The sequence below is a fragment of the Erithacus rubecula genome (genome assembly GCF_903797595.1).
Source record: "Erithacus rubecula genome assembly, contig: SUPER_Z_unloc_8, whole genome shotgun sequence".
NCBI classification, from domain to species: Eukaryota; Metazoa; Chordata; class Aves; order Passeriformes; family Muscicapidae; genus Erithacus; species Erithacus rubecula.
Window position 1 is genome coordinate 474,193 of NW_027635619.1, and position 72,089 is coordinate 546,281.

Consider the following 72,089-nt stretch of genomic DNA (forward strand, 5'->3'; position numbering starts at 1 on the left):
TGTTCTGAACATGGTGCAACTGACCAGCACAAAGTGATCCTGCAAATCCAAATGCATTTCTTTTTTTTTATCCACACCAACTCTTCTGTGCCTGGATGTAGAGCATTTCTTTTTCACACACTCATTTTGAAGGTGGAGTCCACCATGCTTAAAAAAACTGAGAAGACATGAATTCCTGATTCTAGTTCAATATTATATTGCCAGGAAGAGTATTACTGCAACCGTTTTCCAGTCTGTGTGTTTTATTCTGTTAAAACGATTGCAGAGCTAAAGTCTGTTAGTCTGTCTGTTAAAAGGATTGCAGAGCTCTTACAAGTGATATATTAGATACTTTTCCTATCTGACTACGACAGTCCTTTATTATTTTAATCACCCCATATGTTAAATGGGATTTTTTTTTTCTATATTGGTAAATAGAAGGATAAAATGTGACTACAGTCAGCAAGGCAGGATCCTGAGGCCACTAATCTGTTTCCTAATGATACAGAGCAGAATGAAACCTTGTGAGATATCTGAAGCTCCTGTTCTACCCAGTAATGTTAAATTTCAGTTTCACACAATTTTAACTGGTGATGATGAACCAGCTGATGGAAATATAGAACACAGATTGCTCTGCAAAATGAAGCTTCTGATGGAGGGATGAAGAACCAGTAGTAGTTTTGTGCAGAGAGAGAATACAAGTCTTCCAATCCACATGAGGTAGTTTTTCATGAGAAAGTAATAAACTTCTTCAAAGAATATTAGCTAAGAAATCAGGAACTAAAACTGGACTAAGGAAGGTCTAGGAGAGAAATTAAGGAGAAATGTAGGATGTAGTTACTTAGAGAGTCTGTGGGATTGCTGTTTCTGGAGGAAAGTGAGGAGCCTCACTGAATGACGTCTTAAAATACCCTCCAGCCTTCTTTGTCACAACTGCAGTTTTTGAAGGTGCTATTATTTCTCTAGAATCAGGAAAATAACTAGTTACATAGCCTTCCAAAAGGCTCAACAAGCAGTTGTCTTGGGTTATTTTCTGCAGAAACATGATTGTTTTGCTTTACAGCAAAAAAAAAAAAAAGGTAAGACTTCAGTCCCACCTCACCACTTCACTGAAGGCCAAAGAAGAGCCAGCAAATAAACAGACAAACCTGTAGGCATTCCAGTGTATGGCCTTGGGCCCAGTGTTTCTTCATCTGTTCCACACAACTAAACACCCAAAAGTCCAGAGAAGCAGAGCAATGACTGGAAGTATTAAAAGCGATCTCTGGAGATTATCTACTCTGCTCCTCAGCAAAGTTCATTAGCTGGAGTGTGCTTCTCACCTTTGGATCCTGGTCCTCCTCTCTTTCCACACAGATGGAAATAATCTGGGATGGGATACAGATAAAGTGAGTGACCAAGCCAGAGACATTTCAAATGCCTGCATTGTATTCTGGCCAAGGGGGCAGAACATCACCTCCTGGGAGAGCCTGACAAAGTAACACCACTGCTTCCTCATCCTGTAAACTCCAGAGCATCTTAGAGATCTACATGAAATAGATCTCTCCTGTGAGAAGCCAGTATCCTGTCAACCTGGCACTCCTCTACTGAGAAAAAATAATATGTAAATTTAGAGCTTTATCTAAAAATTAGTCCAACAGAAAAGAAAATACAGAGTCCAAAGAAAACACAAGTCTGGTAAGCCTCTAAGTTTAAACTTACAGTCTGTTCATAATCTATCTAAGACTATATGTCCACCAACATGCCAGTCTGGGATTTGTGCCTGGATTTCTTTTGCATGGAGACAGACATCTGGAAGAATCACACATTCATATGCTGAATTAGAACTGAACCACAGGGATCATCCAGTCCAAGTCCTGGCCCTGCACAACAATCCCAGTCTGTACCTGGGAGTGGTGTCCAAACACTCCTGGAACTCTGTCAGCCTTGGGGCCGTGATCATTCCCTGTGGAGCCTGTTCAGTGCCCACAACTCTCTGGGGGAACTGTGGAGGGCCCCCGCCCCAGGAGGGGGGATTCTACTTAGATAGACAGCATTGAGTGAGGGGCGTGACTTCAAAGAGGATTTCACCCCTCCATCATGTGGGGTGTGCCCTCACAAGCCCAAGAAAAGACACTCTACCCTATTTTGCCAGGTAAGGAATGGCCCCAGAATGTTCCTCTATTCCTGTACATTCATGGCTTTAAATTCTACTGTAGTGTTCCTGCCTTGGTTTTTCCATTGATTGTCCTCCTCGTCCCACCCCTTTGCAGTCCCCTGCTCTCTCGCTCTTGAACCCCAACCCTAAACTCCACCGCTACCCTGGCATAAAAACATCATGACTCCACTCTCATTCTCATCTCGGTCCCTGTCTCAATAAGGGATCTCAGGAGTTTGCCAAACCAAGACCTGTTCTGTTTTTGTCTTTTCCTGTTGGTCATTAGTAGCTGCCTGAGGTCCAGGACACCAGGCAGAGTTGCTGCGCCCCTCACTGCAGCGGAACACAACCAAGAACCTTTTCCTTATATCCACCCTAACCCTCTCCTAATACAGCTCCAGCCATTCCCATTCCTGTCTGTGGTCACCACAAGGATGAATTCAGTGCTGCCCCTCATGATGAAGTTGTGGACTGGGACGAGGTCTCCCCTTAAATCTCACAGAAGCTGATAAAAGCTCAGATCTTCCCTGGTTCAGATGCTCTCATATCTACAGAACGCATCTTTGATGAAGGAAAAACCCCAGCATCCTGTCCTACAGCCATGACTGTGTTCAGTCCAGATCTAGATCACAGATACATTTGAAAACAAATTAATATAAATATCCTGTGACCTAAGCTGTGTAGCTGGTTTTGATAGATGCATTCTCAGTTTATTTTAAAACCTTTTTCTTCCTGGTACAAATTCTGGGTGAGACAGCAGCATTGACTGCATATAAATGAAAAATTTGTCTAGGGTGGGTCACTTTAGGGAAAGTTTTTCAGAAATCACAGCACTGTTCTCATTGTGCATCCTTTATCATGCATCCCAAAAAAATTATACAGAAATCATGGAAGGAGAGCATGTGTTATCAACATATTGATAGGAGGGAACAACAAAGAGCCATTTAGCTGCACGGTTAATTTTCTGGCCAAACCAAAAAAATATGAATTTCTATTACCTTCTTCTGCTCCCAATTCTAGTGCATTCTACTGCTGTTCGTTTATTGATTGAAGGCCCTCTTAAGAGACAGAGATGGCAGAATTGCAATGAATCTGTGACAGTCTTGAGCAGAATCATCCATCATTGTCACTGACCTCGACTAGGTTATTCACTTTGTTCAGCTCACAAATCACAAATAACATGTTCATTTGTGCCTGTCATCATATGCCCAAGACACTTGCCATGCTATAAAAACAGTCCTTTTAAGCAGAAATCTCCTGTGCAATCTCATCAGATCTGTTCCTTGGTGTATATATGCCTTTCTCCATTTTTCCTCTCCAAATGTTTTGAAATGAGCACAAACGGTACATACAGTAAAACTGGCAGTTAAAAAAAAGGTTACTATTCTCAAAACATAAAGCAGATGATGACATTTCAGTAAACACTGTATTTTATAGCTTAGAGCATCAGTTAGAAGTAATTCCTTCATAACATCTCATGTCAGGAAATCAGTTCAGCAAAAGCTATTTTCAGCTGGTAACTCTGAAATAAGACATCAGAAATTACACTCTAAGTTCAAAAGCCCAATAATAGTAAAAAGACAGGATTCATGTGGAGCTGATTCAAACATTTTGGCTGTATGTGTGGTTTTTATTGTTGAAAAATGCCACTGAGAAGCAAAAGTTTTATTTTTATTTGACCAAATTATCACAAAAATCAATCAATCAATCAATCAACAGATTGTATTTTTCTTTTTCTGCCAGACTGGAGCAGGCTGACTGGGCATACAACCTTGCTTTTGTCCTAGCCATCAGAATTGAATCTGTAGAAATATAATCGTTTATTGAAAACTTTTTACCTCTTGAAACTGTCTTAGCTTTGCAACCCTGTGACCTCCTTCACAAAGCAGCAAAAGGAAAATCTCAATGGATTAAATGCTCTATTTTCTCTCAACATCAATATGTCATAAATTAATTATACTGACCATGCTCCACTCCTCCTGATCATTGTGCACAAACAGACAAGCAGGAGGTCAGTACTCATCCCCCATGAGAATGTGCACCAAGTAACACTGAAATTACCTGGATCTTGCAAGCCCAAAATGCTGTTATTCCTCATTTTCTTCCTCTTAGCCTTGGCCTTCCCACTCTCCCCACTTACACAGCATTAAAAATTTAACACTTAAGAAATGAAGCTTTTTGTAACCATGGGGTTTCCAGCAGAATATTTTGAGCAGTTGGCATTTAACGTCACAAGCACTGAAATAACCATCTCTTTCACTGCACTTTTCTCTGGAAATGGCAAAGTCCTCAAGGACACTTTACTCTCCACAGTTTTCAGATGGGGAGAGTGAGGCACCAATGCAAGTGAGATTCAGTAGCTCTGGGGAGTGATGAAATTGAAGGGAAAGTGCAGCACCCCCAGCTCCTGCCCCAGCACTCTCTGCTGTGTCTTGGCTCCTCATGGGCACAGTAAAGGTGACTTTTCCTTCCTGAGGTGGAGCCTCACTGGAGTATTTGGAGTACAAATGATGAAGAGCCCAGAGCACTAGCCTTATTTGGAAGAAGTAGAAATGGTCTTTTCTCCAAACTACCAGTTTTTGGAGAAAATTAGATGAGACTGAGCCACTTTTCCCGAAGACATTCTGTGCCTACCATAGGTAAAAAACCCATCAGGATTCTCCTGTGTTTTCCCCCTTTGCTCTGTCTCAGTGTGTCAAGCCAGCGGACCCTCCTCAGGGATCTCAGGGTCTGGTGCAAAGAGATGTGGTTCCTTTTCATCTGACACAGCCATACAGCATGCAAACTGCCCTCCCTCTGTTCTTTTCCACTCTGGCACTGCCCAAATGTTCAGGCAGATGGGAATGAAGCACTGTCAGATGCTACTCATTAACAGAAACACCAGCAGTGATGACGGCCTCTGATAGAACATCTCCAATGGAAAAAAATGCAGAAAGTTTTACCAATACTCACCCTATACATCCTCTGCTTGGGACAGTTTCACATGCACAACTCAAAGTCTACTGACCTAAAAAAGGACCCCTTTAAACTAAGAAAGCTCTTAGTCACCACCACATTGCAATCATCAACTGAAACTGTCTCCACATGCAGATTACGATTAGATTAAGCATGTTTGTTTCATCAAAGTCGGAAAAAATGTCAGTTGTTGCAATGAAGAACTGCTTCTTGCTGGGAAAAGAAGGCAGTCTTCTTGTCAAGGTGTGCTGTTCCTTATGCAGTTTTCTAATGCACTCTACCCTGGTGCTTCCAGCTTCCACAGCAGCAGCTACCCCCATTTTGAATGCTGAGCAGCCTGGATAGTGCAGCTGCCCAATTCTTCCCAAAAACCAAGTGGTTTGGATCACACTGAAGTACCCAAACATGTCCACTGAAGTATCTGCTGTAAATTGGAGGTGTGATGAAACAGACAGTTTTTATTTTGGCTTAAGTTTTGTTAAAAGTCTCAATTGTTTGTAGACATAGATGTGGCAAGTTGGACAGAGCTGAAGAAATCAAAAGAAGAAAAAAATAAAAAGAAAAATAATCAGCTCTGAGAAAGCAAAATCACTCGTCAAAGTCTGGCCTACCATTGCACCTCAATGAACTCCAGGTGTTTCACTGAAGGTGACTGAAGGTTTTGCAAAGCTACCTTTTGGGTGTACAATGACTGCTGCCTAAGAAAAATCGAAGAAAATTGTTATCTCCGGGAAACAACTTTTAAAAAAAGAAATAAACCATCAAACGCGATGTAATTGAACATGTGTGAATCAATTACATGATCCGTGCATGGTTAAGAACAAGCAGGGATGCTGCTGAGCATCTGAGGGCAATTGTGGGAAGATACACACACCTTCCTGGAGATATTTACATTGCATCTGAGTAAGATTTGTCAGTGCAAAAGATGTCACATGGAAATGGTACTATTTTATGCAGCAAACACAGAAATCTCTGAAGAACTACATATAACCGAATGCTTAAAGGTGTCTGGATCTTTGAAAGATACCTCTGGCACCATGAACTAAACCAAAACTGCAGATCAGAGAACAGAAGTGCTTGATTTCAGGGATAAGGAAAAAGCAAAGTCAAGCCCTAACACACAGCTGGTAAAAAACCACTCACACACACTCAGAGTAAAATATTATGAAATGTTCTGTATGTAACTCAACCAAATTTTAAACTGCAGATCTTATTTCAAGACATTCATGCTTTCCAGAATGACATCTTTATTGCAGCTGTCACTGAAGCACAAGATCTGGTCTTAAAGGTAACAGTTGGTGTCAGATCGAAGCAGAGCACAAATGTTCCCCTCTTTTGTAACTTCTCCGCAGTCTGTCTTCAAAGCAGAAATCACATTTTCCAGCACTCCCAGGAATATGCAAAAAACTGATTACCCAAATCAGATTATCTTTCTCCACCTTCTGCAGGCGGGGGAATAGCTCTCAAGACAAGCTATTTTACTCCAGGATTGTTTCATTTCCTCATCATCATTCCTCTTGTGGGACTTTGATCCCTGAACCTTTGGCTGCATTTGATACTGATATAACCATCACTGCAATTACCAAGATGTTAATTAATACCATGAGTCCACTTACTCACGTCAAGGGCTGGATTTGCCATTTAATCCACCAAAATGCATCTGAGTTTTATTTTTTTTCCCAGTGCTATGCAAAGGTGCCTAATTAGTTTTCAATACTGTGAAGTGAAAAATAGAGCAAGATATTTTGTTCTGCATTTTCTGTTAATGGTTTAACCTCAGCAACATATCTGTTCTGCAAAAGCTTTGAAAAGCATACAAATTAATGACAGGATATATACTACAGGATATATACTACAAAAACTATCTCATCTTCAGCATCTAATTAGCACAATGTGACAGCATTCACACTGATATCCTGTTCACCACAATCATCTTCACAAGACTTTCAGCTTCCAAAGTAACATTAAAGAAGACAGCTGCTCTCACGTTCTACACATCAAAATATAAACATTTATCAAGGTGCCAACAGAGAGCAACACTTCTGCATTGTCAATATTTAATCTGCAGTAAAATTCAATCACAAGTCATTAGACTGAGTTCATCAAGTCAGGAGTTCAGTGCAGATTCTGAGCTGGATGTCAGGAAGCTTCTAAGCAAAGCATATAGAATCTTCTGCTGCATCTGACCATGGAAACCTCCCATCTGTATATGCACCCCACAGATCCACAGCCCACAGCACCTCTCTGTGTTTCCAGGAACAGGCTGCATAAGCACCATCATTCCTGAGCAATCACCACACTGAAACTGTGGACAGGCAGCCTTGACCTCTTCACTGACGTGGCAGAGTCGAGCACGGAACACAGGGCTGTCATTAGCTTTCCATAATGGAATTATTTCCACGAGTTTTGTCCCAGGGAACTTCAGGTAACGTGCTAGTAAAAACCACACCTGCTAACCAAGAAGCTCTGCCCTTGCTCCCCTTTCTCATTTGAAGGCCACTGGAAAGTGAAAATGAAAGGATTTATGATCCTCTGTTTGAAACCTGATGTGGTAGCCCTCCTCTTCCTTAAATGACAGAAAATGCCATATCACTTCTGCAGCCCTGTTTTTCCTGCACCCTTTTTAAAGGAGGACCACAACCATTTCTGGCTGATTATAAAGTCTCAGCATTGCAGAATAACAATACTCATTTGTCAAGCTGCAAGAACTTCTTCCATTTCAAAGACTTCTCCACGCTCTCTAAAGTTTAAAAAAACGTGAATTGACAGAAGCTCCTTTCTCAGGCCACCCTATGAGAAGCACATAAAGAGAAAACCTGTCCTAGTCTGACTATCACCAGCCATGCCTTCACACCCCTAGTGCAGCTCATAAATGAGGCAAAGGAAATGGTGAATGCTGAAACAACTTATCTGACCAGATCTAAAGAGAGAACAAGAGCTCCTCTGCCTTGCCACATGACTTCCCTTCACTCATTTACCCAGTAATAGGTAAAATACTAACTACCTTCACTAAAGGAAAATTTTCCAACCTGCAGCCAAGCAAATCCTTTTGCTTTCTCCACACATTCTTTGCAAGTAAGTAAAAACTGCAGTTTTTATACTAGCACAGACCTGAGGGCAGAATGTAACTGTACACGGCCTGTTCCTCATATTTCCCATTGGTTTATGTTCATTCCAGTTCTCTCTTTAATGGGCAATTTTCTAGCAGAATTTTCTCCTTCACAGCACATTACTGTTCTTAATTAGAACATTCTTAAACAATTCCCATTCAAACTTCTGTTCACCACAGATAACTCACAGGTAGGTATCCTCCACCACTGCCATCACTGGAAAGGAGCTTGGGAAGCTGCTATGGTCTTTGGAAAGCCCCCTTGTCAGACTATCAGAATCAACTCTGCCCTTTAACTCTACAACATTTCTTCTTGATCTTTCAAGGTCTAAATTCTTCAAAGTAGTTAGGTGATTTGCTTATTTGTGGGTATACTTCTCTCTTGCATTGTATGTGTGGTTGTATTATAATTTTCAACTGGTATCACCTGCAGTATATGCCTTCTAATTTGATTTTTTAAAATTATGTCAAAAAAGGAAAGCCAGACCTGCTTTCTCTGCCTGCTCTGTTAATCTGCCCCTGCCTACTTACTGCTCATGTGTCTAATTAGGTGTAATGTGACACATATCTCTGGCACAGGCATTTACATTTTTGCATTACTGTGGCTTGGAAGGTTATTTTTTACTTAGATGTGTCTTTCCTAAATAGGCTAATAGAAGAAATTTACTGATTTCATCACTCATTTTATCTCTGGACCTCAATATGTTATAATTTGCTGTATTCATTTTCATCATCTCACTCCTTGTCTCAGGCATGTCCTCTCTGGAAGTGTTCTGCTTGTGAAATTTACTTTATTCTGATTAATCTCTTTGAAACAGTCTCACATTTGTTATCAAGACTTCCACACAACTCCCAACACTCAGAGGAAACAGAAGTGTAATTACTTGTGAATTATGTAACCAGCTGATGTGAGTAAGGCAGGGAGACAGCAGAAAGAGCATGGTGAGGGGAATTTATATCTAACAGTTTTAAGTATGACCCTGTATTGTTTTGGAATATCAGAAAAAATATTTATGTAATAAATATGCCATTTAAAGAACCTTAAAATTACTTAAAATTAAGAACACTAATAGTACAAAGTGAACCCCACTCATGTAAGTATCCTCACATAAGCGCCCCAAGTATCATCATCATTAAGCAGAATAGCTGGATTATTCTCCATAGTAGTTCTCAAAGGCTGGCAAATTCCACTGAAAAGCAGTAAGGGAGAACCAGACAGTGGCTTCCATCTTATTCAGTTAGTGAGATCCACAGAGTCTTTCATTTTTCAGAGACAAATCTGCTAAATGCTATATACCTTAACAGGAGGACAGAGAATGGAAACCAAAGCAATAAAACCCCAAACAGATGTTCAAAGTATCTGGAAGGGAAAATGGGAATTTATACAGAAGTGCAGTTTTATTACAAGCGCTCTGTTATTGCTACCATTTAAGTTTGCTAATGCAAAATGTATTTATTAAAGAAAGACCCAATTAAGAAAATTGTTTAAGTAACTCTCAGTGGTGCAAGCAACACAACTGTGAATGATGCTGCAGCTTTAACATACAAAAAAAAACAAGATAGTATGAAATCCTACATATGAACTTGTAGAAAAAGATGAAGAAATAAAACAAAAAAGTTACTACTGAAATTCTGTATGAGTATTTTTTAATTTAATACTGGGGACATGTGAACACTTTCGTGACTTCTTCATTTTGTCCAAAAGAATGGACAAAGGAAATGATTTCACAAACTGTGGGTGCAGTCCTTCAGTTCTGAGGAATTGGGAATTTTGTCTCTGATTTGAGCAGACTGAGTTTGGCATATAGAAGCTGCAGCTGCTGAAAGCTGGGAGCAGGATAGAGGTGTACTGCTTCAGGAAAATAAAAGGCAGAGAGGGACAGCTTTGTCTTAACCATTTCAGTCAAATCAGGGCTCACAACTTCTTTTTTTTTTTTCCAGAATTATTGCTGTTTTATTGAACAACATGGCAATTTCAAACATTTGACACAGAGACTTTAAGTAAGAAAAACATCAAAAGACCTCTTGCTGGAGTATTAGCAATATGCTGATCTCCTGATAGAATTAAGTCTTCACACTTACAGGATGTCTACAGAAAGAAATCACGTAAAATATTTAAAAGGAGACAAGTATAGAATTGAATATACATTTAAATGCCTTGATCACTGTCATGAAAAAGGATTATCAAACATAGCTGAAGTTAAACTCAAACAGGAGTAAAATGGAGAATACTGAGAATCCTGTTTGTCTGGAATTCATCTGTTTGCTAATAAATTGAGACATACACTGGAAGAAAGACTTGAGATGGGACTAGTACAATCTCTTGAAGAAACTGTGAGAAATACATTCTGGCAGATGAATTGAGACTTCAAGCTATGGTAGACAACACAGAAATTGCAGGACACTCGGGAGGGGGAAGATGTACACAGCACCAGGAGAAGGAGAAGGCATCGGGTGGCAGCGCAGGCAATGCCACATGCAAGACTTGTGGCGAGAGCAGGCTTTTCACGCAGTTTTTTAAGTGGTTCTAGTTTGGCTTTCGTTTGTTTGTTTTTTTTTTTTTAATTTTTTTTTCTTTTTGCTTGTGTTTGTTCGTTCTTTTGGAGTGTGTGTGGGTTTTTTTATTTTTGTTTGCTTGTTTGTTTGTTTGTTTGTTGCTCGTTCTTTTGGTTTGTTTTTTTTTTTTTTTTTAGTTTTTTTTGGGGGTGTTTTTTGTTTGTTTTGGTTTCTTTTTTTTTTTTTTCCCCTTTTTGTTCTACTTTGTTTTGCTTTGGTTTGGCTTTTTTACAGAATTTATTCACTACGAAGTCGATCCCCGCCGCTGCCACGGCCCCGTTTCTCCTGCTGCTGCCACAGCCCTCTAATTCTGCCGGTGCCACCGCTTCTTGTGGGCCGCTCCGCGGTTCCTGGAGCCGCCCCTGCACCTCCGGGGCTGCCAGGCAGCCCGGAGGCCGGAGCCGCCGGTCCGCGCGGACCCCGAGGAGCCGGCCGGCTCCGAGTCCGAGTCCTGGGACCGCGGCTCCGAGTCCGAGTCCTCGGGGCGCGGCTCCGAGTCCTGGGACCGCGGCTCCGAGTCCTCGGGGCGCGGCTCCGAGTCCTGGGGACGCGGCTCCGAGTCCTCGGGGCGCGGCTCCGAGGCCTGGGGGCGCGGCTCCGAGTCCTCGGGGCGCGGCTCCGAGTCCTCGGGGCGCGGCTCCGAGTCCTCGGGGCGCGGCTCCGGCGCCCGGCTAGTGCTGGCCCGGGCGGCGGTGTCGGGCTCGGCCTGCGGGCGGGCCGTGCGGAGGTAGCGCCACGCCGGCTCGCTGCATTGGTCGTACACGACCTCAGTGAGCAGCCTCACGAAGCGGAGCGTCTGCTCCCCCAGGAGGTGCTGCAGCTCCCGCGTCAAGGCCTCCTCGTCCAGCCCGTAGCGGCACAGGCTGGCCACGATCCTGCCCTGCGCGAAGGCCACTTCCCACCAGCAGGACCCGCACAGCACCTGCTCCAGCCACAGCTCCACCGGCCGCAGGATCTCGGCGTGGGTGCGGAAGCAAAGTGCCCAGGTCTCGGGAGAGAAGCCCTCCAGGCGGGCCCGGGGCTGCGGCTCCGCGGCGCTCGGCTCGTCCTGCGGGCCGGTGCTCTGATCCTCCAAGGCGTGCGCCGTAGTCGTCTCCACGAAATAGTGGTTGAGCCCTGCTGGGTAGATGATGGTGTTCACCGCCCGCCGGCACAGCGGGCACGACGGGTTCTTTCTGGCCCATCGCGTGATGCAGCTGCGGCAGAACTGGTGCAGGCAGTTGCCCACGTAGGCAATGTTGCTGGAGGCTTCGCGGCAGATCGGGCAGTTCCAGTCTGCGCCTGTGGCCATGCTGGCAGTGGTGGCAGGCTGGGGAACGGGAGCTGCTCGCCCTTGTTGGTGTCGCACGCTGTGGGGAGGGAGAGGCCGTGGTCACTGGCTGTCCCAGGGAGAGGAGGAAGGGACGGCCAGGCCCCTGGAGAAGCCACCCTTCCAGCTCCCTGTCACCCACCCAGAGCGCACCGGGGGCACAGCTCACCTTCAATTGCCTGCCCCAAACGGGCAGGGTACGGAAACGGGAGTGGCGGCCCCGGGGCTGGCACCGGGACCGCAATGGCAACCAGCCGGCACTACCGGAGGACCCTCAGCTTCTCTCCTTTTTCACTCATTCCAAATAACCAGCGTGAGGATCGGGGAGGACTGTAACACCTTACCAGGGGAAGGGATCTATGTCTAGCATGATGGGAGGTTGAGACAAGTGAGACAATGTACTGAAACATACCGAAAAATCTTTTGCTGCTAGCTGGCACTGATGGCAGATCCACCCTTCAAAACAGCGATAATTTTAAAGTTTCGGGCTAAACCAGAGGCCTGCAAAATGAAACAACAGTATTTTACTGGTTTTGCTGTGGAAGTGTGCTTTTGAAGCAAGAGCCTCAGGGACAGGTAGAGCTTTGTGCATAGTGGTTTACAAAGATGGCTAGTCCTAAAATCAGAATTACATAGCATATATCTAGATATTGAAGGAGAGTTGTGCTTGAGCAAATAACTGCCAAAATTAGCTAATTCTACACTAACTTTGCTTCCTGAGCAGAAGTACTCATCAGAAGAACTTCTGTTTTGCTTACTTTTGTGACCAAGCTGATAGTTTTATTCTTTCCAGTACATTAATTAGGACTAGTAACATGTAATACGAGTTAGAATTTAAGGATATGCTTGAAGTACAGTGAAAATTCTGCTGGGATTAGGGAATTAATTTCACCAACATTAAATCAGCTCTCAAACTTCCAAATCAGAGCCCACCCAAAATTATGTTTGGACAACAGTTTTCTCTTGGGAAATGGCCTAAGTATTTTGTGCCCAGAAGTCTTAAATCAAATGTACATTGCTTTGCCCTGAAAGCTCCTGTTTTAACTTCCTGAAGTAATCAGATTGTCTAGGATAGACCCAAACCCTCTGTGTGCAAGCCCTGAGAAAATACCAATCTAACTTCAGTCCTGGTGCTGTATCTGTAAATCTCAGAGACATATTAGCACATTACTTCTGTAAGCCTCTGTGACACACAGGATACAATTACATTTCTCTTCAGGCAAGTAAACAAGCCATAGCAATGGCACTCTTGAACTCATATTCAGCTCTGCTCAACTAGATCAAGAGTTCAGTGTTGAATTTAATGTACAATGCTTCTGTGCCTGGTCTTCAGTAGTGGGACACATTTCCCAGAGAGAGACGAGGACCTACTCCAGCTGTCGTTGGCCTAGTGGAACCTAGTGGAAATATTGCCACACCCCTGACAGATCTTGGACAACCCGTCATTATTGTAATAAATAATAAATGTCAAAGGTGTATCTTCCATGAAGGGCTGTTTCCTATTGCAAGAGTAACTCTCTATGTTGTCTAAAAACAAACCAAATATATGCATTTACCTTATCCAAAGTACAGTACCCCTGTAGGAACGGTAGGTTTGCACTGGGTGGGCACGTTGGTGTGGTGACCGGTCCTTAAGGGGAAGGAAACACCTAAGAAAGGAGAAAAATTGCACAGTACAGTTCAAACAACATACAGTGAACCATAACTCCCTTTTCCCATCCCCCTGTGATTGCTGAGGGTGATGAAGGTAAAGAAATTGGGAATAAAATTAAGCCTGGGAAGAAGGCAGGAAGTGGTGGGAGGACATTGTAAGATTTGGTTCTAATTCTCGTCATCCTACTCTGATTTGATTGGTAATAAATAAGCAAATTCCCCAAGCTGAGTCTGTTTTGCCTGTGAGGAAATTGGTGAGTGATCTCTCCCTTGACTCACAAACCTCTTCTGATATTTTCTTTCCCCAGACCAGCTGAGAACTTGCTAGAGTGGCTCTGGTGGGCACCTCTGATCCAGCTGTTGTCAACCCACCACAGATTTTCACCAGGGAGCAGCATTTTGTCATTCCACACGGTATCTATCGCACATGGCTGTAAGCACACCCACAACAACTGAAATGTTGTTTCTGCAGCAGTCCATAGCCTTTCTCTTCCCATGTGTCATGGTGATTTCTGCCAGACGCTGAAATATAAGCTGTTCCTTAGTGCCCTAAGGCAGCAAAGGCATTTAAGGAAAGTGAAACTACTTCCACATAAGCTTTGTTATTCATTGAGCTGTTCTGCAGTTCGGAAGCAGGTCAGCCTCCCCTGCTTCTGACCTGGAAGGATGTCCCTCGAATGGGCTGTGATTAGCTTATCTCAGTCCTTCTAGAGATGTCCCTTAGGTGGGCACATCCTCCATTGTCATGGTGAGCAATCCCAGAAGCTTCTGTTATCCCACCATGCCTTAGTACCCATGTTAATCCTGTGAAACCCATAGGTCTTTCCCCCTTTGGTGTCACCCTTGCATTCCCTGATAAAAACCCCAGCCTCTGCCCAGCTCTCCAAGCAGCTGTCAGGTGTGGCCACTTTCACAGAGATGCTGGATAATAAAGGAATCTCTGTGGAATTGCCATACAGTGGTTCTATCTCTCTGTCCCTGGGTCAGCCTGTGATGGTCTCACAAGCAGAGCTGAAATCACTGAGAGCTGATTGCTTGCAGCCCCTGGCTGCCCACTTGCTGATGTTTATCTGGTGGCGAAGAGACCTGCCAGAAGACCCCCTTAAAAGGCTGTCCCTTGCCAGAGACCCACAGCCTAGCCACTACACTGGAAAGCCAGCAAAAGCCCACAGAAATACGACAAACTTGCTCCCTGGCATTAAAGATTGTGTCAAGGACCAGCTTCCTCAATCCCTGTGATCCTGACAAAAATTCACTGAGGTGCACCACAGTTCTCATAGCACCAGTGCCAAGACCTGCTGTTCTGCAGAAAATAAGGTAATTAAGAAATCCCTGTTGGAGACAGACTGTGACTAAAATACTTCTTATTTAACATTTTCAACATGTTTTCCTTTGAGGGCTTTTTGATACACTCTGAGGTGAGATTGTCAGTAAAAACTTACTGATGTCTTTGTAAGGTGATTCAAGAGAATAAATTTTACCCTGCAGATGAATCCTGTGTACTTTACCTATGAAAGCCAGTAGAGAAATGCTTAACACTAGATTGATTTGTCACTAGATAGTCTTTTCAAGGGATGTGTTAATTTACAGACCAAGATATCTCTGAAAATTCCCTGCATTGTGAGAGAGGTGATAAACGTAAAATGAACAGACAAAGCACAGTCAGTGTGAAAAAGATTTTGAAAGTGAGAGTATGTTGAAATCGCCTGCAGTACAAATGTGAACAGGAAACACAGATGTTAGCAAGGACTGAAGGAAAAAAGAGTCTAAACACTGCAAAATTTGTGCTGTACTCAGACTCTGATTAGGGGAAATTCTATGTTTTCTCAGCGTTTTTTGAACTGAGAAGTAACAGAATAATGAGAATAAACATGTTATCGTTAAAGTTTTTCATTTGAAAAGCAATAGCAACTAATTCTAGAATAAAAGTGCCATTAAGCCTGCAAAAACAAAATTACTACACCTTTTCTTCTAATATCACATATACAAAAGAAAGCCAAAGCTCATTTAAACTGACCAGATCTGAGGTTTTTTTCTTTTATCAAACACAATGTCCCAGCAGGACAGAAAAGATTCAGTTTCCAGTCCTTCCCCTCCCCAAATCAGTCAACTCAGCATAGTGTAGAGATTGGGACTGGCATCATGCTGGTTTGTGTCAGGGAGGGGGCAGGGTAGTGTTGCCAGTAATCTCCAGCTGGGACAAGCCTGAGACTGAGAAGAATAAAATCCAACTAAAATATCATCAAAACTGCTTGTAAAATGAGCTGTTTTATGTGAAGAAAAAGTCTTCTTTTCTCCAGGCTAAACACCCCCTGCTCCCTCAGCCCTTCCTCACAGGGTTTGTGCTCCAAGCCCCTCACCAGCCTCGTTGCCTCCTCTGGATGCGCTCAAGTGTCTCAACATCCTCCCTGAACTGAGGGGCCAGAACTGGGCACAGCACTCCTGATGCAGCCTCACCAGTGCCAAGTACAGGGGAAGAATGAGCTCCCTGCTCCTGCTGGCCACACCATTCCTGATACAGGCCAGGATTACATTGGCCTTCTTGGCCACCAGGGCACACTGCTGGCTCATGTTCAGTTGGCTGTGGACCAGCACCCCCAGGTCCCTTTGTGCCTGGGCACTGTCCAGCCACACCGTCCTCAGCCTCTAACCTTGTAGGGGATCATTGTGGCCAAAACGCAGGACTCACCACTTGGACTTGTTAAACCTCATCCCACTGGACTCTGCCCACCCATCCAAACATTTCGGGTTTCTCTGCAGAGCCCTCCTCCCTTCCAACCAATCAACACATGCTCCCAGCTTAGTGTCATCTGCAAATTTACTGATGGAAGACTCAATGCCCTCATCCATGTCATCAATAAAACTACTGAACAGACCAGGCCCCAGCACAGACTCCTGGGGGACACCACTGGTGGCTGGTCACCAGCTGGGTGCAGCAGCTTTCACCACTCCCTGGGCCTGGCCATCCAGCCAGTTCATAATCCAGCACAGAGTGCTCCTGTCCAAGCCATGGACTGCCAGCTTTTTCAGGGAATGCTGCGAGAAACAGTGTCCAAGGCCTTGTTGAAATCCAGGTACACGGCATCCACAGCCTTTTCTGCATCCACCATGGGTCACCTGGTTCTAAAAAGAGACCAGGTTGCTCAAACATGACCTTCCCCTCCTAAACCTGTGCTGACTGGATCTGATGTCCTGGCCATCCCATAAGTGCTGTGTGATGGCACTGAGTATAAACTGCTCCATAACCTCACCTGGTACTGAGGCCAGGCTAACTGGCCTAAAATTACCAGGATCCTCCTTCCTACCCTTTTTATGAATGGGGATGACATTGGCCAGCTCCCAATCACCTGGAGCCTCACCAGTGAGCAGGACTGTTGGTAGATGATGGAGAGAAGCTTCACAAGCTCATCTGCCAGCTCCCTCATCAGCCTGGGATGGATCCCATCTGGTCCCATAGATTTATGAACATCCAAGGCACTCAGCAGTTCTCTGACTGCCTCCTCCTGGATAACAGGGGGACCATTGTGCTCCCTGGCACCATCTACCATCCCAGGAGGACAGCTGTCCTGAGGACAAACCATCTTCCCACTAAACACTGAGGCAAAGAAGGTAATGAGCACTTCTGCCTTCTCCTCATCTGCAGTGACTAAGTTCCCTCCCTCATCCAGTAGAGAACAAAGGTTTGCCCTTATATATCTGTAAAACATTTTTTATTATCTTTTGCAAAAGTTGCCAAATTAAGTTCAAACTGAGCTTTGAGCTCCCTAATTTTTTTTCCTGCATGCTCTAGCAACCCCCTTACGTACTTCCTGGGAGACCTGACCCTCTTTCCAAAGATGATACATCCTCTTTTTATTCCTAAGTTCCTCCAAAACCTCATTGCATATTCAGGCTGGACATTTGTGTTGTCAACTCATCTTTCATCACATAGGGAAGAAGTGTTTCTAAGGACTCCCAGTCACTTTTAGCCTGAAGTCAGCTTTAATAGCAGACTGGTGCATTGCAGTGCCCTGCAGGACTTCAGGCTGCAGTAGTGCAGCAGAAAGGAAAGCAAGACTGCTAAAGATCTATTTCAAAGAGAACCCTCAAACTGTCTCAGCCTTTTTCTGTAAGTGTTTCATCTCTAGAGCAGAACTCAACTACCAGCTTTCATTATTTTTGCAATATGTTTGTCACTCAGCTCACTGGACACTTCCACAGTGGACACTTGTCCTACTGTGTGTGTTCTGCTTGAAACAAAAGTATGTGATATTATGGGGACTGAAAGCTGAGCTTAATTTCACTTATGTGGGCCGTTCACTTAAGAGTTGGACTTGATGACCCTTGTGGGCTCCTTCCACCTCAGAACATTCTGTGATATTTTATATGTTAGCATATGACTGCAGGTTCTGTAGTGTGCACTAACAACTTTCAAAACCAAGTTTTCCATAGTAAAATGCCTAAACTCTTGTTCAACTGCTGGCAAAAGCCAAAAGAGAAACATTTGCTGAAAATGTAATCTTAAATTGCATAAATGAGAGGCCCGAGGCTTCTCTGCCTAAAGCTGTCCTGTTGCTGGTGTTAAACCTGAGTCCTCAGCATGACCACTCATTGAAGCCCAGGGCTAAATCCTACTCACTAATTCAAAAACAGAGCCCAGAAATATCTTCTCAGGCTTGAACATGATGTGCAATAGACTATATTAGATTGAGGGCACTGAATTCAAGGCATCATAGGTTCAAACTGTTTATGAAAATAGTTTTTCAACATCTCTTCTTCTTTTCCCTCCACCAACATTTGCACAACTGATCATCTAGAACAGGGTTAATAATTTCTTTTTAGTGTTTTTTTTTTCTTTTGTAAATAAAGTTCATTTTTATGCCTGAGGATTTCTCTGACATAGCTCAGCATGGGGTCATGAAAGGTGTATGGCAGGAAGATGGAATCTCTAGGAATGTTTTCCCAAGTCAAACAGGGAACAGAACTCCTACCTATGATGTAGTGCCAGCACCAAGTAGGTGTCCTTTCTGTATACTCTCCCTCCACTGTTTGGTGCCTCTCTGCCTGGAAGATGAGCAGGGCAACACTAACTCCTCTACCTCACTACTCTTTAAAATTACCACTTGGAGTTTTGATTTTTGTGTTGGTACTTAACTGAAAATGAGCAATAAAGGGCCATATAAGTGAAAGTGGGAATTATATGTACTAATGAATTTTGGGTTAAAGTTACCCCTTTTGCCTTTCTTGAATGCATCAAAGGCTAACCAGGTAACTTGCTGACCCTATAAACTCCATGTCCAGCCTGCTCAGGTAGAAATTAAAAAAAGAACAGGTGATGGAAGAGTAATAAAATAACAGTGTCTAGAATCAGCCTTCTCCACTCTCTTTTTTGATTATTTCTTTCTTGTGCTTCTGTGGTAGTTACAGAGCAGATCAGTGACCTTAGGATTGCTGGAACTGCTTATAGGTTCCTACAAAAATCACTGCAGGAGGGGTGGCCTCACCTTCATGTCAGGCAATTGTTTTTGAGAAATAAATAAAACTACCAAACAAAGGTGTTTTTCCTCCAGAAGCCAGACACATGTCCTGCTCTCTGTCCCACCTCTTCTGGACATCATGTTGCCTCTTTCCCCTTTTCTGCTGCAACTGCATTGCAGATACCTCCACAAAGATCAGTTGTGGTATAACTAATTACATCGTGAAATTAGTTGTGCTCATTTTCAGATTCTGCCAACTTAATATTCTTGCTGTAGACACAAGACTGAAAAATACATTAGAAAGCCTAAGTTAGATAAGTTCACTTAAGGTGTTCACTTGATGGTGCACATGAAAGAAAATCTTCCAACTGAAGACTCAGAACAAGAAATTAAACACAGTCTTTCAGTTTTTGCAGCTGAAAGATATCAGTGGCTAATTGCAAGTTTCTGTCAGCATTCCAAAACGAAAATACCAGGACTGAGAGGGAGGAAGGATAGAGTTTTGATTCTACAGGCCCAGTGAGGGTCCATGGAAGTCCCATGGAATCTGTCCTCCACACCAGAGCCTTTCTCTTTGCCCAGCAGTCACCCTGAGCCACACAATTGAATCACATCACTTGTCCTCCATTTTTACTGATAGAGTAGATTGAGATACTCTTTTGCTTTCTTCCATCAAACAAATAAACAAAGACAAACAAACAAACAAAAAATAAAACCAGTCACTGCCTTAAGGCTGAGAGGACCAGATGCTTAAAGACTGCCAATCCTTTCTTTGGTGAAAGAGCATTGCTTGATGAAACCTAATATTATGTTTGTACTGTATTCAGGGGATTATTTAATAGCAGTATAAACCTGCAACATAGCATTTGAATACATTTGAAATGTATACGTCCCTTTTAAAATGAAAACATAACTATTGAGAACAATAAGTAGGTTTATAGCAACAGCTCTAACATTTATTCTGTGTACAAAATCAGGACAGCTTCAGGCTAAATTTTTCTGTCATTAGTATGTTGGCTGTTTGAATGTAAAATAAGTCAGTCTTTATGCAAAAATTAAGTCCTTTCCACAGTATTAAAGGATTACAAGGTTGTGTTTCTCAGGTGTTCAAAAACTTGAAAATAGTAAACTCAGAAAATCAAAGTCTATATTTTAAATCATTAATTGCAAACATCTACATTTAAAACATTCTTGAATCTATGATGCAAATAAATCTGATCTAGGAGGAGTAATGATCATAAATGAGGGTGAAACCATTCTCTTTCATCAAGAAGTCTACATCTTTGGTTGACTGTAAACGTACCAAGAAGGGAAAATATTTTGCTGAGTTTTGGGGGGAGGTTTGTTCAGGTTGTTCCTAAAAGGGTGAAATATTTTTCCTCTCTGTTTCCACTGCATACTAGCACTGAAACAGTATTAATGCACTGAAGGCTCCTTTGAAGTGTTCCCCTTTAGGTATCATTCGATGGTACCATGTCACAGATTCCTTTCACTGAGTAAAGCAGTGATTTAAAGAGATTCTTTTACTGTAATAGAATTTTGTTCTGTTACGTTAGTCTGTGATGCTTATATTCATACCTGTGTTTTAAAACTCAGTGATGCAGGAGGAATAGGAGGCTGAAATAAAAGACAAATTGGATCTCTGAGACAGGGGATCTAAATCAAAGCCTTCATTTTGACTCAAGGAAACAACATTCTGCTTAAGGTAAATTTTGGACTCTAAGCAGACACCAGTAGTGTCAGAGTTGAGAACTCTTTTGATGGAAGTCTGAAGGAAATCAAACGAGCTGTAGTGAACCTAAAAAATACCTGCAGGGGAAGCACACATAATCCAACTGTAATATTTTCATGATAGTCATGTCCAACATTACATGGACAATTTCTTTCTGGAAGAAGCAAACCCAAAATCTTAAACAACCTGAACAAAAAATGAGAATGTTTTAAGCTGTTTAGATTATTTGTGCTGCAGGTTACTGACCTGCAACACACTGTGTGTCTGTGATAAAGAACAGCAAGGATTCCATTTCAAATCTCCTTTTGCAGAGGAACTGAAAGCTGGTTATTCTGAGGCTAATATGCATACTCAAATTAATGATTTAGTGACAATCCAGAGGTGAGATGCTCCCAGTTTCCATAGGTAGGGGGGAGAAGTGGGCATGGAACATGTGTCAGTACTACTTCATAATACTTCGTTCATTTGTGTTTCAATGTAATTTATACTCATCTCTCACAAACATTTATATGTCCTTTTGACTGGAGTTCTATAATAAAAAAAAAGGACTGCCCTTGCTCTGCAGTTAATACCTTCCAAGTTATAAATGGAATAGGCTTTGAATTAAGGTCTGTTGATTAAATCTAAAGACTTTTATGCTACCGTAACCAGTATGAATAATATTAATATTTGCTGAATCATAATTAGGTTTCAAAGATGTATTTACACTTGCATTTTCCATCAGACTAGCATGGCATATGCCCTTAAATTTGTCCTCACAACTGCTTGAGAGCACATACGTTAATGCTTGAGGCTCTCCCCTCCACTGAGAATGTTTGCAAGGCAGACACCTAGTGAACAACTGTGGATGGAATTTTTATATCCTGCTGTAACAGCAGTCATCAATTGACTGTAGATCACAGACTATAAACTCTGTTTATTACTAGAAAAGTTATATGTGTAAGCACCATTTATCCAATCTCTTTAAGTATTTCAACACAGAAAAAAAATAAAGCTCCAAAGGAAACCCAGGCCCTGGAAACACATCAACCACCTGATCTTATCAGAGACCTGTCATTTCTACCAGTCTCTGTCCCCTCAAGGAGGGACTGCACTCTGCAGCATCTGAGTTCCTTTGAGAAAAAAGAGCCAAAGACAGAATAGGCAATATAAAATCCTCCTTCTGTGAGTGTTGTTATATAAAATTTTGATGTCACTGTGGAAAAATCTTTGCAGAAGTTAATGCTACCAGGTGATTTTCTAAGTACCAGTAAGCTTTCCTGGACACCCTCACTCATTAGAAGATGAGATTTACATAGCATTCAGGCCACTGCTGTAGTGTTAAATCACTCCTGTTGGGACATATCTTGGTAACCTGGAACTCTGTGCATTGTGGAGGGAGGCAGGTAGAGTCCCACCATTCTGGTTAAATTCACAGTGCTGCTGTGCGAAGAATCTTGTGCTAGCCAGTTTACAATGAAACTATTCTTAACTCAAGCCACATCGAAGTAAAATGCAAGTAAAATCATTCATTGCATAGAAGCAGCTACAGAGACCTAAATGAAGAATGAAGGAAAAAGCACTTCTAAATTACTTATGGCTAAATTCAATCAGAAGTGGTTTTGCTCCCCCACTGGCCGACTGACTCATGACTTTTCCTAACACTTTGATAGAGAATTTCTGCTTTCTCATTTTAATGAGTAAAAGTTTCTTACAGCACATTCTGGTGTGTACCAACAACTTGGCCTTCTGTACAGCCAAGACAGACTACAAACCTCTTTACAAACCTTGGCATTTTTTTCCTGTTCATTAAATGATCTGCCTTTTCCTCTCTGCTAAAATAGTTTCACTTCCTTCAGGAAGTAAAGTTTTTTAACTCAGTCAATTTCTGTGCTTAATTAACTCTCGCCTAACAAATTAATCTCTCTCCTTTTAGTATGTAACTCATTCTAGATCTTCACTTATGAAATGTCTTTGCTGCTAAATCTTTTATGAATCACACTGTGAGGACAGCAGATTTGGGGTAATCCCCAACAACACGTCATGTCTGAGCACATTGAATGCAGCATCCACTCCATGTGCAGTATTTCATGGCCATTTGGTCATCCACATCTGATTCTCCTTTACAGAAGGGTCATTCCTTCAGAAAGAAATATCAATAAAAATATTCCTTCAGTGACAAAATATCACTGGTGAGGTACTCTAATGATTGCCTTCCAAAAGGTTAAAATTCTGCCAGCCACTCTTAGAGATAATATCCCCTTGTTATCTTCCATTTCTACCTCTCCTCATTTCTTACTAAATGGTACCTGCGCACCATTGCATTTATTTTGGATTTCTTGGGTTTGTGTTACCTTTTTTCTTATGAGAGCTCATAAGGTGTGTTAAAGTACATTATGCTTCTATGGAAATACAACAATTACAGTTGTAGTAGGAGCAGCACCTCTGTCTTGAAGAATGTCATCTGTTATGCCCTGTGGCTCACATCTAATTAGGGTTCTTTTTCTATATCACTTTCCTTACTTTGAAAATTAATAGACTTCATAGTGCACTGGGAAGCTAGAAGGAAGCAGAGGGTCACTAAAGAGATGATCTGAAATAGTCCAGCACACCCTTAGGACAAACTTCAGAGATACTACTGAGCACCAGCAGCTTAGGAGGAAGAAAAATCAACTCCCTAAAACAAAAGTTGAGTAAAGAGCACAAAGACCTTAAAAATCAATGTGCTATAACTTCTGCTACAAATCAGCCTGGTCAACTCTGTACCAATGGGCTGGCTGCTACTGGATAGCTCATAAGAGTTCACAATCATAAAAAGGGAAATTCTGTGCTAAAAGTGAGTTTAAAAATTTGGAATAATGCAGAGTTTCTGACAAGGAGGATCAGAGAAGTGGGCAGTGAGCAGACATACTCCCTGCCTGTTCAGCCATTAGAGAAAGTTGATTCCTTTGACAGGGTACTTTGCCAGCTCTGACTCACCTGGCCAGGCCATTTTGGAGTAATTAGGACAATTTCACAGTAGTCCCACTCTTGCTGCTGCACCTTGGAAGTGGCAGCAGCTGAGAGTGTTGCAGAATAGATAACAAAAGAAAAAATGCAGGTGTGGTGGTTTCTGCTGGTGCACATGCATGTTAGAACACAGAGAACTACTCTAAGGCAAAAGTGGCATTTTTAGACATCAAGCACAGAGATAACTAGTGTCAGGGGAAAGGATGGTGTTGCTTGGTGGGAGAATTTAGGTGGAAATTATTAGATGAAAGTTGTAAGTGAGGAAAGAACAATGCCTAGGAATTCTAAATTTCCCAATCAAAGCCAATGGGTATTTTCAGCACATTTTGGTAGGAAAAAACATTTGGATTATATTTCATTAAGAATTTTATATTCTTTGTTACAAGATTTGCAATAATTATTTGTTATAGCTTGGCTCTAGCTTAACATACCTGGGCATCTGCCACCACATGATTGTCCCACTCAGAAGAATAATTGTGGGAGAGTGGAGAACCTCAGCAATCATCTTTTATAAAATTACTGTCTTTTTCCTTAGTGCTTCCTCTCCCACTCTATCTGTCCCTGATAAAAGCAAATATCTTTATATTTTCACAGCTGCTGCTCAGCACATCTTGACCTCCAATGTGCTGCTGAGAGTATTGGTGTAGGCCATTAAAAAACTTGGAGATTTGGATGAAGCACAAAAATTCCCAGCTGATGAATTCTAGACAAATTTGTTGTGTGATTTTTTTTTTCATTATGCCTTTAATCAACCTATTTGTACACAATTCTTTTCAGGCATAGCAATGAAACTGTGTTTAATATAGATTAACAGGAATTCTGCCAAACCTCAACAGAATGTGAAGCAGAAGTGTCATCAGGTACAGGATGACCAGTTTCAACTTCACTTCTAAACTAACTTGTATAACAGTGCAGCAAAAGACACATTTCTGCACCCAAAAATGCTTTACAAGCATGGCTGTGCTTTTTCTCACAATTTTCTCGTGGTTGCCACGAAAAACTTGCACTGTCTGGAAGAGGAAACATTCAAGGGCATATAATCAGGCATTAATTTCAAAAGCTTCTAAAATTCCACAGTTCCTCCATGTCTAGAACAAGTGTTTTAGTTCAGTAATTCAGAGCTTTCCTTTGAGGGGAAAAATCAGAGAAAAGAAAAAAAAGAAAGAACAGAACAGCAACACCAAAACCAAAACTACCTAATTCAGGATTGGTAAGTTTCACGTAGTTCATATCAGTTTTACCAAAACATTCTAAAAAAATAATAGAATAGCAGAATTAAATAGGAGACCGAAGAGGCAAAGGTAACAAAAGAGGATTTTCACTTTAAAAAATTACCAAAAAGAGCAACAATTCACAGGAGTTCTAGACAGTTCCCATGGAAGTCCCAACACTACAGCAAAATCATGTTGCTCAAAGGAGGGTTCAGAATATGGCAACACAGCAGAAGTTAGACTGATGGAGGGATGAAGAGAAAAAGGGTGAAGATTTTTACAGACACGTTTGAATCAAGTACCAGGCGAGTCTTTAGGCAGAAGCAGGGGCTGAGGGGAATTTTGCTAAATACCTGTTCTCCAGTGTGTTGAACTCCAGCACCTGACTATTTGGATCCCAAGATCTTCATCATCATATCTTGTTGCCTAAAATTAGAAAATAGAGGGATGGCTTATCCACCATGCAACTGGTTTGCAAAGGAAGGAACAAACTGCAGACCTGGTGTTGAAATGGTTGTCGTGCCCTCACAACCCACGTAAGTTACCATCCCCAGGCCATGCTTTGCTTACTCAACATACAGAAAAAGGAATAAATACTGTGTTTGGCATGACTGTACGTGCTTCTGATGACATTCTTCTAAAGACAACCTGGTACACTGAGTTCCAGTGAGGGCATTGATACATAATACAAAAAGATCCCAGTGGTTTCTAAAGGCAACAGGCAAGGGAATCTTATGAACTCAGAAATGAACAGGGAAATCTAGAAAATCAATCCTTCAGCAAGTAATGCAAGGGGTTTGTGCCAAACCTAAGGACTCTGGAGATCATGCTGAAATTCACAGCAGGAACACTGCTGAGAGAATACTGAAAGAAACACTGAAATACAAAGCACTGCAAGGAGAAGTGTCTGTGTGGGCAGTAATTCACCAGAAACAAGAAGTCTGCAGCCCCAGGAGCAGGGACACTGAGGGAGCTTGGTGTGCTGCCCTGGGAGGGGCAGGAAATGAAGGATGGAGTGGCACAAAGGGGTTGTGGTCATGCTCTGCTTAAAACAATGCAGCCAATGGGAGCTAAGCCAAGGAAGGGTCCAAGCAGTGACCAGAAGTAGAACTTGGCTTCATTTACTCCAAAATGCATCTTGTTTTTCACGCTCCCTCATATGCCAACAAAATAAAACCTGCATATGCATTGCCTGTATGAATAAAGCCCCTCAAACTCCACCTGGTCAAGAAATGACACCAGTTAGAACTTTACCTTTTTCCCGTTCTCAAAGTAAACCATAGACATGTGACTTAAGAGGGAAAAGAAGTCAGAGGAGACTCCACCTTTCTGTTCTGGGGCCATGTAAGGGCTGTGCTCTCCCATAAGGGGGCCTATAGAATAAGCTTCATTCTGTGGTGATACTACTGACTTACCCTTTCTGATACCAGTGCCATGGCAATTTCTGACCCATCTTCTGTCACACCAATCAATAAATCACACTGTTCATGAAATATCACATTGAACATGACCCGACTTACAGAACTAAGTTGGTTCTAATCAGAAATGGAGCCAGCCACACTCTGCTCTCTGAGGTCCAGCTGGAGCAGAGCACAGGCGGGGTATATTCTGCCAAATTTCACACTCTAAAAATATTTTCCTTGAAAGTGTATGATTTAATTCATTTGGGTATTTGGACAGACACATAATACACAAGAAAAGGAAGATCTTGCTGCCTCTGGGCCCACTGTCTACATCAGCTCTGCTCTGAAGTTTTCCCAGGGAGTAGCTTTTTGGCCTCCTGAGCTCTTCAGTTTCCCTTTCCACATGAGACAGAAGGCATATGTACAATCTGTATGTTTTCAGTATGGGCTTTGCCCCTTCCTGGAGGCAGGGCGAAGCAGAACTCTCTACAAAGGGAATACAGTCTTTTTTACAGCCCCACCAGGACAAAAGCACCAAGCTGCAAAACATGGCAGTCACACCAGAGAAAAAGTTGTCACTACTCTGGGAACCTGCTGGTCACATAAATGCAGAACATTGTGTGAGGAAACCACAGACATACAGTTAGGCTTCATAAAGGAAGGTAAATCCAGCTCCCTCCAACTACTGTGAGCTGATCAAGGTTCAGTTCAGCTCCCACTCCCAAATTTGAGACCCTTCCAAAGACAGAATGGGAAACTGAGATGGAAATTGCTTTCAGATTTGTGCTAATTTTATCACTAAATGGTTTTCCTTTTTTCACAAAGCAAAATGGAACTCACACACCTCATCCAGATTTTTGTGGTGTTTTGGGTCAGTTCTAGATAGATCTATCTCACAACTGTCTCCAGCCTGAAGTCCTATCACTGCTGTTTTTTGACATTTGAATCCAATTCCTCCAAGTACCTAGACCTGAGAAGATCTTGGTATCTGCTGGCTTTATTAGGGCAGTGATGATGCTTATGTTGCTACACTTCTTTCAGACTGGACTTTCCAAAGTTCAGTTTCCTTGTCCAGATGAAAACAATGACACTCACTGACAACATAGAACTCAAAGCATCTAGAATGGAGGAATAGTGTGATTTTCTGCTTTTTTCTTAGTGCTATAATACTGCTGTCCATGTTTAGCTCAGTGGATTATAAAGTACTCCTTTTCAGATGCAAACTTTGGTTATTACCCTGCTGGCTGAATTCATGCCCCAGGTATTCAGGTGTTCTTTCTTTGCTCAAGTCTTAAACCTCACACCCACAATTCAGAGCTACAGTGAATTTAACAATACAAAACAATGATTGCACAGACTTAACTGACACTGTGTAATTGCATTAGGAAAAAGAAGTATAGCACAAAAATGTTTTGTTGCACCCATCAATGAGCTGCCTTTATAGAATTCCTTAATCTACTAAGCATTTCTAAATGGGTTTACTCTAACTCTCCTTCAAATCTTGAATTTATGACTGCAGTTTTAATGGACTTATTCACTGAATTCTGGGTGTTCTGAACAGGTTCAACTAAAACATTTATTTTAAATAAGTGTAAATTATACACGTATATTTGTTTTCTTCATAGGATACTGTTTCAGTTTATTACAAAATAGACTTTTTCCCATTGCTCTGCTATGTCAGTTTGTCTGTTATGGATATAGCTGATTAAACTTCAATAATTTAAGTAGAGTTTGCGTTCTCCCTGTTGAGCTTTTATGTTTGATACATTTCACACTTTGATTTACTGCAGACAAATGTAATGTGTGCTTCAAAATTGTCTTCTAGTGTTTTCCATGCTCTTTACTTTTGTATTATCACTACTGGTTGCTAACAGCTTTTAAAAAGAGGAATTGGATGTTCTACAGTTTTTAGTTTTTTGATTATAGGACTCATAAGAATTTGGTTCATTGCTCTTTGCAAGAACATCTATGGCTCTTTGAGCTCTGTGTTACTCCATTCCTTTTGTCCAGAAAAAGCAGATAATTATATTTTTATATTATTAGTATATTTTTCATATATCTTCATATTTATTTATTAATTTAATATTTAATATGTTAATTATTAATACTGAGGTGACAACCTGCAGATCTTCTCAGTTTTTTTCCAAACAATTCACCAAACAATCAGTACCTGAAGGCCACTGACATGACAATGAGTCAAGTCAGCACTTTTTAAAAATCAAAATTTTCCATGTAGCCCAAATCAAAACTGAGACTTTCAGTACTGCATTACAGGGGTTTTGTTTTCGAACAGAGGCTCAGATGAACTAGTAAGGACTGACTTCTGACAAAATGACCTGTCTCTCCATCCCTCCTGCTGCCTGGACCATCCAAGAAGCTGTGGAGCTCCTCGGGGAAGAGACTTTTTGGCTTGTGAATCAAAGAGGTGTCCAGGCACCATGGCTGCATTCACAATTGCTCCGTGCTCAGTAGCTTCTAGTCCAGTCTGGCAAGATCCCAGACACAGCTTATGATTGATGAAGCCCGAATTTCAGGAAAGCATCCAGGATTTTTCACCTCAGCTAACATTTTGGAAACAGAGACATATCAGCAGAGTACAGCTACCTGAAAATTTGGCTCTTTCTATGACATTCCATGTCTTGGTAGCTGGAGAATACTAGACAGAGCTAAACAGAAATTATCTTGTTTCTAAAAGAAAGCTGAAATTAGGAAATATCATTTAAGGGGAGCCAGTTATGGTACCTACACATTTCATTCATGAAATCAGAATAGCCTGAAGGAAGAAGGAGAAAAACTGGGAATTACTGCAGGAAGATGAAGAAACTGCTTTCTCCTACATCCTCAATTAACCTTCCATGGATCACTGGCTACAGGCTGTGATTTGTTACTGTTATGGGTTATGTTTTGACTAGCTCCTCTCCCTACCCCCCACCATGGAGCTGCCGGCCCCTCCCCCGGGCTGTTTTATCTAGCCGGGTGTTTTTCGGCTTTTGGGGCTTTTTGCCGCTGCTCCTGCTGCTGCTTCTGCTGCTGCTGCTTGCCGCTGCTTCTGCTGCCCCCCTGCCCCCCTTCCCTCCGCTGCTTCAGCTGCTTTTCCCCCCCCGGCTGCCTAAACTGCCCCTCTCCCTTCCCCCCCCCATCCCTAAGGTTTGCACCGGCTCCAGAGGACACGGATCTGAACTTCGGAGACCACCTCTGGAAGTCTGCCAAAGAAGCTCTGCTGCCCTTCCCGGCGAAGATCTGCCGAGTTCATCTCAATCTGGGTCTGTGCTGGGAAGTGTTTCTTTTGTATTTTGTTAATAAAAAAGTTTTTTCCACTTTCCCCTGAAGAAAATTCTTTCCGAGCTTGGTGAAGGAAGGAATTGTAAGGGGGGGAGGGGACCCTTTGGAGGTCTTTTTTCCTAAAATTTGTCCCAAACTTGGACAAATTAATTTGGTGGCCCGTACGGGGAAACCAGAAAAGTGGAAAAAAACTTTATTCTAATAATATTTTGTTTGCAACTGTTGGTATTGGTATGTCTATTGAATCCAGAATGTCTTTTGTTGTGGGAGCCTGCCTGTATGGGTGGTTATTAAGTTTCTTTGAAGTGTTAATACCGTTGTGGTCGTTGGGCTTGTTTACCTATCCAGAGATAGCTCCGGTGCTCTCTTTAATACGAAGTTTTTGTATTAAAGGGGTATTAACCAAAATACTCATCGGGCTAGGCTTGGTGATAATGGCATATAAGAGATTTATAAGAATGTTAGAATCGGCTTCAGGAATATATAAATCATGGCTTGTGTTATTTCTTAGAGGAGAAGCAGGAAAAGAGGATTTTCTGCCTTTATTTCCTTTCCTCTCCTCTGAATTAGTTACATCTGTATTAGAAAATATTCAGACCTCCCTGAATATTAAGGACATTATCTTTTTGGCAGTTAATTTGTTAAGTCTTTGTTGCACCATTTGCAGTTTATACAAAATTAAGGCCGAGATTTCTAAAGGGGCTGGGAGGACTCCTGATTTGGAAGTCAAGCTGGGCAGGAGGAATCTTGAGTGGAATGGCAAATGGGAGAAAATGGGCCAGATTTTAAAGGAGTTTTCTGACCCCATAATTTGGGAATTCCCATCAGAACAGATTCAAAATCCGATTGAGGTTGCAAGGTACTTAAAGGGGAAGTGTCAGGATGGTTCTAAAGAGAAAAGGATTATTGCAGTGAGCTGGGCCCTGGCACATGCATATCGTACCCTGCTAGGCACGATAGAGCAGGAGACAGAGGAGAGGGAACAGGGAGATAAATTATCCCCTATCCCAGTGACTCAAGTTGCAGCCAACCCCCTAGGCCAAAACCCAGCAGCTAAACTGGAGAACAAGCCCCAACCAATGGCTGTGGCTACTAGTACGAGAAGTGGGAAATGCACCAAGAAGACTGATAGGCTAGTGGAAGATGATGATGATGATGATGCTGGAGAGGGACCTTCAACACCTCCTGATGTAAAATCAGGAGTTAAAACAAGTGATGGAAGAGCAGAGACTAATAATGAATCCCTTTCCCTGAAGGATCTTCGTGGTTTAAGAAAAGATTACACCCGGAGACCTGATGAATCTATTATTTGCTGGCTGGTTCGTCTCTGGGATGCAGCAGGGGAGGCCACGGTTTTGGATGGCTCTGAGGCGAGACATTTGGGGTCTCTGTCTCATGATCCTGTTATCGACCAAGGTGTGATGAGGGGAGCTAACCCTCAAAGCCTTTGGGCACGGGTCCTGGATAGCGTGGCACAAAGATATCTCTGTGCAGATGACTTATATGTGCAGCAGACCCGATGGAAAACCATAGAGCAGGGGGTCCAACGCCTCAGGGAAATGGCAGTAGCAGAAATTATTTTTTCAGATGACGTAACAACTAGAAATCCAGACCTGGTACCATGTACACCGGTGATGTGGAGAAAACTTGTGCGGCTTGGGCCACCTGAATATGCGTCTGCCTTAGCGATAATGAAGAGAGATGAGGTGTATGAGACAGTACTCGATATGGCAAAGAAGCTTCGTGCATATGCGGATGCAGTACATGGCCCGACTCATGCTAGAATTGCAGCTGTGGAAACACGCTTGCGAGACTTAGAAGATAAAATAGAGAAAAATCATCGGAAACTCAGGGAGGAGATTAAGGAGGACCTCCTCCAAATTTCAGCTGTACAGATTAGAGACCCTGGTACCCAACGCAGACGTTCCCCCAGTTGGGAGAGGAGGTACACTCCCCGAGCTGAATTGTGGTTTTTCTTGCGAGATTCTGGAGAGAACATGAGAAAATGGGATGGGAAGCCTACGGCTGCTCTGGCAAAACGAGTGCGGGATTTGAAGGAAAGAAAGATTGAAAGAGGAAGTTCCACCAGAAGGAAAGCCGCTCCTGTCTCTCGCAGCCAAAGTGCTGAACGTGATACTGATAATGACATGTCTGATCCTCTTGAGGGAACTTCTAAGATGTATGCCCCAGAAAAGAAGAACACAGGCACAACAAGCAGGTAGATCAGGCTGCACAGATAGAGGTCTCAAAGATAGACTTAGATTGGGAACATAAGGGAGAGTTGTTCCTGGCTCGATGGGCCCATGATGCCTCAGGCCATCAGGGTAGGGATGCCACCTATAAGTGGGCACGAGACCGAGGGGTGGATCTTACCATGGACAGCATTACCCAAGTCATTCATGACTGTGACACTTGCGCTGCCATCAAGCAAGCCAAGCGGGTAAAACCCCTCTGGTATGGTGGACGGTGGTCCAAATACAAGTATGGGGAGGCCTGGCAGATTGATTACATCACACTGCCTCAGACCCGCCAGGGAAAACGTTATGTGCTGACCATGGTAGAAGCCACCACCGGATGGTTGGAGACCTACCCTGTGTCCCATGCCACTGCTCGCAACACCATCTTGGGCCTGGAAAAGCAGGTCCTTTGGAGGCATGGTACGCCTGAGAGAATTGAGTCAGACAATGGGACTCATTTCAAAAATAAGCTTGTCAACACTTGGGCTAGGGAACATGGTATTGAGTGGGTGTACCATATCCCTTACCATGCACCAGCTGCAGGTAAAGTGGAGAGGTACAATGGATTGTTGAAAACCACATTAAAGGCATTGGGTGGGGGATCTCTAAAAAACTGGGAGCAGCACCTGGCAAAAGCCACTTGGTTAGTCAACACTCGAGGTTCCACCAACCGAGCAGGTCCCGCCCAGTCTGAAGGCCTTAATGTAGTAGACGGAGACAAAGTCCCAGTGGCCCATGTTAGAGGGTTGCTGGGAAAGACAGTATGGATTCATCCTGCCTCGAGTACAGGCAAACCCATTCGTGGGATTGCCTTTGCTCAAGGACCAGGATGTACTTGGTGGATTATGCAGAAGGATGGAACAACCTGCTGTGTACCTCAGGGAGATCTGATTATAGGATAAAGTTGTACACAATATTATTGTTGAGTGCCACTACCATTGTATGCCAGATTTTATGCATAGAAGGAAATGTGTAAGTGACAAAGGCCTGAGCAAGTGAGAAGGAGGAGATATGTAAGTGTTGAAGGTTTTGAGCAAGTCAGAGAAAGTTTGTGCCTAGTAAGTGTGTATCCCAATCGTGTGTCAATGATCACGATATGGGATAAGGGGTGGAATGTTATGGGTTATGTTTTGACTAGCTCCTCTCCCTACCCCCCACCATGGAGCTGCCGGCCCCTCCCCCGGGCTGTTTTATCTAGCCGGGTGTTTTTCGGCTTTTGGGGCTTTTTGCCGCTGCTCCTGCTGCTGCTTCTGCTGCTGCTGCTTGCCGCTGCTTCTGCTGCCCCCCTGCCCCCCTTCCCTCCGCTGCTTCAGCTGCTTTTCCCCCCCCGGCTGCCTAAACTGCCCCTCTCCCTTCCCCCCCCCATCCCTAAGGTTTGCACCGGCTCCAGAGGACACGGATCTGAACTTCGGAGACCACCTCTGGAAGTCTGCCAAAGAAGCTCTGCTGCCCTTCCCGGCGAAGATCTGCCGAGTTCATCTCAATCTGGGTCTGTGCTGGGAAGTGTTTCTTTTGTATTTTGTTAATAAAAAAGTTTTTTCCACTTTCCCCTGAAGAAAATTCTTTCCGAGCTTGGTGAAGGAAGGAATTGTAAGGGGGGGAGGGGACCCTTTGGAGGTCTTTTTTCCTAAAATTTGTCCCAAACTTGGACAGTTACCTTTGAATTATTTATCATATATTAAAAAATAATTTTTTAAAAAAGGCTACTAGTTGACAAATGGCTTCTGGACAGGGACTGCTCAATCTCTGTTGCTCAGAAGTTTCCATGGCAACAGGCAAGTCCTTGGCAAAACTCAAAAGAAGAATTAAAGCTAAATAGTTTTTTGTATGGATGGGATGCTTCCACTGACAGAGAGCTTCAAAAGAAAAGGTGGATCCCTCTCAATTACCCACCCTTCATAAAAGTCTCTTAGGAAACAATAAACAGACAGAAAGGAAGAGTTTTGTGTTCAGAATATCCAGCCAGTTTTACATCTTAGGTTTAAGCACAGGATGAAACAAGTTTTCCTGTAAGCCAGAACCCCACAATCTTAAAGACTGTCTCTAAAATAGGCCCAGAAGAGGATTATTATCTTGCAAAATGGAGGAATTAAATGCTTTCACTTAATTCTGAAACCAGTATACATGCTCTTACTCAGCTGTGACAGGGGCAAGGTGTTGAATGTCCCACTGAGGAATTGAAGAACAGACCTTTTTTTCCTCTCCTTGTAGTCCTAACAAGTGCAGAAATGAAAAAGAGAAAGACATGACAATTAAATCTTGGTCTAGCAGCAAGTAATTCCTGGTGTAAATGGAACTGGTTGAATTCTGTGTCTCTGCTCCCTATCTAACCATTGTCAATGTTTGGTGTGTCCAAGCTGTCAGAGCCCTCTCCAGGCAGCATTCCTGCAATGCCTAACTGCAGACTCGGGGCTGGCTGGAGGCTGGTACAGGATATTGTTAATAATGTGCAGAAAAACAACAAAAGTCGTAAATTATCACAGCAAGGGAAGGACCTGCTCTATTGTTTTCGGCATTTCCAACCCTGGAGGAATGGGTGTCTCATTTCAGCAGAGACAGTTGCTGCTGCAGTTTGAGTGATATTTAGAAATGCCCTTTAGAGGACCATGGAAAAGGCAGAAATTTCTACTGTGCTTTGTAAAGAATTGCTTCATGTTTGTTCATGACAAACATGTGCACAAAATCCTCTGGAGACCTACCAGAAGAGAGGAACTTTCTTTATTTCAAACAAAAATTTAAACTCTAGTGTATTTCCAGTGCCTGCTCTCTGTTAAATCTGTCAGGCATTCTGAAGGATCTGGAACTATTTAGTCAGAACAAATCCACACTTGCTTTCCCTCTTTATCAATTTCTGTATTTTAAGGTAAACTTCTATGGCTCAAACGAAGTGCATTTAACTTCTTCCTGTGAGTTGAGACCTTTATTGCTAAGTTTGTCTGTCTTTCTTAATCCTCACAGGACATGACTATTTTCTTTTTGTCATCCAGTTAAGAGGCCATCAAATAACCATTGATCACACCAGAATGAAGGAAATGTTTTTTTTCCACAGTGGACTCTTGTTGGGGAGAATGAACAGACTCTCATCACTGTCTTGCTTAAATATGGAATATCATATTGCCTGAATTTTCTTTATCGGTGAGCTCTGAATCTCTAGCTGCCTTTCTTGTGAGTGCCAAAAAACCTTGGAAGAGAAAGTAATACAGAGATAAATAATGTCATTGAAATCAGGCTGTTAATTTCAAGTAGCTCTTTAACAGTGATTATTTATCACTAAATCAAATATAAAGGAAAATATTAAAAGGTTACTGAGTCAATAAGATGCAAGTGCAATAAGAATTTGAAGCTGTGGGAACTGAAGATTTTGATCATTCAGCCTGACAATCTTATCACTGCTCTCCAGTTTTTGTTTGCACTTCACATTGCCTAAAAGCAACAATCCTCCTCAAAAGACAAAGACATTTACAAATTTCTCAGTGAACTTAAATATCTCCCCCCATAATAACTTCTTTTATATTACTTGAACTGAAGCATTTACACCACTAGCATCAGCTACCAATTACTTGTGTGCCCTGTGGCAGTGCATCAAGGAATTGAGGCCATCACTGATTTCTCACACTCAGCTCTATTGAAACCTGAATAAAATTGCAGTGCATACTCCAAAGGCTGTACATTTTAAATCATGAAAGCTTTTTCCATTACTTTCAGTGACCTTTGTAGCTGATCCTTGGACTTCTTTTCAGATATTTTGAGGTTTACACCAGCACAGAGCAAGGGTCTGATTGACCAAAGTAACTGGAGAGAGGAACAGGGATGTGTTTTAATTAATTTAAATTTTATCCCCACCACACTTTTCAAAGGGCTCTTCTGCAACTTTAGATTGTAGCTTTTAGACAATTGCTGATTGATGCAGCTGCACCAAAGGCTTTCAGTCAAAACCAGGGATGGTTCTGCAGGCATAAAGGACTGTCCCACCCTACCAACTGATCTACACAAGGTATGGCCACACAGCTGAAAAAGTTTTCCTGTGAGGCATCCAAAAAAGAATGACAATATTTAAACTGACCTTGACCTCAGAGCATGACACTTAGCAAATCAGCCAGGAGACACTGGCTTGTAAAGATGCAGCCTCAGTGATCAGTCTGCAGAAAACAGATCAAAGTACTGCAAGTTCTTTATGAAAAATTTGTCAAGAGCCATCTGATTGTTTGCAAGCACGGAGTTAAAAAGCATTGATGTAGCAACAGCAGGCATTTCACCATATTCAGTAACATGCAGGGACAGTCAAAGGAAGCCTTTTCAATAAAGAAAAGCTGGAGAAGTCACAGATAACCTGTGCTGAAGTCAAGAAATGTTTGTGAAGTCAGGGAAAAAAAGCAGGCATCATATCAAGATATTATCAATGCAGATAAAAGAGAGGGGGGAAAAGTATTCAAATGTGATTCTTATGAATTGGTTTTTACTAATGAGCTGTTTCCCTAATATTTTTTGTTGTTTTGGGGGCACGGTTTGTTTGTGCTTTTGGTGTTTCTTTTCTGGGTTTTGGGGGTTTTTTTTGTTTTGGTTTGGGGTTTGTCTTTGTTTTTATTTTTCGTTAGTTTTGTTTGGTTTGGGGTTTTTTAATCTAAATAGGTTTTACTAATACAGTTTCAAGAAAGCATGAAAGACATTAAAGTTAAAAATATCAGCCAGTAAAATTCAACAGTTTTAGGGGAACTGAAATCAGGTCAGAGAAACCTTGGGGAAGGTTATCAAACTGAAAGCAAAAAAAACCAAGCAAATGATCTGAGGAAATTATGACAAACCTGTAACTAGAGCAATTGCTTTTGGAATGACTTGAGGAGCTGATTTTAAAAGTCCTGACCTATACTCCCCACACACCTTCTAGCTGAGACATGCTTAGCTGAGCTATTGCCAAAAGTATTGCAAGATTCAGCAGCATCACAACAGGGTTTTCTCTTCTGAGCACTTGATTTGAGCCAAAAAACTTTCCCCCTATATTTATTCACAATAAGCGAGGTCTCACCTCAGATGCAGCTTGTACCTTCAATAATTCACATTGAGCCCACAAGCAACTACACAAGACCATTTCTGAAGCAGTAGAATGGGCTTGCTAAGGGAGCAAATCATGTTAAGGAACAAAACGTAATCAAAAATTTGCACGCTACAAAATGCAAAGTAAGATTTTCAGAATGAAGCACTGCAGTCAAGGCAGCAGGGTCTTTCCATAGAGCAAAAATCTACAAAGACAGAGGTCAGGCTTTGAAAGTTTTCTTTTCCCAAATGTCAAAATGCCTGAAATTTGAACAATTGATAAAAGAGACAAGAGAGAGATGTGTGTGGAAATTAGAAGTGGAACACGTAATTATTAGGTAGTGCTAACAACAACAGGATTGGTTATCACGATTTTGTGCCCCAGATGCAATGGATGGTGAGGCTCAGCATGCATTCTCAGTGGGTACACATGAGACAGCACAGCTGTATAACACCTACATTCATGGATGCACAAACCACACAGGCAGAGTAACCTGAGGAGCAAGGGCACATGCTCACAGGGAGTGTCAGCATCCTTTCCTATATGGAGAAAAAAGCACAGCATCTATAAAGACAATTTGCAGGTAATTTAATAGTCAAAACCAAAGGGAAATACACTGCCTTTATATGCTTTCAAATCATTACTGTGCTGGTTTTAGCTGAGATGGAGTGAATTTCCTTCACAGTAACTAATATGGGCTGTGTTCAGGATTTCTGCTAAAAACAGTTCAGGTAACACAGGGATGTTTTCCCTGCCCAATGTTTCCTATAGAGTTTTATTTACGAATTAAAAATCTTTATGGGGCACTGGGATTCAGGTTGTAAATACTGTGTGGCAGATCACTTTGTTTTGCTTGTGGTCACTTTTAAATTGTCAGATCCACAGATATTTCCTCTGGCAGAGGAGCAAAGCAGGTGGAAGATTCCCAGTGTCTCAGGGTGCTTAGAAAATTTGGAGCAGTGACTATGAACAGCACAGCCCTGGTTCTTCTGAAAAGGAGTGGATCAGACAAGCTGCAGGGTTTCATATCCTTAAATGCTGGTTTCATGATACATAGAACCTACAGCTATCCCAATGTAAGTACTAATTGAATTTTTAATTTTCCAAAAAGTCAGCTGGAAACTTCCAACTTATTTCCAGTAAGTACTAATTAAGTTTCTAAATTCCTCAGCAAGCTTGATAAATAATGCTCAGGGAATGTGAAAGCTGTTAAAATACCCAGCTCTGCTCTCTAGCCCAGAAAAAAAAAATTATCTGGTGATGATACAATAGATTTCAGATGAAAACCGTGAATTGAGCATGAAAACAATCGTGTAACACTGCAGAGGGCACTGCCTCCCTCTTGGACTCTGGCTTCAGCTTCCCTTGCCAAGGGCTGAGGGAAAACATCACACAGTCCTGCTCAGGACTCTGGTAAATGGAAAATACTTCTTTTTCATTTGAATCTTACTACAGCCAGTGGATGGCACAGGCACCAGAGGCATGCCATCGTAGAGCTGTGTGTTTCTGCAAAACAATGCAGAACAATTGATGAACGTTTCCCTACAGCTCATTATTGAAATGCTGGCAATTGCACTGATCTCTCCCTCTTTTCCCAGTCAAGGCTTAAACTTCACTTGTATAAATCACAAGAGCAGGCTCAGTCCTCACAGAACCAAGGCAGGTGTGTGTTCGCAAAAACAACCTGATTTTGCCTTGTCTTCTCCTCCTATTCTTTGATTTATGCCACATCATCCTTGTAGGCAGCTACTCACAGTTTTTCTCCGGCTGGACTTTCAGTGGCTGCAGATCAGTGTCCTGTCAATTACTGTGGTGGTGACAGGGACCATGTGTCAGAGAAATTATGAGAAATATTAATCAAAAAGTCAGGCAGTGGCAGACCCACCACAGAAACTGTTATTTCAGTTATTGCAGGGGCTGAAAATCAGGTTTTTTTCCAGACTGTCTCTCTGACATACAGACCCCCAGATGGTCATTTTTCACTGGATTTGCCAAATAAATGCAGGAAAGGCTTCTCAATAATGCCCAATCTCTTGATTACTATCAAGACATAACAAACAAATGACCAATTCAGAATGTCAGTCTGGAGTCCTTTTCTTGTACCATGGAGATCATCTGGAGGGAGCAAAGGACACTGCAGAACCTTCTATGTCTTATGGCAGTTTCAACTTCAACTAAACATGATCCTAAAATACCAGAGTGACAAAAAATACTGCTGAGGGAACCACAAATAAGTCATCATGTCATAGTATGTAGTCATCACTTTGTGCAATGTTCATTGACTTGAACAAAATGATGAAACTTTATTCCCTGGTGAGAAGTTGAAGTAGTGCAAGCATATTTATAGCCCACAAACACACAAAGAAAACCTGTCAATCTCTACAGTGCAACTTCCATCTTGCCTTTCAATTGTCGTGAATATTTTTAGCTACAGAAGGCAGAAATATATGGCAAACTAATTAACTCATTGACTCGATTCCCCAATTCAAAATGTTGCCATCTTTAGGAAATAGCAGAGGACACAAAGGGTCATCTCTTATTGCAGAAGTCAGTGTACTGCACGTATTTTGGGTTACACTTTGGTTGCACTAGGTGGCTTTTCCTTTTACAAAAATATCCCTATAAATGCAATACATAAAATAATCTTTGGCTCCAGAAAGTTTGTGCTCAATTCATGCAAATATTTAATCCTGTATTACATAAAACATGAGCTGACACTGCACTTATTGTCATCAGCACTTCATTAAACACATTTTTGGTCATGTATAATGTAGTAGAAATTGTTTGCTAAAAGAGCACATCAGTTGGCATATATTGGCTTAACTTTGAACCCCCCCAGGCCTTGAAAGTAATTTTTAGTCTGATGGTCAGATGTAAAAATGGGAGAAAAAACTTGGAGATATAGCAGAGTTACTATTGAAAAATTCTTGAACAAATTTCAACCAGCAGTGTTGAAATACCGATTTTAAGATGTACTTGTAGATTATAAATTCATCCAATTTGATGAATTGTATACATAAAAATGGCAACAACAATTTTATGCAGCTTAATAAACTAATATTTTCCACTTTTCCTCAGGACAGTCATCCAGCTAAACACACAACTCTCCCAAGGGTTTCACTAGAGTAATTATTATTCCTCCAGGCTGCAAAAAGATCATTTTCCAACTGCTCCCTCTCCTTAAATTACTTGGGAATGAACCTCTGGATGCTGAAGAAATCCTTCTGATCTCTCTGCACTCCTCCAGCTCTGTGAGGAAGGGATGGATATTCACAGGTGTGCCAGCACTCCAGCCACAGCAGAGGCTCACCTACAAGTCACAAAAGTACCAATCTGCATAAAATTTATGTCATTTCACCTTGAACTTGGATAGAGGTGGAGTAACAGTGGGATGCAAGGTTTCTGTAATCCTGGAAGCCAGGCACAGTTTTAGGTAAGGATGTGACTGGTGTGATCATTCCAAAAGGTAGCAGTGGGTAAATTTACATGAGAACGGTGAGTCTTGTGAAGAAAACATCCAAATAAATAGAAGAGTGACAGAAGAGAAACCTTCTCCCTGTGGCCAGGGAGGACAGCAGCATAAATACAGGCATGAGGAGGGAGAACCTGAGAAGAAGGAAATCAAATTCACCTTAGTTCTGATTCTGGTTTTTCTGCCTGAGGCTCTCTCAACCCCACTCCCCTTGATTTCAGGGCAAGCTCCAGCTGGGGACTCCAGCCCTCGGGGCTCCCTGTTTGGCATCAGCTCCACAGCTGTAAATGGCACAGCTAATTCAGGGTGCAATTGTTAAATTTAATGGTTCAGTGTATAACAAGTGCTGATTAACGTGGTGTGAGAAGTGGCCACCAGCAACAAGGGCAGTGCTAATGGATTTATTCAATAAAGCTTAAAACTGGCCTGATTTGGGAGACTTCTGAACACTAGTCTGAATTATCTCAGATAGCTAGATAGATAGATATATAGATAGCTAGATAGATAGATAGATAGATAGAAAATGTACTCATATATTTTGTTCCAACACTACACATAGAAATAGGTCTTTTAGAGTACACACAGGATCTCCCAAAGGAAAAAAAAAAGCAATATGAAAAGTCTTGGTTTCCATTTGCCTAATGCAAGGCTGTTTTTCTCATAAATCTCCTATGAGCCAGGACGCAGTGATCTTTTTTTTTCTAATAGATCTTGACTATGGAATAATTATTGGATTTCTCTCGTCTGAATGCATGGAAAATGATGCTTCCAATTGTTACATACAATTATACCATACTCCTGATTTAAAATTATCTGTGAAAGCAAAGGAAAGTGACACAGATCTCCCAAGAACACTTGAGCAAGTTAAAACTTTGCAAAAAAAGTTGCAGCTTCCAGATATATTGCTCTTCTCATAATTTGGCATCCAAGACAGAGTTAAGACTGCAAGTGATTGTGTAAAGACAGATCATGTCAAACTTTCTACAGTACTCTCACTTGCATATTTCCTTTCAATTGTTTGGTTTTCCAGCCACAAGGAGGGAAAAGAAAAAATAAAAAAACAAAAAAAGCAAATCAAACCAAGCCTCAAATAACTTCTAGCAACAGGGCTTGAAAAGAAAAGAAATAATGATCAAAAATAATTAATTTTAAAAAAAGAAAAGTTTAAAATAAAATCTGCTCTGAGTTAGGATTGGTAACTTTTCAAATTATAGTTAGAGCAAAGATTTTTTACTGTATGTAGATTTATTACCATGGGATTTTTTTCAGAACATGTAATTCATTCATGGATCTTCTGAAGTCTTTTCTGTTATGGCTTTTAAATAAATGTACAGTCTACCATCCAAGTATGACCATCTCTCAGAAAAAAGGTTGTGACAGCACCTTTCCCTCAGGACTTCTCACTTACATGAAATAATGAGAGCCAGAGACTCAGGTTGGCAGGCTGCTTTACTGCAGTTTGGGATTTGGTCCTATTGGCCATGACAAGGTGCAGTTAGTGAAGCTGTTAGATAACAATTCCAGCATGCCCCACTTCAGAAATCAAGCAGTAAACCTACATCTTCTCACATCATATGCCATTAGAAATAACCATTTTTTCCATAAGTCTCTCAATGTACTGGAAGCTGGCCTGCCTTGATCTCTCCATGATTTCACAGGAAAATCTCTGGGGGCTTGGACTGTGTCTGCTTTTCCACCTCCCCTGCAGCTGAGCCTGCAGCCACTTCTGACCTGGGGGTAGACCACTGGCTGTTCCTCACCAGCAGAATGGTGAGAAAATGGCACAACTTCACCTTAGTCACAAGGTCAAGCTATCAACTACAGCAAGGTTCCCATTCTTTACACCTCCAACAGAGAAATTCTATTGAATTTCACTCAGCATTCAGCCTGTGCACTTTGTTTTTTGGCAAGCAATGCTTGTTCTGACACAGCCTCACCATGTGAGTACACAAGTGAATATATATTTATGTTTAAGCTAAGCCTTTGCTTAGAACAATATATTGTGTGCCAGGCATTTAACCTGTGGGAATAAAATTCAATGTCTTTTTAATAAAATCTGTAGGTTCAGGAAGTGTGTTTTTCTTACAAAGCCTGCTGTGAGAGGAGGAATTCTCCATAAAGCTATGCAATTCAGTAAGGGGCAGCAATTCTTCCTTAACTTTTTCCATCCTTCTATCTCCTCCATCATAAATGAATCTAACATACTTTCACTAACTACAAAGCAGGAAGTAATTTATTTACTATCAACAGAAAGTCTTGTTTTTAATAGAAAATATTATTTTTTAATGCTACATAAGCTCCTCCTGGCATAGGCAAGTCCCACCCCTGTGAAATACAGTTAGCAAATACCTGCTTTTAAATGTTCCTGTCCATTTCTTAACTGGGAGCTCTAAACTTAACTATTATTGGAGGCAGAAGCAGGAAGTAATACACACCAGTAAATGTCTGTACACTTCCCCAAAAAGTTGGTTTTCCTTGTGAAACCATAGTCACAAAACTCTGATGTTCATATTTAACAACAGCAACAATAACTGAGCAGCTGAGACTTAAGTATGACTACTGCCATGTGATACCCCACATGCCATTAACATGTGCCAGTCATGTGAAACCTCCAATAAATTTCTCCATTAAAAAATTAACATTACAGCATACTGGGAATACAAATCAGGAGAATATCCTGGACCCACTGATGTGTTGGACTTGAACAAGATTACTAAACAGCTACCTAATGGAAGCTAAGCAAGTCCTGGAGCAATGCAGTTTTCCACTCCATTACCAGCTCAGAGTCATTGAGAACCCCCTAAACTGGTTATTTATCTAAGTGGTTTTTTATTGGCAATAAAACTTTCAAGCTATAACTGATGTATTAGTATGTCTTTTCTTTTCATTTGTTTCTTGCTTGAGTCCAAACAGATGGAGCAAAAACAAAATGTGCTTCTAACCCTCTGTATTTCTACTGTTGGCTACTGGAATACACAGTCTCAATCTTTTACAATACTAGCAACTCTGCAGAAGAGGCCAGATTTCAAAAAAACCCCAGGGGGTTTAGTGAAAGGAATTTAGGAAAGCAGAAAAAGGTCAGTATTCTCTTCCGCACATCAATGCAAACAGCTTAAAGAGAAACACAGATGAGCATCAAGAGAGATGTGAAGATGTGTTTCCAACTCACTGTAGGGTGACAGTAATAAGTAGAGTAAATTTTTCAAGACAAATAGATTTGGTCATGAAATGGCTGCTTCTAAAACCAGTTAGTCTGGCAGGCATCCCATGCAGTTGAAATTCAGGTTTCTGGGCAGTCAGTGGAGACAGGTAAGCAATTTCAAAAGGGTAAACATTCTGAACAGCACAGAAAAGAGCAGCACCCATCTGCTGGCAGCTTCACAGCCCTGAATATGCACTGTGTTCAGAAACACTGCTGTGATCCAGAAGGATATGTTTTCAAAGAGGTTTCTCATCTCAGCCATTCAGAATCTGTCCTTCCCTCCAAGTGCTTAAATATCCTTGAAAACAAGGAACTTCAGTAAAAACAGAACTTACAGCTATTAAATTATTATTAATTCTATTTTACTCTCATCTTATGTTTAAAATCACAGGTAGAAGCTACAGATAAATATTATAGGACCGTTTCTGAAATGAAGTGTGTTTTGGAGACTCATAGTCAGCATGACACCTTGATGCTCACAGGAACAAGGGACACAGAGAGGAGTTCAGCAGAAAAGAGGAGCACAAACTGTCATCACATCCTTCTTGCCAGGACTGGCTAAAGAAACTTCACAGGACCTGCTGTATCAGAAAATTTCATTTCCTGAGAATCTCACTGTTTCCTGTGAACTGCCTCACTTTGATCAGATGTTGTCAGCATATTGAGCCCACTTTGAATCACAACAAAGCATTTCATTCTGACCCCTCTGACAGCAGTTCTGAGCCAGGCATTCCAAACAACACTTGGGTAAGGACATGATGTGTTTATTGACCCTTAAAATAATTGCATTTTAAAACTTCCACTCCATAAGGTTCTTCCATCTTCCTTGTGCTTTGCACTCTTGGGGAGTGCAGAAACTGCTTATGCCTTGAAGACAGTCTGCTTTTTTTCTTCAAAACACTGGTTTTCTAATCAAAGAAGAGGACAGCAATCCATTAAATAGGATGCTTAGGTGTAGTATTTCCCCACATATTTGATATTATCTCATATAAAGCATATTATCTCATTGCTTTAAGGAAGTGAACTTTGTGCCAGATTTGTCACTGGCTGCAGAACTGGCCTATAAGGCAATAAGTAATTTATTTATCACAATCAGAAAAGGATTACAGGTTTATTCACACATTGCAGCAAACAACACTCTAAGTTCATTTTTGCAAGAGATTGGCAACATCAGGTCTCTTTTTGCTCAAAGAAATCAATGAGCTTCAAGTTCACCATTCTTTTTATATGCATCCAGTGCACCTCTTGCACTACAAAACATTTTCACTTATACCCTGTGTGCTTAATGAAACCTCAGCGACTACCAGTAAAACAGGAGTAATTTAGAGTGTACCTGTAAAATTAATTAGAAGGGCAACAATATTAGCATGGCCACAGTTTTCTCTAAACCACTGCTGCTGCTACTACAGCCCCTCTGTGATAGCACCAATTATGACAAAACAATAATGCTGTCAGGAAGTCGATAATTAACTGCTCAAATCTGGTGGTTTTGTACTTTATAGTGATTTCCTCTGTTTTGCACTACCTTTTCTTCCCTCTCCCCTTTCCTACCCATCTTTCCTTTCCCCTCCCCTCTCACCACTACCTTACCCTTCCCTCCCCTCCTCTTTTTCCCTTACTTCTCTCTCTCTCCCTCCTGACTCATGAAATCTGAAAATTCAGTTAAAAGAATCTGAGAAACACAAATTCCAAGGCAGTAAAAATAATTTTAAAACCCTAAATGCTTAACAACTTACTGAATTTTCACCCCTGCATGCCAGGTGGGTGAATCACTTTGACTCACAGATTCAAACCTGTTCTGCTGGAGGATTTGGTGCTGTGGCTGCCCTGTCCTATAACCCAGTTTACACATCCCAAATTCCCATTCAGTTGTCCATGGACTGAATCAACCCTGCCATGTGCAGGATCAGGAAGCAGCAGTATCTAGGTCCATCTCTGAAATGCCCTGGGGGAATTTCACTGTCTCTGCTAACTCTGAGTGGGAATCCACTAATTTGTTATCCCAATAAAAGGTCTAAAGCCTGGTTAATGTAGACCCTTTCCTTTCTGGCCTTTCTTCCCTTTTCCCTCACTGGATTGAGCATGCTGGGACCGGGCACATCTTTAATCTCGAGGGTGGAACCACGTAACATCCCAACTCACAAATTAGAATTTGCTCCAGCAATGCCTCATGTTGCTGTTTCTAAAATAAAGCTTCCCATTTCATGGATGGCAAATACTCAGGTAACGTGAAATTGAAAGCATTGATGGGTAGTTTATGGGGTGGGTTCTCTTGAATATCTTTAGTGAAACCAGGTCAGCTTAATAGGTTCTCTTGAATGGGACAGAACATTTTTTTACTGTAGTTTTCTCCATTGCCAGGGAATATACAAGAAGATCAGAATCTTCTTTCTCTTCTGTAGATTTATCTGACTCATGCACATTGCAGATCTGCTTTTGATCAGAAATAGTTTGACTTTTTATTATATTTTCATTTGACAGTATAAATGTAAATTATCCTATATGTACATTAAGAGGGAAAAAGTGATTTATATTTTAAAAAGCTCATCAGGGAAAACATTAAAATTTATTGTTGTAGGGAAAAAAAGTGTAAGTTTTCCTGCAGGGATAAAGGTTGCTGTTGAGCCAATTATTTTAAAACTGGATATCTATTTTCTGGTGCATTTTTTTGTGATATTTAATACACTGAGCTCGCCCATGCTAAAATTAATTACTGTCCTTTGATAATCTGTGAAACATTACAGTGGATACTAATCTTGTTAGCAAAGGGAAGTTGGAAGCATAATGTGGAGTCGTATGTGTTTAGTTTATTCAGAGCCAAAACAGAGAATTATAGACTCATGGAATCAAATGAGATTGGAAAAGTCTTTTAAGACCATTGAGTCCAACTTGAGCAACTGACATAGAAAATTCAATAGTTCAAATCCCTGATTCACGTATGAGTAAACACTGAAGGAGGGCATGTAAATACTTCTGCTAATATTCTGCTGAAATAGTCAATATAGCAATATCACCTGCAAGGTTTAAGCTTTTAAAAATAATCTAAAATGTCTCTACCAGATTTCCTAACTTCATTTAAAAAATGCTTTTCCAACCACTGAAGTGAAGTGATTATTAAAATGTTTAAAATGCAGAGCACTGACGTATTCCTTGATATTATGGCTTAGAGGAGTAAAAAAACCAGTTGATTAAACCTAAAAAAGCCTAATGCCAGAATATTAAAACATCTGCAGGATTTAGCAGGGGATTGATAATAAGACTGTAATAATTTTCTCAGCTGCTCAGTGATTTTTCATAAGGAAAAGGACTGCAGACCTCTACTTAAAGACACTACCTATAAGAGATGTCTTCTGCTTCACTAGTTGAGACATGAAGACTTTTTTTTCATGCTGGAACCTGATTCTACTTATATGAAAGACTTTTTCTTGTGCAAAGACATGTAGGACTCAGCTTTCTCTTTACTCTAAAACCAAACAAAAACCCCCAGGTACATTCTGACCATCCAGAGTAAATGAAGGAGTACAAAAATGGATTCACTAGCATGAGACCTAGGGAAACTCTCTGGGTCGGGCTTGGGAAATATCCTATATCCTAAAATATTTCATATTTCAGAAGTTAGTTTGATTCACTCTGGAAAAAAATCCAGGTTGCCCCAGCAGGGAGCATCCCCTGCCACAGCCCCGTGAACTCTGTCAGGCAGACTGTGTGACACATGGTGCTCTGTTCAGCCAGCTCCTCAAGTGCACAGTCCAGGAGACAGAGAAACATTTCCACAAAACTAATTATGGCTTCATTATTGTTTTTCTGTAAGTACTCCCTAATTCAGTTTGAATCACTCACTTTACTCAGGATTTATCCACAGGCAACTGGAGCAGAATTTTACATTGGGCACCCTTGAGTTCTTGACAAATTCAAAGCAAAATAGAACTAAAAGCCACCCAGATGAGAATGAAAACTTAAGCAGCTTTAATTATAAAGAATAATTTAACCAGAATCTTTAGGTTGCGGCTAAGGGCAGCCTTCACAAATGCAGCCACAGCTGTGTGTTCCCTGTCTGTGGCTGGGAACAGCATCCATTTTTCAGTTTGTTTAAATAAAACAGTAAAATAAAAGCTAACATATTTCTAGATGCTGGTCTGTGCTGCTCCATCTCCAAGCTCTTCTCCATTTCATACCTCCCATCCTCCATTCCTTTCCTTTCTGGGATTTGTCACCCTCTATTTTTTATAAAAAGAGCTGCTTCTGCCTCGGGAGGCCTTGGAAGCCACCAGTCAGCTGCCTGAGGAAATCCCCAAGTCTCATGATGAATTCACTCTCCTCTAGTTTTTGTCAAGCCATCCATCCAGTCCCCAAGGCTCCCTTTTCCTCCAGCAAGTAAATTTGCTGCTTACAAATCTACCCTGGGAAACAAACCTGCCACGAGCCTTGTCCCCCTCAGCACTCTCTTTAACTCCATGCCCCAGGATCCAGCCCTGAACCCAAGTCCTTCAAGATGTTTTTTGCAGACATTTACAAAACAGAAAGAGAGCATGGAATTCAGCAGCCATTTTGGTAATACTGCCCTTTTGGGGTAAGGACAGTTTGAAATTAAACCAGCTGGAGCTTGGCTTGTCAGTCAAACCAGCTTGTGAAGAGCTGTGTTACCTGAGTGACATGTACCTCTGCCATGGATCAGTACCAAGGCACATGGGCTGCCAGGAGAAGTATGAACCCCATGAGGCTCTCAGATAAATCCCCTCTACTGAAATCAGTCTGTGCAATCTGCAGGTCAGGGTCTTGTTTCTGTTACACAGTTAATGGCGCGTGGTTTGGGACTTGCCTTCTAAACAGGCACAAGCTTTACTTCTTTGTGCATGTATAGTATTTCTTAAGACACAACAGGTCAGCTTCAGTGCCAGAAGGCATGTTGCATTTCATACACTGCTCTGTGTAGCAGTGAGAATGGTATGTCCCTGGCTTCCCCTGTACCCTGTCTGATGGTTCAGTGCTCTCCCCTTTCCCCTCCCCCCTGAGCTGACTGGCTGGGCTCTGCTTTTACTCCGCCCCTGGCAGGGGGTTTAAAATCCAAGGTCCAGGCATTCCCACTTCATCTTTCTCCCTGGAAGACATCCAGAATGAAGCTGTGAACCCCTTCGGGAGAAGGAGCCTTCTTTTACCTTCTTCCTGCAGGACTCTGGGCTTCCTTCTAGTAACCGGAGCTAGCCGGAGGGAAGCTCCAGATTGTCCCAGCAAGGGACCAGACCCTGACCTGGCTGTCTATGTAAGAAAACCTGGATTAATTATCTATTTGACAAAAGCACATGGAAAACAGTGGCTTCAGATGTTGAAAATTTAAACTGCTTATCAGAAAAGTGTATCAACCACTAGAACACTAGTTAGGTAGAATGGCCATGGAGAATACCCCATTGCTTGATCCTTTGGAAAAAACAGGTGGTTTTCTATAATCTATGCTCCAGTTCCATCAGGCATGACACAGAAATCATCTGCTGAAATCCTGAGGTTCATTTTACATGTGAAGAGAGGCACACTGATTGCAATAATGGCCCCTTCTGTCCCTAAAATATATGAAAGTATTAAGTTCATGGAACAACGCCAGCTCATATCCAGCTGCTAATGTGAATTTGAACAAGACAGTCCTACAGTAGGGCTGTGCCTCATCAACTGTAAGAGTCTCTGCAGTGTGTTCCCCATTTGGTAGATACAAACACAAACTCAACTGTTCAGGTCACTGCACAAGGAGTAGCATTTTTTAAAGGGATGACTCAGGAAAAAAAGAATGTGCCATTCTGAAATAGAGCTGAAAATACTGAAGAGTGAGCCTCACAGTAAGGACAAGGACTACTCTACTAGTTAGAAGATACATGGTAAAGAAAACTGGGTTTTCTTGTGCCCTTACAGAGCATGTCCATGGTTTCAGAAGAGCATTTTCAGAAGAAACTCCTGCAGAAGTCCTCTCTCACACCATGCTGTGATGTATCAGAAAATACACTTCTATGTATGTGAGCACCCTGGTGACACCCCTGGAACAACAAGGAGCAGCCCTGTTCTCCTTCACACTGAAGCTCCCAAGCCCCAGGCTGTTGGTCTTTGCTAAAAAACCAAGTGTGATGTTCTAATAACTTTAATTTCTCCAGCTTATGCAAGTTGATTGTAACACATGGGCCACTGTAGTAAAATAACTCTCAATGGCAGCACAGTTTTCAACCTGTATTTGCTGATTAGAAAGCACAGCAAATAAAAATTGCATTCAGAAGCACATTGCTACATAAATTTTGTGACACTTGATGGTGCTTTTAATACTACTGAAGTCCATGAAGTGTTCATGAAAGGAACCTGTTGTAAATTAGTTTTCTGGTACCCTGACTTCAATCAGCTTTAAATGACAAATTGGATCATTGGTAAATGCAAATAACATCTCATAACATCTTCTCTTAAGGTGTAAAATAAAAACTAGGAACCTCTGTACAGTCCACAGAAATTACAGCACAGTGTTCTTTTGCTTAAAGTACTTTCAACTCCCAATATTCCCAAAACTATTTTGGCCCTTTGCTTTTGGCAAGAAGGATTTCCCTCATACCTTTTCATCCTTAAAAACTTCACAAGAACTCCTTGTCTGCTGCCACTCTGTATACACTTGAGCTACACAGCACTCTGCTTCCTCATAGCCACTGAGCCTTTTACTGTGCTGAAAACAAACCTCAGTGGCCTTTAGGATACTGAAGCAAACCTGACCCATTCTCATAAGCACTCAGATGCAAACACACAAAATATTTAAATATTATTTCATTCCATCTTTTTTTTCAGCCATGTGTCAGCTCTGCACATACAAGCCTGTCTCATGCACACACTCCACACTCAATTCCTGAAAATAAAGGACACACTAAAGTTGCTTCTTGTCAGACCTCATGAAGGTCTTGGTCTGTAACTCTGAACCATGCAAAGCAAACATCTTCCGGTAGTAATTTTACATATAATTATATGATAATAAAATCCATCTGTTGAAAGAGGATATGACTTATCTGCTGCAAAGGTCATAGATGAAGATTGTAATGATATGAAGAGCTTGCAGGCATTAGAAGGAGCATTTAATTGATGAAGTATTTGTGAAGTATCAAGCATCACTTACTGGAAATGCTTTAATTTATGGCTGATATAAAATTCAACTCCCTAAACAGGTTAACAACAACAGCAGTTCTCTGGGAGGTATTGCTGCTGTTAGTCCCTCTCTGCAGATTCAGCTGCAGGGTTTGCAGTCTGTTATTTCATCTCTTCTGGTAGAAAATTTGAATTATATTCTGATCCTCTCTTGAATCTGAGTGGTCCCAAGGCCAACTAGTAAAGCAAATAATGAGAATGAAGAGACCATCTCTCAAGGCAAGCTAATCACACACTGCCATCCCCAAATCTCTGGGAAGGCAGGAGTGGGCCACCAGTTCCAGTTCTTCCCCATCAGGGGCTGCAGCACAGAACATCTCACAGGACACATTCTAAGAACAAGAAGCTCCAGCACCAGCTGACAGCAGCTTTAAGGCTGGGGAGGATGAGAGAACATCCATCCATCCATCCATCCATCCATCCATCCATCCATCCATCCATCCATCCATCCATCCATCCATCCATCCATCCCTGCGGGCCACCTTCAGCAGGAAAAAGGGAAGAGGGATGGGAGGGCCCAGAGAGTTGCAGGGATTTTGCCTGCCTGCTACAGGCAGTTCCAGTTTGACTTGGTGAAGTTTCATTTACTACTGGTTAAAACCAATGCAGGTTTTAAGACAAAACATACCACAGCACCTTCCCCCAGGGTCTCCCCAGACCCAGCACACATGCTCCAGCTCCAGGCTGCTTGGCAGCACCTGCCCCTTTGTGCTCTTCCCCCCTTTTGCCCTGGACTTGCTTTTCCTCTCTCCTTTACTCACCCAGAGGTTCCCTGTTCCATTCAGCCCCACCTCTGCCTGAGGGGCACAGCTGGGCTCAGCTGTTGCTCCTTGGCACAGCTGGAATTGTCTGGAACAGACTCTAGGAGAAAAAAGGAAAAAAAAAAAAAAAAAAAGACTTCCCATCTGCTCCCTCTCCTTAAATTACTTGGGAATGAACCTCTGGATGCTGAAGAAATCCTTCTGATCTCTCTGCACTCCTCCAGCTCTGTGAGGAAGGGATGGATATTCACAGGTGTGCCAGCACTCCAGCCACAGCAGAGGCTCACCTACAAGTCACAAAAGTACCAATCTGCATAAAATTTATGTCATTTCACCTTGAACTTGGATAGAGGTGTACCAATGTGAAGTAACAGTAGGATGCAAGGTTTCTATAACCCTGGAAGCCAGGCACAGCTTTAGGTAAGGATGTGACTGGTGTGATCATTCCAAAAGGCAGCAGTGGGTAAATGAGAAAGATGAGTCTTGTGAAGAAAACATCCAAATAAATAGAAGAGTGACAAAGAGAAACCTTCTCCCTGTGGCCAGGGAGGACAGCAGCATAAATACAGGCATGAGGAGGGAGAACCTGAGAAGAAGGAAATCAAATTCACCTTAGTTCTGATTCTGGTTTTTCTGCCTGAGGCTCTCTCAACCCCACTCCCCTTGATTTCAGGGCAAGCTCCAGCTGGGGACTCCAGCCCTCGGGGCTCCCTGTTTGGCATCAGCTCCACAGCTGTAAATGGCACAGCTAATTCAGGGTGCAATTGTTAAATTTAATGGTTCAGTGTATAACAAGTGCTGATTAACGTGGTGTGAGAAGTGGCCACCAGCAACAAGGGCAGTGCTAATGGATTCATTCAATAAAGCTTAAAACTGGCCTGATTTGGGAGACTTTTGAACACTCCCATCACAGCAAGCCTGAATTCCTCAAGCCCACAGGCAGGAACCTGATGAGCCCATTAGTGTTTGGAGGAAATTGAAGCCTCATGTGGGACTTGGCATCTTAACACAGTTAATGACATCCCATAAAGGACATGCACCTTTTCAAGAGACCAATGAAAATTTAGCAATTTGAATTGTTATGGAATCATAGAATCACTAAAGTTGGAAGATGTATTTGAGATCATTGAGTCCAACCAATGGGCTGGTGCTGTCAGAGACACAATTGGTGTTCCTAGAGTAAACTGCAAAAGTGTGAAAGTGCTTTGACAGCCCAGGAGGAAATAAGGTGGAAGTGTAGCATAGCTGAGCAAGGAAATGGAAATCAGGTGAAGGGAAAGTTAAAATGTGTTTTCAAATAAAAGTTTCTCCAGTTTCAGAAATAATCCAAACATAGAAGAAATAATGACCAAAGTTTCTTGGAGGAAAAATAGACTAAAAGGAGAACTGATGGGATTTATTATTACCAAAAACAACTGCAAACCCTCTTCTTTTTACATACATGAGATAATGGCAAATATGCAGAACATCTGCATATCCATATGGAGTGGGAAGAAATACCACCAAGAAACAGCATTTAAGAAGGATATTTCAGGGAAATAGAATCTTATCCTAGTGTTGAGGACCTCCCTCTTACCTTCTTCTCTGTGTATTATATACCAAGGCATAATAAATCAGCCCTGGAGATTGTGTTGGGGTGATTTCAGAAGTAGCCACGTGTAAGTGGAGACCTGACCCTTTGCTGAGCTCCTACGGGCACTTGGGCTGCAGCCACATCCTCTCTTTTGTGGCCCTGCTGAGCAGCCAGCAGCCTCTCTGCTCAGTTCCTCCTCATTGTGGGGGCTGATTGTCCTTCCCTGCCTTCAGGTGACACCTCACATGTTTGGAGCCCTGCAGGTGACTTGAGTAGGACTTCCTCATCCACCCCCAGCAGGTCTGGATCCAGCTCCTTGGGCACAGCAGAGCCCAGTCTCCACTGCAAGCAGGAAAATCAGTGCTGTGGACCATGGCAACCCCTGCTGACACCAAAAGTGTGGCATTTTGGAATAGATCACCATTTATTTTTCATTACCAGCCCAGAGAGTTGCCCAGTTGTCTTCTGAGAACTTCTCCAGTGAGGCTGGGTGACTCATGTGACATGATCATGTTTGTGAAAGGAGCAAAGGAGGCTTGGGATGTTCCTGTTGCTTCCTACATGCTCTCATCAGGAGCTCCCCTCCTCGGAAATTAATCCAAACTATAATTTAGGCTCTACCTCAAAAATTAGGCCTACATCCTCAACATTCTTCTGCCATTGCAGGGAAAAAAAGGTGATGAAGAAATAGATGTAAGAACTCAGTAGGACCTTTTTTTTTTTTTTTCTGCAGAGCTGATGAAAAGGAAAGAGTCAGAGCAGTAAAAGGTTGTTTCTAGCTCGCTGAAAACCTGCACAGTCACAGCATGCAATTTGTAAAAGTTACTGACAAACTGCAAAACAATTACATAGTACTAAAAGCACACAAATGTTAAATTTATCTCACTTGCTAAGGAGTAAAGGCTTGCAGGAAGTAGAAGAAACAAGGCCCAGCAAAAGATCACATTCTCCCTCTGACTCAACATTTTGTTTCACTGAAGGCCATACACTAGTTTAAATTCAGCTACCAAGTCCAGAACAGGTCAATACAGTTTGTGGCTGGAAATGTTTTGCCATTTCAGCACACTGAGTGTTCCTGCAGCTACTGGCTGTTTGGAGAGGAACAGGAGAGAGGAACAAAGATGTGTAATGGAAATATCCAGAAATCCTGGAATCAAGGACAACAACATCAGGTAAAATGTTTTTATACCATAGTGCAAGGGGGGAAGGAAAAAAAAGGGGGATGACTGAGGAGTTCAGACAAAGGAATAACTTGGCTGGTTTAGATAGACCAAGTTATAATGGCTGAGGTGGCATTCAGGAATTCAGACAGATTAACAGCCTAAAATATTTGTGGTTTTAGAAGGGACAGAAAAGAATATACAAAATGGGAAAGAATGGGCACATTTCTCTGTTATTTAAATACTTCCAGCTCCCTTCAGCCTATTCCTAGCGTAATGCCCAAGAAAAATGCCTCTGCCACTAATTACATGGGCAGCAGTGGCAACACTCCCTTTCCTCCCCCTGATCCTCCAATTCCCAGTTGCTGGCATATACTGATCTGTATTTTGTCCAGCAGTTGGAATGTTTTCTTTTGCAGTCTCCTATGAATGTAAAGATCCCCTGAAAATTCGCACCAAGATGCACATTCATTTTACTTAACTATTGGTTTATTCTAACTGCCACAATGTAAATTTGTATGTTGAAATGGAGAGTTTCCTCTTTCCTTTTTGTTTGTCAAAAAGTCCACTTGTCAAAAAGAAAGCTTTTTTGTCTTTTGTTTTGTTTGGTTTTGTTTTATTTTTACATTCAAACACATGGCAACCATCTCTTTTCTCTTAATTGCTGCATCTTTTTGTGTTCTCTTCACATCCTATTTTCCCATCAAAAAACTTTGGTTATCCCAGTGTTTGAATTAATTGTGAAAACAGAGGAAATTTTTTTAGCAAACATCACTTCATTTTAAATTTTCCTTCACCTGTTTTTCCCTCTTTGCTTCTTCAACTATTCTACACTCCATCTTACTCTCTCCTCTCCAGGAGCAAGGTAGGGGATATTGTTTATAAGCTAAATCATGAGCCTGACTTCCAAAAAGATGTGCCTGTCCCCTCCATGACTTCTAGAGATTTGCCAGGGATTAGAAAAGTTGGTCACCTGGGAACTTGTGTTCTGAAATTATTTAGTAAGCACAGGAATGCAGCAGAGGGAAAGAAAATTAGAGCTAAAGCTGACCAACTATTCAATTATTAATCCTATTCATAAAGAATTTAGCCTCTGCTTTGTTTAGCAAATAGTTTGGAAACTTGTCCATTCCTCCCCTATGTGAAGTGTTTGGTATTTGAAAGGTCTGTAAAGCATTTTCCAGATTAAATGTTCGTCTATGCTTTCTTCTATGGAATTTGCCAGCCATGGTGTCTTAAAAAATACCAGCTGACTGAATTCATCCACATTTTACACAGGTAAATAAATTCAGAGTGACAGGTCAGAATCACACAACATCCAGACATGCCTTGAAAGCCTCCTGAGACAGGGCTCTCACAGCTGCCTTCGGTCCCTGCTCCCCTGCCAGACTCACTACACTCTAGTTGGTTTTTTTTCCAAATCAGAATCTTCCCCTTTTCAGATTATTAACATTGCTGCTTGCCACAAACCAAACAAAATCAGACTTTGTCAGCATCAGGTCAGACTTTGTCAGCATCAGGTATCACAGACCCACAGGATGGGCGAGGCTGGAAGGGACCACAGTGGGTGAGCTGGTTCCACCTCCCTGCCCCAGCAGAGCCACCCCAGGGCACAGCATTGTCTCCTGATGGCTCGTGAATATCCCCAGCGAGCATATTCCACTGCCTCTCTGGGCAGCCCCATCCTTGAGCTTGGTCTCATCTCCACGTGTCCTTTAAGGAATTGAGCCTCTGGAAAAATCTGGTTTGTGCTTTTGCTCTTTGCAGGTGCAGTTTAAGACACTAGGTAAGTTAAGCCTCACTTTAAATTATTTAGCTGTGGGACACATGCAAATTCCCCTCCATTCTGGCAGTTTTAGGAAGCTATTTTTACAAAGAACTAATAAGGAGACCTCACATAATGGTGAGTAGTTCCAGAATATTTCTCATTTCTTTATTTCCTTACCCTTAGACAGAACCCTTGCTGTGACTTCTCCCCAGAAGTGTGCACACATCCACAAGCTTTTCCATAGAGACAATAATAAATGAGCAGCAGAAAGGAAGAGCAAGTAAATCACTTACATGATTACAATTAACCTCTTTGCGTGAGTGGAGAGAATCAACTGCATAAATTAATTTAAGGAATTATTGACCAGTCAATAGCTCTATAAAAGGGGACTTAATTTGTCTGAGAATGTATCAGCAAAGCTCTGCTGCTTCAAAGCAATGAAGCAAAACAGTGGATGACACAAACCAAACACACTACACTAAAGCAAAGAAAGCTATACCTTGAAGTTCAGAAGCCAAGAAGATCAGGAAAAAAACCAAAACCCATAAAAATTGAAAAAATCAGGGTCACTTAGAGCTAGGGAATAGAATAACATCCTTAAAGAATGGAAAATTTGCTCCAGAGTTGTATAGAGTAAGCAATTATCTAAAACTGTATCATGATGTTGATTTTTTTTCCTCTTGAAATCAGATAATTGGCTTTTATCCTGGAGCATGAGAGACATCTTGTCTCATGGTCTTGCCCTCCTTGTTAATGATCTTTAGCTAATTAGAAGTTGGGAAAGTAGAAGCTGACAATGTACTCAGAGGCCAATTGACACAGAAGTCATCTGCATGACTCAGAAAATAAGCCCAGGCTGGTCATAGCCTGTAAATCACCCCGTCGATGCAGTGCTCCAGCAGCAATGAAGATGAACAATTACACTTTGCAAAACAACAGCTACTTTACTCCTCCTTCTGTCTGGGAGCCCTATTTCATAAGCTTGTTACTAAAACTCAAAGCTGAGCTTATCTCAGTGCAGAGTGAACTCTCATTACTGCTCCCAGCATCTGTGTGGACCCACATCTCTGTTTAGATGCATGCTCTGAAAAGCTGTCCTAAAGCCATAAATAATTTTTTTTACACTATTGACCATACTGCTTTATCCAGAAAAATGTCTTCTATCAAGGCTTTTGTCAGTATTCCTATTAAAACCAATTCTCAACCTTTACCTCTTTAATCTATTTTCATTTTCCTGCTCTTACTCTCGTTCCTGACCTCTTTTATCTTCCTGTATTTTACAATACTAACCAAATAAGCTGCTGGTGACAGGACATTCTAATATCATAATGTACGTCCAGAGCATGATAAAAGTTATGAGGAAAACTGAATGGCAAAAGACATTCTCAGCCAGCTAATTCACTTAGAAAGCAAAATGTGGACATCTTTCACGGCAAATGATAGTGATAAAGATCCTTCTGGACTGTAGTCTCTAAAAGCTGATTTCCACCAATGCTGTTTCCATAAGTGCTGCCATAAAGTTATACCCAAAAATCAAGCTCAGCTGCTGCACACTCTGCAGCTCATTTAACAGTACACAGGGAAACTCTAATCGCTAATTTGTCAGAACAGAGCAAAACACTGGTACAGAAAGTGGCTCCACACAATCTGCCTTTAGGCACCAGAGCTAGGAAGACAGATAAGTGGGTAACTAAATCATTAACTCGGCAGGATGGAAAACACGGCTCCTCTCTACTGATGAAAGGAAACTCCCAGGCCTGGAGCTTTCCCCTTCCCACTTGGACACTGAGCATCAAAGCAGTCCCAGAAAATTACTGAACTCTGGGAAATGGACTAACAACAACATACTTTGCTCTTCCTTCAAGCACTATAGTCAGAAAAAAAATCTCAAAAATCCCCCAAACAATCAAACAAATAAACAAAAACCAAAAAAAACAAACAAAGAAAAACAAAACTAAACAAAAATTCCCCCAATACCTAAATTATTAGCTTTTTACCCAAGGACCTGCTACTTTCACCCCTGAGGCAACACTAAGGTTAACAGAAGATGCAGGAAGATGGCAATTGCTGTCAATGTGTCATAATTATTCTCAGGAATTTTGTGTCCAGTTTTGCAACCCGTTTGGAAGTGGTGACTGTTTATTTCAACAGTAAAAATAAATTATTTAATTTAACTGCTGTCAAGTTGCTGACCCTCCCCGTTCTGGGAATGCAAAGTGGGGGATCCCCTGGTGAGACTCACAGCTGCTTGGGCAGCCTGATCTTCATCTTGTGCCTAAAAGGCAGCAGTAGATCTGAAATACCTTGGGAATTAGAGAGACATCAGTGAGCCACTTTTGAGTCAAACTGTTAGTGAAGAACCCTGTTCCAGAGAAATGTCAGCTTTTCTCAAGGAAGTTGAGCAGCAGGATATCATGGCTCATGTAGCTGGCAGGTATAAAGCACACAAAATGGGACATTTGTAGAAATTAACCCTGATCACAACAGCTGCTTATCCTAGATCTTAATTCAAGAAATTCCTTAATGGGGTGTGGGCATTTGGTCAGCTCCTTAAGGGTTTAAAGTGAGCACTTTCACTTCATGAGAGCTGGTTAATGCCCAGTCTAGGTTGCTGTGTGTTCACCAGGTGATTTTCTGCAGCTGTTTAGGAGGTGTTTGCATTGCTGGTACAACAAAATACAGCTCCTTGATGGGAGTAATCCATAGATGGAGCCACTGATAGAGCTGTAGTTCCATCCAGAGCAATGGGAATGGAACAAGCTTCTCCACTTGTTCACAGGCAAGAATCCACTGCTTGGCTGGCAAAACAAATTTGGCTGCCAGAGAGCCAAATGCTTTGTCCTGTAATCCTTAGCATGGTTACTTGTGACTCATTGTGGACTAAAATGGCTTTTCTCTCAAAAACTTGATGCAGGTGGGGGCCAGAAGAGCAGCTCTTTCAGGGAAGTGTCTCTTGTTCACACTATTTTAGAGCTTGGGGCTTTGCTGCTGTTCCAGGGGCATATCAGCAAAAAATTTAAGATTATGTGGCAGGTCGTGTTTGAAATCCTCAAAGGCAAATAAGCAGTTGGCATTTGTCACTTCATGGGTTTTGTCTCAGGATTCTCTCAGTTACAGCCTTTGCTAGTGTTGAAGCACAAACCCCCTTTTCACTGGGACATCTTTGTGAATGCTTGAGTTCACATCTGTCAGCTTACCATGCTCAAATTCCTAATTTTGCAAGGAAATGTTTTCATTTATGTTTTTATACAGTCTTTGAGAAAATTTCCAGTTCTCCAGCCTCTTCTTGTGAAATAATGTGTTGTGTATGCAGTACACTACCTTGTACTTTAAGTTCAATGAAGGCTGCAAAGAACTTTTCTGATCCATAAGCCTCCCTATAAGTCTTGTTCTATAAGCAGAGTTACTGGATAGTGATTCAGCTGAGTTCTTACCAAAATATTAAATGAGTGATGAAATCAACAAATGTTTTTAACTCAACTTTCTTCCTCTGTTTGATTAGTGGCAGCTGCCATGCTAATAAATACATGGTGACACAGCAGACAGCAAATACCACCACACCTTCCAGCTGCATTTCAATTTCCTTACAAGAGTGTCTCTCATTTTAGCAGCAGAATTTTTATCTTCATTACAAAGAAAAAATTATTAAGTGTATTTTTAAAGTCTCATTTACATGTTCTGGAGGAAAGCAGAATCAAAGAAAAAGTGTTTAGGAATTACTGAAGCATCTGATTAATTGCAGGCCTTTTTCTTCCTTAGTTGCACATTAATCTTGAATTGCTGCTTCAGTCTTTCTGGTGACTGAAAGCTCCCCATTATTCAGGGGACTTTTCCAGCTGCCTGTGTTGGTAGCAGCAAATGGCACTCATAGGTCTTTGCTAAGAGGCTGCCTAAATCTGAAAGCAAACAGCACAACAGCATCAGGACAGAGCCAGAGCATCCTTTGGGGCTGCCTCATCCATCACTTGCCTGTGAGAGGAATACAATATGTCCCCAGGTTTGTCTCCAGAAAAAGGAATTTGTGTGTGAAATCTCAGTGGGAGGAATTTTGCTGTGGCTCACACACAGATAGAACTGACCTGTGTGCTGATGCTGGTTTGCCCTGCTGTAAACAGAATGGGGATATGGCTTTGGGGTCCTGATGTGGCAGAATGTCACATCACCAGTGTTACCTTCAGCCACCTGAGGATGGTTTTTCTGCCATGGAAAAGGCTCACCTGCTCCTTGGATGGGCACATTCCTGGTGGTGCCTGTGCTGGACCAAGAGTGCACTGCAGGGATGTGCAAGGAAAAGGGAATTGTGTGAACATGTGTAATTAGAATTACCAGAGTTTACCTTTTACTGCTTTCATTATGGTGCCCAGCAGCAATACATCCTGTTGCTGTGTTTGTGGGCTCCTGATTATACATGCAGACAATATGCACTGGAATAAAGGGAAAGATCAAGCCTTCAAATTAAGTCTCTTTACACTAGTTAAGGCCTGACCTATGTTTACCTAGTTAAATTAAATTAAAAGCAGTGTATTTGTGATCTTTTTATTCCATACATAGTAAATTATTGAAAAAATAGTGTTAAATGTAATTTCTGATCCTAATTACTAGCAGCATAAATTCATTATTTAGACCTGCTTACAGTAAAATCAACTGAAATTTTATTTCTGCTCTCACTGAGAGCAGGATTGAAAGAATCCATATTGATGTGGGAAATGAAGGCAGCCACGTTTTGGAATGTGATGGAACATGTGTAATAAAGCATAGTACTCTCATTCATTCTAATAGGCATGGTAAAAAAATAGTTTTCATACAAGCCTACAAGTAATACAAATGAATTAAAGTAATTTAATTTCAAAATATTTTAAAAGTCACAATGATAACTTTAAAATAACTGCTGTGCCAAATTTTAATAAGATAATGACAGCTTCATTAGCTTTAAAAATGTGCATAATTTACAGGAATGTTGTATTAGCATTGAGGTGACATTTCCTATTTTATTCAGATTAAAATTGTGTAAATAGGCCATTTGAAATGCTCCCATTGTATATTAAAATTAACTATCAGGGAATTAATTCTTCAGCTTCTCAGGAGAGTTATCCTTATTCACACAAGAAGTCCCATTGATTAATGACATTTTTCAAGCATAATCAGATGACATTGGGACAAGTATAAGAATTACTCATGTGAAAAATACCAACTCCATCCTTCTTTGTTAAAGTATTTGCTGATAATGGTTCTCTTCATGCAATTTGCTATTCCACTGTTCAGTGCTGTACAGCAGACTTTGGAAAATTCCAACCATCCCGTTTGCTTGAGGAGTTCTGTATTCTAGTTTTAGTCTCTTGACAAATAATACTTGTTTTTGTGAACAAAGTCTTTCATGGGACTCCAAAAACAATCCATGGACATAAAGAGGCTCTGGAACACAGACAGGAAAAGAGTGGTTTGACTGATGCACTGCAGCTGATTTTAAACAGCTTATATTCCTTTATCAGCAGTGGATAAACTTATTGATGACATAAATATGGATACAGATCCCTAGCCTTTATTGCATATTTTATTCCATATTTCAAACATTTTCTACATTTTCTGACCATGCTTTCATGCAGCTGTTTCTTTTTGAGCTGCTCTTCCTCACAGACAATATCCTGCTTGCATCGTTTCTGTGACTCATTAAAACACACATAGTGTTTGAAATGAAAACTCTCCCGAGCATTTAAAAATCATCATCTGGTGGTGTATTGAACAGGATTCCTTGGGATTTATGAGAAGCACTCGATAAAATATGTCAGCTACTCATCCTGTAATTTATAAACAGATAATCCTCATCAACAAGAGAGAGGAAAATGCTTCCTAAAGCAATTTTGTTGCCTTTGTAATAGATCAGATTTGTGCAATATGGTACATAATTCAAGAGAATATTCAAAGAGTAAAGCTATAGATCCTCTTAAATTACTCTTTCCTCTCCATAAGTCTGGGCTGAAGACGACTATCTGTCTCATATCCTTCTCTAATGATATCTGGAATATATGAAAATACTTTAAAAAGTTTTTTTTTTTGTCCCCTAAAGACCAGCTTGCTGCTCTAATACTATTTGCTCAGCCTTTGTAGTTAATCATGATAAAAAAGTTTTTGTTTTTATTATTTGGGGGTTTTTTTGCAAGAAACACTTATTTCTTAGAAAAAGTAAAGTATTAGCAGCTGCTCCTACCTCTGTTAATTCATTGCAACTTTATTGATATTCAGAGTCTTGGTGTGAAGTGTTTGAAAGGAGCCAGTACTTTTCCAACAGCCTGGGAAGACTCTCAGAGATTCCAAGGAGGTGGTACATTATTTTAAAGCACAGTTTTCAGAATTATCCCTTCAAGAAGGAAGAGAGGAGTTGTAACAGAATGAAAATGGCATTGGGACTTTGTGTGAAGAAATCTCAAAGTCAAAACACAGAATCTTGTAAGCAGGCCAAAACTTTTCTTTAAAAGGTGAATTTTTAAAAAACAGGATGGAATATCTCTGATGAGAGTTGAAATCACTTTTGTCACCTAAATTAATCTGCCCCTGTGTCTTGTAAATCATCTCATGCTACAAATAATTGATCAGCAAGAGAAATTTGGGCTGTGATTTAAAGGGAATTTATTCTTAATTAAGTTGGCTTACTTTGGATTTTCATCTTTAGGGAGAATAGGCTGCTAAGCATTCCTAATATCCCCCACTTAGTTTAATATTAGGAAAACCCTTCATAAGGGATTAAGGAACTCTTCACATGAAGGAGATGGGAATGAAGTAACTGAATTTCAGACTAAGAACCAGAACTCCTGGCACTGTAGGGGTCTGGTGTCATCTACCAGGTGAGCTTCCAATTATCCTATCAAGTGAGGCAGAACAGCAAGTTGAGAATCCTGTGTTTGCAAGGGAAGCAGGCAGTTCATCCAGAAATCTTTACATGATGATCTTTCCTCCACTGTACTTCTCTGATGCAGCTCCTACCAGCAATTTCCAGTAAGAATAATGCAGTCCCTTCTTTGTCACTAATTGCAGGACCTATTCTTCCTGAGTATTTCTAGAGCTGTCTATATTGTTTCAAAAGTGCTGCTTCCTTCTCTCCTGTGTTAATTGTTATTTATTCTGTCCTGCTCCTGGGTTATTTTCTTGCAGATGGATGTTTTCAGAGTGCTTTAATACAGTGTGAAACATTAGTTCTGAATGTCGTTTTCCATTTTATTTTTGTGTTGCATTAAGAGGTCTTTTTAAAAAACCTGAGTTTCTACCACTGGAACACTTTACAATCACTTGCCTTTGTATATGTGTGCTGGTGAGATTAGTGGGATGCTCTTCCTTCCCCAGTATATTTCAAACCCTGTTGCTACCTGATGACTTGATGTATCTGAGAATGTTCCTTGATTAATTGCATGAAGTGCCCTCAGAAGTCAGGAAATGAAGCACTGTGGTCAGTGCTCACAATTTTATTGCAATGGTTGTGAAGTCATGTATTAAATGAGTTTCTGCTGGTGTGTTTTTAGCCCTTGCAGCTACAGAAAAAAGCCAGGAAAGGTAATGCAGAAGACTGACAGGAATAGCAAGCATCAGAAGACTCAAAATACACACACCCCCTCATGATTGTTGCCTTTTCTTAGGGTTTAACTTGCAATTTGTCAATTTGAGGGTAAGCAGCCTTGCTGAAGATACTAAAGGAGAAAAGTAAGGGGTAAATAAAAAGGGAGAAAGTAGAGAAGAGCCTGCCCTTGGAAATAGGAGAGTGAGCTGTGTTATCTTCTTGTGTTGCTCTTCTGGCAAGGTGTTTGTCCTCTTGACTGACACTGTTCTTGCATTTCCCTTGGAGTGTATCTGTTCATTAGTGTCTCCAGACAGAGGTAGTTTAGCTTTTAATTAAAACACAATTTGCAGGTTTTTTAATGTGTTAATGAGACAGCAAAAATGAATTCAGTGAAAGAGGAAAAGATATCTAGGCCTTACAGCAGTGAAAGTTAGGGCCTCATTAGTAGCTAATTATGCAACACAGTATATAAATAGAGCTGTTATGGCATTAAAAACAGCCTCAGTGCATTACCTAATGACATAAAATGTTTACAGTCTGTTCTGAGTATGGTATAATGCCTTCCTGAAGTAATTAATGGCATATTTAACAGTGACACAACTGGAATCACAATTGCTTTGCAGGTACAAGTTGAGGACAAGGGAATGCATTAAAGTCTTTGAGGAACAGATTATTTGTCTGCTAATAAATAATGAGAGTTTCAGAAGATGCAGGAGGAACTCATGATTTATGCAGGAGATGGGATAATGTCTGTTTCTGACAAGGACAGAGCACACTGGCCTTTGTTGTCAGGTTCTCCAAAAGTGAGCAGTGAGATGCCGAGGGTCCAAACTGGCACTTCCAAAAGGGGAGTAAGAAGAAGGTGGACAGTATTTTGAAAATCCTTTTTTTTTAATATAAAAATGGCAATCAAGACTGATAATACACAGAAGACAAAGCAAAAATGTTTTTGTTTCACTATGTGGGCCCATGTGGTTAGACAGACACACTCCAGACAGTACCTTAATAGCAAGTTAAATTATACTTTTAATAAACAAAAGCATACATGTGATTTCTTTGCTCTGCCTAATAAGAGCTGCATAGGTAGTTACCAACTAATTCTCCCTGGAATGGGGGCAGCATCCTGGCCTAGCACACCAGAGGTGAGCTGAGGAGATCTTCATGCAAATGAGAAAGGCCTGTGAAATGATCTGTGCATTAGTCATGATGATTCCAATTACTGTTGTATTGACCAGCAGCCAGAGAGCCCCAGAATCAATTACTCCTTTAAAAATACAAAGAGCTATTTCCTGCTTCCATTTGTTCAGCAGTCAACAAGTTTAGCATTTTTTTTCCTGGGAAATTATTTTGATATGATGACCAAGTTAGAGACTGATTAATGTTTAGCTGGGGGTAGGTGAGTTGAAATGACTTTGCTGTCATTTCAGTGCTTCATCTCATAGTTTATCTCATAGTGATGCTCAGTGAAGTAACACAGAGCAATGGAAAACATCATTATTGCATGTGTTAATGACAGAATCTAGTGGGAGAGGAGTTAATGACCTGCAAGTTTCTGTTACCTGCAGATAGGAAAGCAAGCCACTTAGTAACTGTGGTGGGATTAGTTTGTTCATGAATGAAAATAGCTTTTTATTGATAAAGACATCTAGGTAGCCAGTACTGAAAGCCTGAGAAATCAGATCTACATATTAACGGGTGCAGTTAAAAAGCATCAGTGCCACCACTGCTGAGAGCCCACCAAATTGCCTGATTCTTAATTTACAAGGACAGCTCTGTGTGTGCATGAATTATTTCTGCTGATCACCGAGTTTGAATTTTTTAATTACCGTGGTCAGTGCAAATTTATCAGATTTTCTGTGTTAAAAGACATAAATTTCAGTGTGGGTATTCTTTCATAGAAATCTGTAAGCCTTGTCCAAGGAAAGATCTGCCAGGAACATTTTTCTGGATTTTAAAATAGTTTCTATTTCACATTTATAATCAGGAGGGCAAGCAGGGGACTTAGGAATTTTCCAGATTAAAAAATATTTCTTACAGTGCTGCAGATGGTTTTTTTATTCATGGTTAGAACCCTGGGATCTTATTTGGACCTGTATAAACATGATTTGAAATATGCTATTGGAAAACAAGCTATTAAATTAGGGCAATAGCAAGTGCAGAAGAATTAAAGAAATGGGTAAGGGCTTTGTCTGATTTTTAGGTAATTTGCTGGCTGTGTAGCAGCATATACAGGAAAGAAAAAATAAAATGTCCTGTTTTGTGGGAAAGCAGATGAGGGATGGAACATTTAATGTTCTTAAAATAGAATATAAACTGTAAGTGTGCCCAGTGGAATTTTTCAATGAGGAATAGAGAATGCTGTATGGATACAAGTCAAGTGGAAATAAAGGAACCAAGAGTAGTTAGAAGGGGCCCAGGGGTCCCTCTGGTACTAAGATATCCATAATCCCTATCAAAATCTGTACACAGAACCTCTTCTTGGATAATGAAATACAGCTTCAAAGCCAACCAACACAAGCCCTCACATTGGATCTCATCAGAGGGACATGTGAAAACAGATGTTCCGTGGCTAAATTAATCCTTAGAATGTTAATTAGTTCATTCTCTTTTTACTTTTTTTTTTTTTTTTCCTCATCTGGTGCTTTAGTTGTTCTCTTAACCTTGCAAGTTTTCACTCCTGGATCCACTGTTTTCACAGAGCACTTCTACTTCTTTTACTTGCACACAGGAATTAGATTTTAATAGACCCCAGGAATATGATCCTGTACATAAACTATGACATTAAAATTAAGTAGAAGAAAGTGATGGCATACGTTCTTTTCTTTTTATATGTTTTCCCTACCAGCTCAGAGAATTATCCTCACAATTCCTAATCATGCAGGGGGGAAAGAATGCTTTATGATTAATTTCTTAAATCCTGGCTTAATTTACACAATCTGAGAATTCCTCTGAAACCATTAGATTTGCATTACCAAACATGTACAGTTAAACTACTTTACAGCTATTTAAATGAGAGGCTTTAGAAACCCTTTAATATCAGTTTCTGGCAAGGTTTTGTTATTTTTCTGCTTTCATTATAAAAGAAATAATTGGTGTAATATTGTGGTTATTAATGTAAATTGCTTCATGTATCAAATCAATGATGGAATCATCCAGTGGAAATAAGATCTGGTAGATGAATCTTGATTTAAACATTTATGGATCAGAACAATTTGAGAGACTGTAATGCAGTGGGACAAGCCTTGTCTTTATTTTTATAGCCATTTTTAAATTGAAAATCCTACCTAGATTGTAATTCAGAAACTTAAGTTGTTAATTTATTAAATGCTATATTTTTTAAGAAATACATGCTTCTTTTACATGGCAGTGGAAAGTACTGAACTAATTCTAGATCAACCTTTAGTGAAGATGGAGAAATGGGGATTCTGGGAGGCTGCTGTGCAGTTTAGCTTGGTGTGTTGCTCAGAAGTTCCTGATGAAGGAACAAAACTGATGAAGGAAGCAGCTCCAGGAATGATCTTTCTTCAGCAGGGGAGGTGGGAGCAGAGCACTGGCCAAAAGCAGCCAGTGTCCATTCCCTCTAAGAAGAGCACAAGAAATGCAGTTAACCCAGCTGAGGGCAACCCTCCATGCCTGCCATTTCAGAAGAGAGGGAACAAAAACCTCTCCTGACCTGGCCTTGTAAACAAAAATATGCAGAGTTCAGGAAAAAGAGGCTGGAATTTCCTTCCCAGCCCAGCAAATAATTAGTACCTTGTCACACAAGGATTGAGATTGCCTGCAACTATCTGTAACCCTCTGGAACATTAGCTGGTATTTTCCTTCTTTAAATGTCTGCTTCTTTTGGAAGTGTTGCTGAGTGTTGCTAGTAATTGCCCGAAGACACAAAACACTGTGGAAAGTAAACATTCATTTAAATTTGCATTCTTTCTTGTAGTTCACCTCTTGAAATACCCCAGCCCTCTCCCCCTTGGTTCTTCCTGTGCCAATCTCTTGCAGGTCTGCCCTAATCAATTTATTCTCCATCTCTGTTATCTTTTCTGTTTTGACAACGATATGCCCACAGCCTGATGTAGCATAAGTGAAGTAGAAAAAAGCTCAGGCAGACATGGAAAATCAAATTCTGTTCCCAACATATGGACAGAAGTGAACTCAGTTACCATCATGAGCAGCCACAATTAATAACTTCTGTTTTGTTACTGATACAAACACACATGCCCTTGGCTCATGACAGAGCTCTGAGCAAGTGTTCCTTACCTTTTGATGACTGAATTGGTCTGAATGCCTTGTTGTCCCTGCATGAAGGGCTTATGCTGCTTTTCCCTTTGCTTATTAATTAATTTGCTGCAACTGCCATTATATGAAATCTATTGGTGTATTTTCTAGGTGGGCTTTTAGATCTCCCATTTGTGTCTTCACCCTCCCCCCTTTTTCCCCTTGTTCTGTTGTTAAATCTATGAAAATATTTCTCTCTCTGTGGTGACTCAGGGACACCAGCAGAGCTGTGACAGTTCCATATCTCACCTGCTTTGGCAGTGGTTTGTGCAGAGATCCAAGTGAGACCCTCGGGACAGATGAGATTTTTTACACCCTCTGACAATAATGCAGAGCTGAATTGCTCCTTTGAGGTGAGGGTTATCACAGAGAAGTCAGATGTGTCACAGCTTCCTGCACTAAGTGGAGGGTGATCTGTAGCACCAGTGTAAATGCAGTCCATTTCCTCCACTTTTTGGCTAGAATTTAGCTAGAATTGTCAGCATCCTCTTCATCTCCACAGTCCCTGGGGGAATTGCACAAAAAATAGTACAGTGGGAGATTAATACAGAAACAAGTGCCCATGCTGTCATCAAGTCACATGTGAGTAGATCCCATTAACTCAGGGGAGCTACAGTGGTTTTCCTTCATCTGTAAGAAATGTAAAATGCCAGGAAACTTGTTTTTCAACAGTGGCAAAATAATTTCAGGAACTTTTTGTTCTTTTTGAAAGTGAAGAATGCTTAGTGGCATTAGTTAAACATGGTGCTAAAGGGGAGCTTGCAATTACTTGAGGACTTTCAGGTGAGGTGATGGGACCTGGCTGGACATGGCAGAAACATAGGTGGAACTATGTACAAATTTGGAGGATAATGCAGAATTTAAAGTGGAAGGGCAAGAGATTAAATAGGACGTCATCTACTTCCACTAAAAAGATAGAAGCAAAGCTAATTAAAGAAAAGAAAATATATCTCAGTACATTTTTTAAGTTTTCAGAGCTTCATTTTGTAAATATCCATTGTGCTTTCCATGTTCAGCAGAGAAAAATTTGGAAAATGAAGTGCATGGTTCCCTGAGTGCCAGTGCTGCTAAACCCTAGCAACAGCCTGGACTGAGCAAGTGAGAAATGAAGGGTGCAGCACTGCAACCATTCCCATTTTGTCTGAGGAGACTGAAATGCCAAAGACTCACCAATACCTTGTGCAAGGGGTTGATACAGTGCAGTAATGTCGAGCCTACCTCTTACAGCACTGGGAGCATTCCTGCCAGGAGCCCCATGGCAGAGCAAGGGCTGTCCATGCCACAGGCTGAACCTCTTGGCCACGTGGAAAATGCTTTGCTGCAAACCTTCCATCTCCAGTACAGGGAGCTGTGGCAACACAGGACTTTGTGACACACATGGAAGAGACTTCATCTGCTTTATGAGCCATATAAAAATATGATTAAATGTGCTGTCCACTAAATGGGAGCAGCATTGGGATTCCAGCCAAAGAGTAATAGGATTAATCTCAAGAACATAAAATGTGGTATTTTAGTGAAATGTGAATCCTCCCTCTTAAACAATTGCAACAGGTGTGCAGCTTTTGCTTGTTTCCATCATATCTGCTTAGGCTACTTTGATTTATTCCTATATAGCTAAAATAAATGAGTATATTTATTCCTGCTGGTTGGATCATCTACAAATCAATTGGCATGGCATGCTTTCCAGGGAGCTGCTTTAGCAGGCATATCACTGACTTCAATGTTTTATCAGGATTCTTATAAGCAAAAAGAGCAAGGGGGAAACTGGGAAACACAAAAACTGCAGCAGTGAGGTAGAAAACTCTGAGATAAAATGGAAGTTAATTTCCTATAAATATGACCGGATGTTTCAATTATTAATTGTCACCTATTGTTATTTCTATCCTGAGTGCCCATGGAACATGATGAATGAAAGTGTGAATGATAAAATGGTTTGTGAGAGAAAATAGATGGAGGTGATTTCTTGCTTCATTTTCCCCCAAAATATGTGTGAGGAAAGCTGACAAATTCAGAGAAGACTTTGACCCACTGAGGGAATGGGAATCAGCTTGGAGAATTTGGGAAAATTCCAAGACTTTGCATAAAAAACTACTTCATAGTTGGTATGACAAAGCTAACAAGACCAATGCCTTACTAAATAAAAGAATCACATTTCTTAGAAAATAGATTTTATATAAATACATTTTTGTAATATAAACAATGCTACTAATCCTGGAGTTAAATGAATTAAGACACAGTTAACAGTGTTTTTCCTGTAGTGATATATTATCTGAAGTAGTTTGGTTTTGCCTTTACTACAAATTCTGTCCCTGTTTAGGGAAAAATTGTTCTCCTTTTTGTCTATCCTAAAATTGTAAATTGGTAGTATTTAGTGATACTGTCAAGAGCTGCTGCTTCACTTAGAAAAAAGGCTTGAAGTAATTAATTTTAATGTGCACTATGAAGTTTCATATGTGTTTAGGTGTATCCAGGTTATTCCTAAATACGTCAAAATTTCATTTAAACAAGGAATTATAAATGAGGGGGTGTGTTCACTTTTGCTATTCAGTAAATTTACTGCAAAGGAACAAACATGTATGACAAGCTGGGCAGCAAAAGCATTTACCAGGAAGTAGTCCTAGGTCATCTTTTTCTTCTCCATTTAAAATCATATTCATTGGGTCTGTCCTGCTGAAATCTCTTCCTCAAATAAGGTGTGTGCTTACACTTCTTAAGCTTGGGACAGAAATTCTCTTGTTATGTGTAAGATTTATTGAAATGATGTACATTAAAAACAGAATTTCAGCCTAACTCAGCACAGCAAACTAGAGAAAGCAAAGCTGGTGGTTTGCATTCATAGGTGACACTTTGAGTGTACATACACTCTTTTTATCCATGCAAAGAGGGGAAAATAGATGCTCCTGCTCAGTTCAGAACAATGTGAGGCCTTTTAAATCATGCCCAGCCATAAAGCTCATCTGCTGCAGTGCTCCCTGCAAAGCTGCAGAGAATGGACTGGAGAAACACTCTGTCAGTTCAACGTGGCTGTTGGAAGAGGTTGCTAAAGCAGACAACAATGTAGCCACTGGGATCAATTTTTACAATGATATTCAATAAGTCATTAACAAGATTAATGAACTCTAATAAAAAATGCAGGCTCCTATGCCACATTTTACTCAGCTCACTGTAGCTTAAAATTGCATGTCATGATTTTATTAGACATATTACTTAATTTTTCCCAAACTGGCCATTTTATTTAGGCTAAAACATATTAAACAGATTTTTTTTTCCCCCATGGAGAAATAGGATTTCTTTTTTTAAAAAATGACTTTGTAGAGGAAAGGGGAGTTGCTGCAGCACATCAGAGGAGGAGCAGCATTCGTTTAACCCATGGTCTGCCAGGGAAGCACGAAAACGTGTCCCATTGCCATTCTTTCCCTGTTTGGACTGGTGCAGGATCTACTTTCTTGTTTCCTTTTTGACCTGTTTTACCACTTTTCAGTTATCATCTATTTGGAAACAGCAGTTGGAGTCATATAATTTTCCACAAACTTCTCCTCCTTCTGTGAATAGGTAATGTGATCCCATCCCATGGTGAAATGTCTTGTTCTTTTCCCTGGATTTGTCAGCAGGAAGGTCAGGAGCTGGAGGTGGCCAATTGATTGTTATTTCGAGGACTGATAATATATTCCTTAGTACATAACAATAATGATAATAATAGAAGTAATAACAGCAACAAATTCAATAGTCATAATAGTATGAATATTAATCATAATAGTAAGAATGATAATAATATTTTGTTTTTAATCCAATTATGCTACACAAAATATTGGTGGATTTTTTTTCTCCTCATGTGAATTCATTAAGGTTCCCAGGGGCTGGTCCATGGTGTTATAGGATTTGTTCTGGTGTCTTTGTATCTTTTCTCCATTTTTGGGCACTCTCTCCAGCCAGGGCTGCATCAATTGACCATTTTCCCTAATGAAATCATCAAATACTTGGATTTCCCAGCTGATTTGTCTAGACTAGCAAGCACACCCCAATACTCTAATACACCTGATGTAGCACCTCACATGTTGGAGTGGGGAGAGGGATGATTCTCTTGCACTTCTTTTAGTCAAATTTTCACAACGTTCTCCATTTGCTATTTCCCTTTGCA

General features: G+C 41.1%; 1 long non-coding RNA gene across 1 annotated transcript; it reads right to left on the bottom strand.

Moving 5' to 3' along the window:
* Window positions 1–13,608: 13,608 nt before the first annotated feature.
* LOC306815089 lies at window positions 13,609–51,704 on the bottom strand. The gene is made up of 3 exons (XR_013777315.1): window positions 51,630–51,704; window positions 25,439–25,511; window positions 13,609–13,694 (listed from the first exon to the last, which is right to left on the bottom strand). It is a non-coding gene; the product is annotated as an uncharacterized lncRNA (long non-coding RNA).
* Between the last annotated feature and the right edge of the window lie 20,385 nt (window positions 51,705–72,089).